This window comes from Copadichromis virginalis, linkage group LG9 (genome assembly GCF_057382275.1).
Source record: "Copadichromis virginalis isolate Kocher_CV1m ecotype Utaka linkage group LG9, C_Virginalis_male_GT1.1, whole genome shotgun sequence".
Taxonomy (NCBI): domain Eukaryota; kingdom Metazoa; phylum Chordata; class Actinopteri; order Cichliformes; family Cichlidae; genus Copadichromis; species Copadichromis virginalis.
This window is the reverse complement of record NC_140626.1, coordinates 33,040,693-33,099,262: the sequence shown is the minus strand read 5'-3', so window position 1 is coordinate 33,099,262 and position 58,570 is coordinate 33,040,693. Positions and strand designations below refer to the sequence as shown.

General features: G+C 41.2%; 2 protein-coding genes across 2 annotated transcripts; both read right to left on the bottom strand.

The window, feature by feature from the left end:
* Window positions 1–9,774: 9,774 nt before the first annotated feature.
* On the bottom strand, window positions 9,775–40,716 carry LOC146702324 (uncharacterized). The gene is made up of 6 exons (XM_085468781.1): window positions 40,457–40,716; window positions 32,772–32,825; window positions 32,647–32,673; window positions 29,142–29,738; window positions 11,267–12,115; window positions 9,775–10,812 (listed from the first exon to the last, which is right to left on the bottom strand). The coding sequence occupies exons 2-6, from the start codon at window positions 32,787–32,789 to the stop codon at window positions 10,192–10,194; spliced, it is 2,112 nt and encodes a 703-aa protein (XP_085324907.1). The 5' UTR covers window positions 32,790–32,825; window positions 40,457–40,716; the 3' UTR covers window positions 9,775–10,191.
* Window positions 40,717–52,235: 11,519 nt separating this feature from the next.
* Window positions 52,236–57,698, bottom strand: LOC146702323 (uncharacterized). The gene is made up of 6 exons (XM_085468920.1): window positions 57,681–57,698; window positions 56,327–56,617; window positions 55,862–56,242; window positions 55,457–55,727; window positions 52,348–52,473; window positions 52,236–52,279 (listed from the first exon to the last, which is right to left on the bottom strand). The coding sequence occupies exons 1-6, from the start codon at window positions 57,696–57,698 to the stop codon at window positions 52,236–52,238; spliced, it is 1,131 nt and encodes a 376-aa protein (XP_085325046.1).
* Between the last annotated feature and the right edge of the window lie 872 nt (window positions 57,699–58,570).

Here is a 58,570-nt window from a genome sequence, read left to right as displayed (position 1 = left end):
GTGACAGTCTTGCAGACTGGCCAGTGAGGAGCTCGAGTCTGAAAATGTCACAGATCTTAGTGGTTTTGTTTCTTCAACCCACTGGACAGCTAACAATAATGAAACCATTTCACCCGTGTACACTGATAAATCGTCACTGATCCTTTTCCCCACCTTGATATTAAATTCAGGAACAATAAAGGCTATCCCGCTTTGGTTGGCTGTATTCTTTGATGCATCTGTGTAGATTTTGACATAACTCTAATACTGATTAATATATTCCTGTGCTGTATGTAGATTTAAGATAAACCCCTCTCCTTGTTCTTTTTGTTTAACAATGTGAAATCTGCTACTGCATCAGGGAGCATCCATGGTGGTATTGTAGGCAACGGTGCTGTTTGACTTATGTTTATCTTGTCCAGATTAAGTTCAGCTGCTTTCTGTCCCACTGTCCACCCAAAACTCTTCTATTCATGTTTCTCTTTTTCCCAGCATGGTTGGAAAACTGTTTTTGTCGGATGATCCTGACCACGTCCTTGTAAACCTGCCCAGTAATTCAATGCCAGTTGCTCTCTTCTTATTTGTAATGGCATTTCTCCCATTTCTACCTGTACAGCTACTGCAGATGTTGTTTTGAATGCGCCTGAGCAAAGTCTTAACGCTTGATATTGGATACCATCCAACTTACAAAGACTTGTTCTGACAGCAGAATTATATACGACACACCCATAATCCAATACTGACCTAATCAACCCAGTATATAAAGCTTTTAAAGATTTCCTATCAACCCCCCAGTCAGTTCCCACTAAGCACCTCATTATATTCAACACTTTCTTGTAGTGATGGCCCGCTTGAAGCTGAAGCTCTGGTGCGTGTGTCAAAAAAAATCAGCACACTGCTTCAGAAGCACTGTGTCGAAGCTTGCTTCGTTTGGCCAGAGCCATGTGATCAGTGACCTCCGAAGCTTCATTTAGAACCTAACTGCTTCGGTAGAAAAACTTCCACTTGACTCTTTACATGTAATGTTGTAAAAGATATATTTTATTGTTTAATTAATCTGAAAATGTTAGTCTGCCAAATGTGCAGCAATTTAATCTATTTATTCTCTTTAGCTGATAGTTTGTGGGGCCCAGGTAGACTGTATAACTGCATCTCCACCAGTTTCTCTGCGCTCCAGCATCCTCTGGGCCATGTGAAGGGATTTTCCTTAATGCAGGGGAAATTATCTCCACGAAAAGGAACAGTTTCGGCCATCGCACAGTGGAACAAATTTTCTTCTTAAATAAAAATGAAAAAGGGTTACCTTAAATGCATCATGCTTTTAGTTTGCAAGTTCATAAGCATTTTCCCTTTCACAATCAATTCTACCCCCAGGTCAAAAACATGTATAGGAAAATTTCCCTAATATAATATTATTTATATATACACCCGTCTAGCGGTTAATTGCATAAGTGCATGGAGGCAGGACCTCACAGCAGAAGCATACTCCATAATGTGTTGTACATTATCATATGTAACGTGGTATTTTTCAATTATTGTATTTACCAACATCAAGAAGTCTCAAGCAAAGAAAGACCACACAATGGTGCATGTTTAAACAAGGAGAGTTTACTGGTCAAAATTATTTATTAAACAAATAAACCATTTTTTTTAACCACCAAAAAAAAAAAAAAAAAAAAAAAAAAAATACACGTTCAAAGCAACACAACGGCGGCCCAATATCAGATAGAATTCCACTCTGTAGAGTGAGTGGGCAATCTTAATGAAGCAGTTGGTTTTATTTTGTGGATTCAAGCTGCTCTTCATATTTTTGGCCACCAGATGTCACCTGAGAGGACTGTGTTGAAAAGCTTCGAGTAATGAACCGTTTTTCAATACAAGCTTCAGAAAGCTTCATTTGGCCATCACTACTTTCTTGCATTGGTCTATTATTTTCTGAATATGTAAAGTCCATGTCACCTGTGACAAAGTGGGTGAAAGTACGATTTGTCCATATTCTTAGTTAACATTCTTGTTTTGATTTAACCATATTTCGCATGTAATCTGCAATAGGCAAACATCTAATATCCCGGGTTTGTTTATGTTTTGCACTTTTACAGATTATATAATATAACATCTTGGTTTAAATCAATTCATACAAGTTTGTTAAGTTAACATGTTATTTACTTCAACTGTTAATTTGTATTGTTTAGAACCTACCTTACCTACCTGTCTTCCAGAAACAAAAGGAGGAAATGTAGTTTTACTTCCTGCTTTATAGCTTCTGGGTTCATCTGAGGTCACAGGAAGAGACCAAGTGCAGAAGGGGAAGAACTCTTATAATTTAATAAAGTTGATTTTAGAGGGTTTATGGATAAATACATTTATTGATGTAATATGTATTGATTACACCATAGAGTTTATGTTGCTAGTAAAGAGTGGCAGTAGAGGTTTGAATATAATCATGTTCATCTTACCTACCTACTGAATGGAATAGTCGAGAGGAGAAATTGTTTGGTTAAGTGGACTATTTAAGCAGAACTCAGGTGTTTGAGGAGAAAGGTTCAATCGGTGTAGCTAGTGATGGCCAAATGAAGCTTTCCGAAGCACTGAAGCTTGTATTGAAAAACGGTTCATTACTCGAAGCTTTTCAACACAGTCCTCTCCGGTGACATCTGGTGGTGAAAATTTTGAAGAGCAGCTTGAATCTGCAAAATAAAACGGACTGCTCAATTATCACTGCTCACTCAAGAGTGGAGTTCTCTCTGATATTGGGCCACCGTTCCGTTGCTTTGAACATGTAATTGGTTTTGTTTACTCGATTGGGGGGCTGAAAAAAATGTAATGCGTATTTGCGTAATACATTTTGATCAATAAACTTTCCCTATTTAAACATGCACTATGGTGTGGCCTTTCTTTGCTCATAACTCCTTGATGTTGGTAAATACAATAAGTGAGCAATATATATAATATACATATGATAATGCACAGCACATTATGGAGTATGCCCCTGCTGTGAAGTCCTGCCTCCATCTACTTGTCGTTTAATCACTGGACAGCTTGACAGGTTCATACAAAATATTAGATAAGGCCAATTGTCCTATACATATTTTTGACCTAGGGGTGGGATTGATTGTGAACTGGAAAGGGAAAATGCTTAGGGAGCTGAGTACGGCTGCATCGTCACTGATTTGTAGAATCATTTTTGATTCGATACAGGATCCGATTCAATTTGATTGGAATCTGGAAAGTTTTGCCTCAGTCAGAAATATTACAATTCTGATCATTTAACAGTATATATCCATAATTTCGTATCTATTAAAAGAAAGCTGACACATGTGAGACTTAATTAGAGATGTAAACAGAGAGTTATGAAACCTGCAGCTGCAGAAGCCAGCGAAGAAAAAAAGAGGCAAACACAGCGCGGACCTGACGACACATCAAAATCTGACTCTGACGCGTCGGGTCCGCGCTCTGTGTTCACGTTTGTATGCAGAATCCGTAAACCTGCTCCCAGTTACTGTTTTAGCTGTATGGTGTTTGACGACATGTTGTGAGGTTTAACCTGAGATGCTGGCGTTTCAGGCATAATAACGTTAATTCACAAATCGACACGGGATTTTAATGAATCAATATCACTTTATTCAATTTAGCATGGATTGTAATCAGAAAAGCGATAATCAAAACCCATCCCTAATCAAGAACTTGCAAAGTAAAAACATGATCAATGTAAGGTAGCCCTTTTGTTATTTACATTTAAAAAGAGGATTAGTGTTACTGTGCGCTGGCTGAGTCTGTTTCTTTTCTTAGAAATAGTTTCTCCTGCCCTGGAGAAAATCCACTTGCATGGAACAGAAGAGGCTGTGGAGTGCAGGAACCACACTGCAAGCTGGTAGATATGCAGGTATTCCTGGGTCGTGCAGACTATCACCTAAAAACAATAAACAAAATGATTTTCTAAACTGTGTAGCAATGTAATGTACGTATAGTGTCAAATACATTTTTGTAGTCTTCATTAGCTTTAATTCACATGGAAGTGTTCCTAAAGTCATATGCTGTAATGATATTTACATTATGAAAACATGATTTTGGACATTTCAAGTTTTTCACTTCGGCAGATAAAATGAATTGAGCAAAATCAACTCAAAATATTCCCACACGCCAGAACGTCCTCTCTTCCTCGCTGGCTCCATATCTGTCAGTGGAATGATCACCTCGTCGCTATCTGTCACCATCAACACACTCCACGAATCCCGTGGATGATTCACTTCCTTATATCTGTTTGAATCAGGTACCGAAGCAGTTACGTGCGTAATGAAGCTTCGGACGTCACTGGTCACGTGACTTTTACCAAACGAAGCAAGCCTCGACACAGTGCTTCTGAACCAGTGTGTTGTTTTTTTCGACACACGCTCCGGAGCGTCAGCTTCAAGCGGGCCATCACTAGGTGTAGCTGTGTGCAGTTTGACCTTAATTTCCGTTGATTTAAGTTCACTTATGTTTATTTGAACTGAGTTAATTTGAGTTTCTTATTTGTTTCTTTGTAAATATTATTTGGGTCACAAAATGGTGAATAAATCACTTGCTACACTGGACAGCATCAGCCTCCTGCACTTCTTTGGCCGCTTAAGTCAAGTCCTACCACATCACCCTTTCATCAATCCACAACCACCAAAATTTAAACTGTTTTACCCTTTCTAATTCTTATCAATATAATCTGACCCTGATGTCAACACCAACTCTTTTTCTTGTAAAAACCATTATTTTAGTCTTATCAGCTGAGAATTTAAACCCCCATTTATATGACCACTGTTCTATTTCTGTGATTGCCCCCTGCACTTTCTTTACCAAAAAGTCTAACCTTCGTCCTCTTGCCCACATTGCCCCATCCCACCCTCTATGTTCTTAAACACATCATTTATCAGCAGTGAAAACAATAACGGGCTAACTATGCTTCCTTGTGGCGTTCCATTTTCTATCGGCAAACTCTCCGAATAACTCCTCCCAATCCTCACTATTATTCGTCGGCCTTCCAAAAAATCCTTAATCCATCTGAACATTCGACCATTTATACCCATTTACCTCATTTTTATTAATAGACCTTCCCTCCACATCATATCATACACTTTCTCTATATCAAAAAAGACTCCGCCCCCTTCTTCCTGCTCTGCGGTGATTTGTTGCAGTGCGGTGGCGTGACACAACTTCGCTGAACACACACAAAGTACCTGCTCTTTCGTTTCCCTAATCCGGTCTTTAAGTGATGACGTGACAAATCCTACTTCCGGGCCTAAAGTAGTCTGCGTTTAATATGGCTTTTGTGTTGTTAACATGTTTAATGTTTTGTATTTTCTTCTATTTAATCTCAAAAAGCTCCTAAAAACAGTCAGTGGTCACTGTTGACCTCCCTCGGCTTTTATTACCGCTAATCATTTATTTAAGCTCAGTTTTTAAAACCTTAGGATGTAACTACAGCCCAGCCCATGCAGCAGTATATGAATGACTAACCCAACTACCGCCTAGCTCGTGCAGCAGTACATTAAGAACGAACCACTTATTATGAATGAATTATCTCAGTTGTTCTCCTGGCTGAAGTTTGGTCCGTTTACAGCATCCTGCCACGCGATTACATTTGGTCCTCCTGACCACCGAGAATCCTCACGTTAACTTTTATTGAGTGGAAAAAAGTTAGCTTGTTTATATTATGCTAACATAGCTGTGTCGCTAGCGGTCACGTAGCACATTATTATATACCAGCTAGCCAAACTCCAGTAATCCTACAAACGTCACTGCTGTTTTGTTTTCTGTCTTCATTTATGTTGGAAGTGATAGCAGAGCTGTACGTCTTAATTTGTTTCGAAAATCCCGCAGTCAGGACATGCTATATTATATTTAGATGGAAGCTAGCGAGCTAACTTCCTGCTAATTTCTAACTCCGTTAAATGTCATAAATTCCATTTTCATGGATGACTGGATGTTAAACTCAATTGTTACACCTGGAAGAGCAGAACGCTGATCATTTTATTACAGATGAAAGAATTTAGACAGTTTTTCAACTCTCCGTGATGCCACACTGATCGTTAGGGACCTGCAGCGGAGTTTGAGCCCAAACACGGCTAGTGACGTCAGACTTAAAGAACGGATAGAGATCAATGACTGTAGAAAACATGGATGACACGACAGCGCGTCCTCCTATAGGGCTTTGTAGCGTGATGTCACGGGGGTGGGCGTGGAAAGGATTTTGGCCTGATGCGCCATTTTCGGGGTCAAAGCAAAGCGCAAGCAAAAAAGGAGCGAAGGCACACACAACAGCCATGGTTCGTTCTTGCTGTGTGGTCGGCTGCAATGTTCGATCACTCGACCGGCAAGACAATAAGCTTGAAAAGGGTTTATCTTTTCATTCTTTCCCAACCTGGAAGCAACATGAGGCAGCTCATGTATCGATGTTACCAAACGAAGGCGTCTAGCCTGGATAGCAGCTGTGAGACAAGCTGACGTGCAGTTCTCTTCCATCTCCAAATATCTGTTGGTGCTCCTGACATTTTCATTCCGGTAAGTTCTAAACATGTTCATATCACTCTTTATAGTCTATTAGTTTTATTTTCTATGCACTCTGAGCTCATAGCAAATTAGAACAAACATCCTACTGAGTGATTTTGCAGAACTACCTTCTATTTATAGAGTTGCTAATTATTTGGCATTATTGCAGTAAACCAGCCGATGAAATGGGTGAAGCACATCATGACTGGGTTCCAGCTCTACACAAGGGACCTGCTTCAAACATACTACCATGCCAATCAGATTACTTCTTCCATGTGAGGGTGAAGAGGTGACCCTTCTGGATAAGATGGTGAAGGTTTCCTGCGTTTGGTGAACAGTGTGATAATAAAACCAGGGAAAAATGAAACCTGCTCCTGTTAAATATTCTTGTGCTGTCTAAATAGCGGTAATTTTTCAAAAGATACAGTAATTAAAGTAATGTTAGTAGTGGGTGATATCATGTAAACTGTCATGATTTTGTGTAAACATTTTGTCATTTGTAAACTATAAATGACATGGATTCTACATTATAGAACATCACATCAGTTACAAAGTGGTTTTAATTTTTTTTTTTTTTTTAAAAGGCAAAAATTATTGTTTCTTTATTCAACGGAATTACAAGCAGTACAACATTTTGCGGCAACGACAGACTTATGGTCGAGTCAAACTATGGAGCCTTACATGAGCCTGACAGTCCATTATGTTACCAGGGACTTCACCATGAAAAGTCGGTGCTTACAAACTGCCTTTTTCCCCGAGGATCACACAGGCGAGACTCTAGCACATGGATTAAAGGAGGGCCTTATCTCTTGGAGTAGGAAAAAATGGTGTGCATAACAACAGACAGTGGAGCCAACATTGTGAAAGCAGCATCCCTTAACTGGACAAAGCTTCAGTGTTTTGGCCACAGACTACATCTTGCTGCTCTTGTAAGTTGATAATTTTTTTTTTTTTTAAAAACAAAAACAAAAAAAACAATAGCTGTATGCTAGTATGATGTATATTATAAACAACAATAGCAGCATTAATAATACTACAAAAATAGTTCATATTAATACAGCTGTATGTTTTAAACAACAATAATAATTAGGCAATAATGATATTGATAATGATACTGTAAGATTTTAAATATAATAATAAATTAGTTCATGACAAGAACTGATTCAAATTTTATTTTTTCTTGTTAGAGAATGCAATGAAAGATCCAAGAATTGATCGTGCTGTAGGTCTCTGCAAAAAGCTTGCTGGCTAAGGCTTCAGAAATAAGAAAGTAGTCGATTCTAGTATAAACATTATGAGGTGGAGAGTAAAAGGAATACTCCCTGTCTTCTGGATGCATTGTCTGCCAAATATCATTCAGACCTAAATCTGAGGTCATCTGCCTTATGGCAACTACAGATTTACTCTCTGTGCCTCTCCTAGGAAGTGATCTATCTAGGTCTTGATCCAGTATTTGATTAAAATCTCCTTCTACCACTATTTGTGCACCTTCTAATTCCAAAATATACTGTGACAGATTATGAAAAAAGGCGGGTATGTCTGCATTAGGTGCATAGATATTACATAAAATTGTGGGCTGCTTCAGTTACAGTTGGAGACGGAAGAGGGAACTTGCTGAGGCCCAAAATGAGCTTAAGCTACCAGAGCACAAGCTTAAAATGGAGTGTCCAACAAGATGTGGCTCCAGACAAGCTATGGTCCAGAGGGTACTTGAACAGCTACCTGCTATTTCACATGTTCTCTCCTCTGATCGGAAGACTAGACACCTGGTTCCAACATGGCAGGATGTTGAAGTTCTCGAGGCACTCAACAAAACACTCAGCCCACTGACAGACTTCACTGATGCCCTGTCAGGAGAGCAATATGTGAACATCTCAGTGAAACCGGTTCTCCACCTCTTTGAAACATCAGTTGTGGCTGTGCAGGAAGATGACTTGGATCTCACACGATCAATTAAGTCCAAAGTCCTGGGGTACCTTCAGGAAAAGTACAGTGATCCAAACACACAGGAGCTGTTAGACATTGCCACATCTCTGGATCCAAGATGGACTACATCCATGAGGACAAAAAAAAAAAAAAAAAAAGCCAGACTGACACATGAGATGACTAGCATAAATTCAGTTGTGGTAATTATGTTTACATCAGATCACATCAGACTCATAATGATATTCACACATTTTAAATTCTTAGAAAAATTTTTATATTGTACTTTATTATTTTAAAGGTATTACTGTGGTGTGGAACAGAATGTTAAGATTAGTTGAGTTCCACCTCAACTGCATCCCCGGCTGCCCCCATGAAGAAGAGCCGAAAGACCTTAGGCAGCTTCCTTAAAGCAGCAAAAGGCAATGAGACACCATCCCAGCCTGAGCAAGATGTCGTCTCAGAACTACTGTCATATTTGCTCTTAAGCAACATTGATAGTGAAGCGGACCCCTTAGTCTGGTGGAGGGAACACAAGGGAGAATTTCCAAGACTGTCCATACTGGCAAAAAAATACCTCTGTATTCCTGCCACAAGTTCCCTTTCTGAAAGGGTGTTCAGCACAGGGGGGACATTGTAACGTGTCTCCGTTCCTCACTGAAGCCTCAAAATGTTGACCGACTTGTGTTCTTGGCAAAACACCTTTAAGCAGCTGGCTGCATAAAAAAAGGACTACGTTCTCTGTTGTGGTCCTGCCATGGTCAACTATCATATCGTCATGTCAAGCGTTATATTTTGTTAATATTTGTGGTTTACATTTTAAGAAACATACCTATTACCTACCTCTCTCATCACCTTACACACGCAAAGAATACTGTTCAAAATGTTATTGTTAAAGTATTGTAAATATTAAATATTTTGTACGCAAGCGTAGACAAGTGAGACATTTATTGTTTTTATGTTCAGTCTCAACTGTTACGAAGTTGATGTGCAGTTAATAAGTGCGATAAATATTTATATTGGAAAAAAAAAAATCGAGAGAGAATCGTGATCTCAATTCTAAGCAAAAAAAATCGTAACTCTCATTTTATGCAAAATGGTGCAGCCCTACGTACAAGTACTGAAAAATTATTTACTAGTACTCACCTATCATGTGACTGGAGAGCGCAAACTCCGCTCTTGTCGTTTTCCATCAAACACTCATTAAAACAGCAACCTGCAGGTATGTTAGCGCACTCATTCCCGGCTATTGACGCCAGAATTAAAGACTGAATAATGGTTGTAGTGAGTCATTTCTCCAACTGCTGGCACAAACTGGTTTTACATGAAAGTACAGCCCAACACAAATTTAGCTTGAATTTTTTATTTTTATTTTTTTATTTTCGGTATCAAGTCACATCAGTCGTTGTTTCAAAGCCTGTTGACCAATTTAGTTCATATTAGAAGCTTCACGAGCAACTGGTGTAAAATTATTTGGACTTTTGGGAGAAAAGCAATTTAAGAGCACAGATTACAAAACAGGAGGATTAAACATGAACATGGAATTCAACTGAGGTAACTTATGAAATGAATAAATAAATAAAAAACATTCATGTTGAAACAGAGCATCAAAGGTAATCAAAGAAAAATAAAAACTTGACGTACATATTTATAATTTCAGCTTCCTGAGTGTAACATTCAGGATTACTCACTGCAGGTCCGGAAATAAGAGCTACCTCATCAGATCCAAGTGTGAAATCAGCTGAACTCTGTGGAGCCTGATCAAGGTTTTTAAGTCTGACCCTCCAAACAGGACTTTGCTGTCTCTTCAGATTCATTGTGATCCAGAGACTCCAGGTCTGCATGATGACGCTGATGATTGCACAGAGCAGATAATGAAGTGAATGTTTTTGCACATTGGTAACAGTGAAACTGTTTATTTGCAGCGTGGTATCGTTTGTGTTTGGAGTATGAACTGAGATTCTTGAAGCTCTTGTCACACTGGTCACAGCTGAAGTTCTCTTCCATGTGTGTACTCTCATGATCGTTACGACTAGTTGAACGCGAGAAGCTTCTGTCACAGTGTCTGCATTTGTATGGTTTCTCTCCTGTGTGGACTTGTTTATGACTTTTAAGGTGACCTGCAGTGGTGAAGGATGACCCACACTGGTCACAGACATGCTTTTTAACCCCACTGTGAATAAGTTCATGTATTTTTAATATACTTGGTATGGGGAAGCCTCTCCCACATTCTTTGCAGTAGCTCATTTTGTCTCCAGTGTGTCTACGTTGATGTAGTTCTAGACTTCGATGATGGCTGAACGTTTTTCCACAAAGGTCACAGCGAAAGTCTTTCCCACCACCACAGTGACGACAGGGTTGAGAAGTGGATCCATCTGTGTCGCTCTGCTTCTAAACAAAGACACAAAGACAGTGTGAGTCAGTCCTTCAACATTTTTATCCTGAACATCACCTGAAATAAAGAGCAGCTCTGCCAATATTCGGTTACCTTTTACTGTTTACATTATAACACTCAACTTACTGGGTGAAAATGTCTCATCATTTGTAGGTAATCTACTTAATGGAAAGACTGATTTTTAAACCTAAGGATGCGCTACTCTGCATGCCACAAGAAAGTAACCCAAAGCTGCTCTCCAATGTATCCACTGGAGTGTGATTGTTAGATAGAAAAGGAAGAATCTTTAAAAACATTTTTTTCCAACATCAGGAAAGTTTCAGAAGGTTTGTGTGAGGTTTGACTGAATATTCTGTACATTAAGTTTTTATGTCTCGTTTAGCTTTGAAATTAAACTATATTCACATAATACTTCAAAATAAGTGCAAGTCTAAAAAGAAAAATACATACCTCACAGTAACTGCACTTGTAGAGTTTTTTTCTGGTGTGGATCTGTTGGTGTTTTTTCAGGGAACTTGGCTCTTTAAAAGCCTTATCACACAGGTCACATTTATAAGGTCTCTCCTCAGTGTGGCTAAACATGTGGCTTTGTAACTGTGCATCTGTTGTAAACAGTTTGCCACACTGATCACAGCAGTAAACATCATTGCCCGTGTGAATCCGTAGGTGAATATTTCTGTACCCTACATGGCTGAAAGTTTTTCCACAAATGTCACAGCTGTACGCCTTAATTCCAGAGTGGGTAACTTGATGTTTTTTTAAGTTTTGGGACTGGGTAAATGATTTTCCACACAACTTACAGCTGAATGCCTTAATTCCACTGTGAATGAGTTGGTGTGTTTTTAAGCTTGCAGCCTGGCTAAAAGACTTTCCACACAAGTCACAGTTGTATGCTTTAACTCCACTGTGGGTGACTTTGTGTATTTTTAAGCTTTCAAGGTGGGTAAAAGACTTTCCACACAAGTCACATCTGTATGCTTTAACTCCACTGTGGATGAGTTGATGTCTTTTTAGGCTTCCAGGATGGGTAAAAGACTTTTCACACAAGTCACATTTGAACGCTTTAACTCCAACGTGGATGAGTTGATGTGATTTTAAGTCTGCAGCCTGGGTAAAAGGCTTTTCACAGAACTCACAACAGTACGGTTTAACTCCACTGTGGATGAGTTGGTGTCTTTTTAAGTTTGCAGGACAAATAAAATCCTTCCCACACTCCTCACAGCTGTATTTCTTCTCCCCCTTTCTTCTGTGAGGTTTGTCGGCCTCCTGAGAGCGCTGACTTCTCGCTCCGTGTTGGTCCTGCAGTGACAGAGATACAAACAGAGGCAGTGAGTGAAATGCAGTTGTGGAACAAACTGAAACTCCATTAGTGGAATTAAAGTTGTCAACAAACACATTGTAGTTGTTTTACCGCCACCTTCTGGTGATAGTATCACATTGCAATGATGTGCTACAATGAAGAAATATTGATCACTGGAAAAAAGCTGTTACATGTTTAAATCATGCTTTTTATTTGTTTTTGTTTCTAATGTCTCTGTAAAGCACTTTGAATCACCTTGTTGTTGAATTGTGCTATACAAATAAATTTGCCTTACTTCATAAAAAAAAAACAACAACAACAAAAAAAAAAAAAAACTGAGTTCAACTGATAATAAAGAAAATGGAAAGAAAACATTATTGAAGAAATTGTTTGTTGGGAAAAAAATATTTCCTCTTTGGAAAAGTTTGAGTTGAACTGATGACATTGTTCCCCCCCCCCCCCCCCCCAATTGTGTGCTGATAAAATATGATCTCCGTATTTTCTTGTAACTTCTGTGGTTTCTGTTTGTGACGTACATTCTGCATGTGTGGAGGAGCCCAGGATGGAAAATATAAAGCTGCTGTTAACAACCAGCTGTGCACAGTTTCAATAACAGTAACTGAGATATTTTCTCACCTCCTGTGTTGAAGTCATTGTTTCCTCTGTAGTGGCTGAGCTGAATCCAAATGGCTGAAACTGTTCCTCTGCTGCTCCACCAGACTCTTCTCCTCCTGTTACTCAGCTGGGACACAAAAGTATAGATATGTATTTTATCCCTGACAAGAAGAAGCAGAGCAAATAAACATTACTACACTCAGTGACAACAATACCTATGAAGCTTCAAGGTGAAACCCCAGAAGCAACTACAAAAAGAAAGTCATCAGCTGCAACAAGAACTTGAAAAAGTCACTGAGCTCCCTGCATACCACCACCTTTACCCGGTGGATGCTGCACCCTGTATATATGGACTTCCATATATACACACAAAGAAGGAGTCCCACTCAAACAAACTTACACTTGATCCAGATGAAACTAAAGTTCCCTTTGATGTAATCTCGCTTTTCACTTATATAGGGCTTTGGAGCGTGATGTCACGGGGGTGGGCGTGGAAAGGATTTTGGCCTGATGCGCCATTTTTGGGGTCAAAGCAAAGTGCAAGCGAAAAAGGAGCGAAGGCACACACAACAGCCATGGTTCGTATTTGCTGTGTGGTCGGCTGCAATGTTCGATCGCACGACCAGCAAGACAATAAGCTTGAAAAGGGTTTATCTTTTCATTCTTTCCCAACCTGGAAGCAACATGAGGCAGCTCGTGTATCGATGTTACCAAACGAAGGCGTCCAGCCTGGATAGCAGCTGTGAGACGAGCTGATATCCAGTTCTCTTCCATCTCCAAATATCTGTTGGTGTGCTCCAGACATTTTCAGTCAGGGTGAAGAGGTGACCCTTCTGGATAAGATGGTGAAGGTTTGCTGCCGTTTTGGTGAACAGTATGGTGGTAAAACCAGATAAAATGAAACTTGCTCCTGTTGAATATTCTTGTGCTGTCTAAATAGCGGTAATTTTTCAAAAGATACAGTAATTAAAGTAATGTTAGTAGTGGGTGATATCGTGTAAACTGTCATGATTTTGTGTAAACATTTTGTCATTTGTAAACTATAAATGATATGGATTCTACATTATAGAACATCACATCAGTTACAAAGTGGTTTTAATTTTTTTTTAAAAAGGCAAAAATTATTGTTTCTTTATTCAACGGAATTACAAGCAGTACAACATTTTGCGGCAACGACAGACTTATGGTCGAGTCAAACTATGGAGCCTTACATGAGCCTGACAGTCCATTATGTTACCAGGGACTTCACCATGAAAAGTTGGTGCTTACAAACTGCCTTTTTCCCCGAGGATCACACAGGCGAGACTCTAGCACATGGATTAAAGGAGGGTCTTATCTCTTGGAGTTTGGAGGAGGAAAAAATGGTGTGCATAACAACAGACAGTGGAGACAAACTGACTGAACGCCAACTTTTTTCCCACTCATTAAAAGTTAACATGAGGGATTCTGGTGGTCAGGGACAAATGCAATCGCATAGCAGGATGCTGTACACGGGCCAAACTTCAGTCAGGAGAACAACTGAGATTATTCATCCACAATACGAGGTTAGTCATTAATATACTGCAACAACATGGGAATAGAGCAGCTGCGAGAGAATTCAACATTAATGAATCAGTGTTACGGAAGTAGAGGAAGCGCAGTTTTTGGCTTTCCCCATATTTCTAAAGTGCTTCATCTCTTTGCTATGACTGTCGCCATAATTTGCAGATGATAATGGTTGTAGCCGCTGCGATGCTTTCGACCAAAACAGGCACAGCTTGATGACATCATCAACATGCGCTATCTCGATAGAGCGATATAGTCAAAATCTCTATCGTTGGTCAAATTTATATCGTTTATATCATATATCGTTTATATCGCCCACCCCTATATTGTACCTTAATTTGTTTTTATATAAGTGCGTGGAATGAGTCTTCAGTTGAATGTTTTTTAAGAGGCAAAAATACTTAAGTAAATGGCGAGTCGAATTTTTGTCTTTTTTTTCCTGTTTTTGCTGATCCAATTCGTGACTTAAAACCGTGATCCGATCCGAACCGTGAGATTTTTGACCCGTTGCACCACTAACAGTGACCATCAAATCGATGAGAAAATATTGCTGAAAACGATGTGCTGGGAGTCCGCTGTTCTCACCGGCTCTAGTGATCCTCGATCTCCCGGTCAGCTATGGAGCTGGTGGGTAAAAGACATCCCCAAAAATGTCGGATCACTTTGGAAATGTATATCTTGCTGAATCGAGCAGATATCTGAAGCTTACACAGCTACATTCACATTAAAATAACTTTTATTTTGTGATTTTAGATATAGAGTAATATTTAAGTTTTAGCCGCGCTCATCTACCATTGCCGTGTTTGGCGTTTGGATGAAATGCATTCTAGGATATTTAGCTGTACTAAGTACACACAAGTCACCACCAATGCATGCTTGATAAAACAGGAGGAACGAGAACACATCTAGGAATTTTTCACGTTCTCAGCTCGATGCGTACTTTAAATCAAGTCTTCAATGGCTAATTCCAGGCCCAAACTACTTCGCCTTTAATAAGGCTTTTGTGTTTTTAACATGGTTTATTGCTTTATATCTTGTTCTACTTTATCTCAAAAAGCCCCTAAAAACACTCAGTGATCACTGTCGGCCTCTCTTGGTCTTTATTACCACTAATCATTTTAAAGCTCAGTTTTTAAAACCTTATGATGCAACTACCGCCTAGCTCGTGCAGCAGTACATTAAAAACGAACCACTTATTATGGATGGATTATCTCAGTTGTTCTCCTGACTGAAGTTTGGCCTGTGTATAGCATCCTGCTATGTGATTGCTTTTGTCCCTAACCACCAGAATCCCTCACGTTAACTTTTATCAAGTGGAAAAAAGTTAGTGTTCGTCCTTCAGCTTCACTGTGCTAATGTTATGCTAACGTACCTGTGTCGCTAGCGATCGCGTAGCACAATATATAGCAAATAGTCCAACTTCAGTAACCCTGCAAACATCACTGCTGTTTAGTTTTCCGTCTTCATTTATGTTGAAAGTGATAGCATGGCTGTACATTTTAATTTGTTTCACTAATATCTCAGTCAGAACATGCTATATCATGCTTAGGTGGAAACTAGCGAGCTAACTTCCTGCTAACTTCTAACTCTGTTGAATTTCATAAATTCGGTTTTCATGATGCCTGGTGTGGAGATACAGAAATTATTTTATTGCTGCCATATAATCTGCATCATTATAATTACATTAATAACATTCTTTACAGCATTATTTCATGTAATAATATTTCTCACAGTATTGATATTGCATTACAGTTGTTTATTGAAGATGTCCATTTGAGGATCCTTCCATTATGTTAACTTTTATTACAAGTGCGGTTAGAAGTATTTTATACACATTGCATATCTGTGCTTATTTTGAGTTGATGTTCGGTTCATTAAGGGTCTTAAGCTTCACTGGCGTGACTGTCCAGGTGATACATGCTGAGGGAAACTAGAACATAGAAGGATGATTGCATGCATGCTTAAAATACATATAACACATATAATCTAGGAATGTGTCCGGCCTGAGGCCTTAACTCATTTGGTGTCTCACTATATTTTACTCTACTTGCCAACAGATGACCAGAGTCAATAATTAGCCCCAGAGACCCTGAGGGCTTGAAGCTTATTACCTTGTATGGAAGGTGTTATAGAAAAGAGAAGTTCTATGTCTGTTTATAGCCATTAAAGATGTACAAGATGCACCATTAACTGTGACTAATGTCTGGAACCTATTTTAATCTGTCATTCCCACTGCTTTAGTCAGAAGACATATGTTGATCTTTTCTCCGGGCTGTTAATAAACTCATCGTTTGATTGCACTTTCCTGGGGCCTCCGTGGTTTGTGACACTGCTCTAGATTGATTGATTTTGCGACACTGGATGTTAGACTTAATTGTTACACCTGGCGGAGCAGCAACACTGATCATTTTATTACAGATGAAAGAATTTAGACAGTTTTTAACTCTCAGTATGCCGCAGTGTTCGTTTGACTTTGGGACCTGAAGAGATGGAATTTAGGACCCAGATAACTCGCGTGGCTCCTGACTCCATCAAGCAATGTGCCTTCATAACTTACCAAAGTCGTACTAAAACATTCTTTGAAAGATTTCTGCACGCCATGTGCTATGTATAATCGGTCAGTAAGCACAACCATAATTCATACAAAGCACACTGTCGATTTTTAAGAAAATTAAAGGATTTTAAGTGTGACTTTAAAGTGTGTAAAGTACATTATATAGAAGAAAGAATATACTATATCGTCATATATATCATTACCGCACATGCTTCAAATTATACCGTGATATAGATTTTAGACCTTATCGCCCAGCCTTAAGTGAATCCTGCTTGTGTCATGTTATTCAGGATTGCAAACCGAGCAGTATTCACTGGCTTTCAATTTGTTGTGTTTGTGGATATATTACTGAATTTAATTCTCCATAAAATCATCCCATTCTCCATAAGATTAAGGTCAACCCATTGAACGGCATACATTTTAAAGTAAAGGCTTTAAAACAGAGTTAGTACAAACATCATTAATGTCACATAACTTTGTCGACATGTGGCCACCAACAATACTTTAATGTTCTTCATTATTAAGCATTTGCACATACAGTGGGGCAAAAAAGTATTTAGTCAGCCACCGATTGTGCAAGTTCCCCCACCTAAAATGATGACAGAGGTCAGTAATTTGCACCAGAGCTACACTTCAACTGTGAGAGACAGAATGTGAAAAAAAAAAATCCATGAATTCACATGGTAGGATTTGTAAAGAATTTATTTGTAAATCAGGGTGGAAAATAAGTATTTGGTCAATAACAAAAATACAACTCAATACTTTGTAACATAACCTTTGTTGGCAATAACAGAGGTCAAACGTTTACTATAGGTCTTTACCAGGTTTGCACACACAGTAGCTGGTATTTTGGCCCATTCCTCCATGCAGATCTTCTCGAGAGCAGTGATGTTTTGGGGCTGTCGCCGAGCAACACAGACTTTCAACTCCCGCCACAGATTTTCTATGGGGTTGAGGTCTGGAGACTGGCTAGGCCACTCCAGGACTTTCAAATGCTTCTTACGGAGCCACTCCTTTGTTGCCCGGGCGGTGTGTTTTGGATCATTGTCATGTTGGAAGACCCAGCCTCGTTTCATCTTCAAAGTTCTCACTGATGGAAGGAGGTTTTGGCTCAAAATCTCACGATACATGGCCCCATTCATTCTGTCCTTAACACGGATCAGTCGTCCTGTCCCCTTGGCAGAAAAACAGCCCCATAGCATGATGTTTCCACCCCCATGCTTCACAGTAGGTATGGTATTCTTGGGATGCAACTCAGTATTCTTCTTCCTCCAAACACGACGAGTTGAGTTTATACCAAAAAGTTCTACTTTGGTTTCATCTGACCACATGACATTCTCCCAATCCTCTGCTGTATCATCCATGTGCTCTCTGGCAAACTTCAGACGGGCCTGGACATGCACTGGCTTCAGCAGCGGAACACGTCTGGCACTGCGGGATTTGATTCCCTGCCGTTGTAGTGTGTTACTGATGGTGACCTTTGTTACTTTGGTCCCAGCTCTCTGCAGGTCATTCACCAGGTCCCCCCGTGTGGTTCTGGGATCTTTGCTCACCGTTCTCATGATCATTTTGACCCCACGGGATGAGATCTTGCGTGGAGCCCCAGATCGAGGGAGATTATCAGTGGTCTTGTATGTCTTCCATTTTCTGATGATTGCTCCCACAGTTGATTTTTTCACACCAAGCTGCTTGCCTATTGTAGATTCACTCTTCCCAGTCTGGTGCAGGTCTACAATACTTTTCCTGGTGTCCTTCGAAAGCTCTTTGGTCTTGGCCATGGCGGAGTTTGGAGTCTGACTGTTTGAGGCTGTGGACAGGTGTCTTTTATACAGATGATGAGTTCAAACAGGTGCCATTCATACAGGTAACGAGTGGGGGACAGAAAAGCTTCTTACAGAAGACGTTACAGGTCTGTGAGAGCCAGAGATTTTCCTTGTTTGAGGTGACCAAATACTTATTTTCCACCCTAATTTACGAATAAATTCTTTACAAATCCTACCATGTGGATTCATGGTTTTTTTTTTCCACATTCTGTCTCTCACAGTTGAAGTGTACCTCTGGTGCAAATTACTGACCTCTGTCATCATTTTAAGTGGGGGAACTTGCACAATCGGTGGCTGACTAAATACTTTTTTGCCCCACTGTAAATAAGTGACATAATACTCAGTACTTCCTTTTGAAAGTTTACTCCTCGGCCACCCACTTCAGCCGTCACACGTATTTTCGTGGCAAAATTATCCACATCCTCCACAGCGCTATGAATTGTGGGATATATGGGACCATGAAGTCTACACCAGACCACACTTCAAATTTGGGGCCATCGTTGGCGCATTGGTCGACCGCATTTGGAGTACCACTTCGAGTTGGGACAGCTGTCGCTGTGACGTAATTGGTCTCCAAATGCGCACTACGAAGAGTGTGGTTGCTGGATTGGAACACAGCCCTAGGGACTTGCAGCGGAGCTTGGGCCCAGGCACGGCTAATGATGTCAAAATTAAAGACCGGATTGGAAAACTACTTGGTCTCCGACTGATGGCGTACCACGAGTACGGAAGTATGCACAAGTACGCATAAAATGTCATTTCCGGGATAAAACCGCAAAGGATTGTAGGTGCGAGTGGCAAGCGGTACTAGCGCAGAGAGGCTTTCACAAGTAAAGTCACACAACGATAAAAAGAAACATGAAGAATGGCAAGAAGCTGTTGCATTATTGTTGCATTAACTGGCAAGGGCCAGTTGCATGACAGCCACTGGAAGCCGATGGGTAAAGAGAACGGTTTTTATTGGATTCCGATGTGGAAGAGAAATTGTTCAAGCCATGTTTCCGAAGTAACAAAGAGTCGACGAATGTCGACGTAATCATGGCAGCCCTAGCTGCTACCACAACAAGATTTGATCAGTTAAGAAAAAGAGAGCAATATCAAAACAGCCACGAAAAGTCAAGCACATATGTGCCCAAGTGTTGTATTGAAGCAATCAAGTGATGAATAACGGTTTTCCAGTAAGTTGTTTTGATATGTTTTTTTTATTGCATTGTTGATTATTTTTTCACCAAAGCAGCTAATAAAGTATGACGGAATACAATTTAGCCTCTTTTTTGGAAGATTCTATAATAGAATGAAACAATAATGCCAGTTATAAACAAAGATAATAACTGAATGAATTACGATTAAATTTTATCTCTATTAGATCTGAAAATGTTGTGTAACACTACAACCTGAAACAACAATTAGATTGCGTTGGCCTGTACAGGAGATAAAGGACAAAAATGTAACAACAGCTGTGAAATGGAATAGTCCAAATCACCAAAGTAAACTGGACCTGGGCTTGTTGCAGGGATCTGAAGTCACTAAACATTTTGTGAGTGTATGCACTCACACTTAGGACCATATAATAATAAATATGTGCGTGATGAAAGCTGGGCAGCAGGCTAACGTCCTTACTCCACTCTGTATGCTTGTATGGGTCTGACCCTTTCACTCCTCTGATTTTGTTCCTCTTTTTTTTTTTTTTTTTTTTTTTTTGCCTTTTCGTGAAGTCTGGCTTTGTACGGACCTGCCGTGTTCACATATATGTTTTTGGGGCAAATAAAATGCAAGTAGGGATTAGGACCGCAGAATGAATGATCACCGGTGCTGGAAATGCTAGCGCCTGATGGAGTTTTTTGATTTTGTTGCCACCCACAATGCAATGCGCCAAAGTCACGTGGTCTGTCAATCTCTATTGAGACAGGCCCAGAGTGATATGAAACGATAGATGTTTTCCTATTGTCAACCGATATGTTTCGTTATAACGAGCAGCCCCACACCATGGTTTGGACTCGGTGTGGCCGTGGGCCGCTGTAAGCTATCGCGTCGCCATTCCAAAAATACACTGCAATACACTCTCTCTTCTCTCAACGTGTTCACATTAAACCGTGAACAGACACCGAGGAGAGCAGCAGAAGACCTCATTCAGGAGCTAAACTCAACATGAACTGAACTCACAGTAAAGTTAGCTCGGTGCTTACCTTTAGATGAGCCCACAAACCGAGAGAAACTCCGCGATGAAGCTGCAACTCTTTCCAAACACAGGAAACAGATCAGCGTGAACCGACGTGGTTCACGCTGATCTCAGCTACTAGCCAGGAGACAAGGGTGGGCAGATGGCTGTAGATATCGATACAAACGTTGGTAGTGGTATATGATCGGTACTTCGGTTTTTTCTCTCCTCTAAGTTCAGTACTTTACTCCCGTTTCATGAAAAAGGAGCTCTTTCTGCTCGTCTCCTCTGCGGTACACTTTACTCCGCCCCCTTAGTTCCTGCTCTGCTGTTATTCGTTTCTGTGCGGTCACATGATGGAGCTACGCTGAGAAATCACATTTTTGAGATGAGAGCGTGAGAAAGAGTATGGAACGCCAGGACTGCCATAATGAATTAATTAAATACACCATTAAATAATTAATTAAATTTGGAATTAATTAAAAGAGGAGCCCCATGTGGAAATACTTTATGGCTGGAAGTGAAAACACTGAGATAAAAACAAATCTAATAACTTCATACTGTCACTGGGTTCAAACTAAAGAAGTGCTCACGACAAATCATGAGTGAATGAAACCATGACATAATAAAATGTTTGTTAAAGCAACCAAGAATGTCATCTTTGTGATAAGTTTGGTGTGAATCTTTGGTAATTCATGGGGTTTGCTTTGTCTTTGTCGGCTTTCTCACCCGATGGCACGTAGACCAACAAAGCTCAGAATGGACTGCAAAAAAAAAAAAGTGCACATGTAAAACTGCAGTGTTAAGTGATGCGGTTGTAAAGTTTGAGTGCACGTCTCTGGAATGGTTGGCAGTATTAAGGATGATTTTTGTTAAAATCATATTGATATGACCCCGTGAATTATTCGTAGATGACCATTAGATTAGTTTGATGGGTTAACACAGAGAGCTGAAGATATCGTGGATATGCTGACCTCGCTCCGTGGTATACAGGGCCGTTTACCCTCATGATTAATATTCACAATAAAAATATTAGCCGAACATCATGAAGTCTGTATGTGTTTCATACTGTCGAACAACCTTTGTACAGTTAAAGCCAGCAGTTACTACATGATGGAAACACCAACGTTATTTCTTTTAATACAGTTTGTGTTTCGGTGTGTCGGACAGGGTCGTCTGCAGTACGGGGGCCCCACAGGGAACGGTTCTGGCTCCGTTCCTCTTCACCATCTACACTGCAGACTTCTCCCACAATTCCACCCAGTGCTTCCTGCAGAAGTTCTCTGATGACTCTGCAATAGCCGGCCTCATCACTGATGGGGACGACAAGGAGTACAGAGGACTGACTCAAGACTTTGTGGACTGGTGCCAGCTGAACTACCTCCAGATCAACGCCAGTAAAACCAAGGAGCTGGTGGTAGACTTCTGCAGGCACAAGCATTCTCCACTGCAACCACTGAACATCCAGGGTATGGACATTGAGGCTGTGGACATCTACAGGTACCTTGGTGTTCATCTGAACAACAGACTGGACTGGACTCATAACTCAGACGCCCTCTACAGGAAAGGGCAGAGCAGGTTGTACCTGCTGCGGAGACTCAGGTCGTTTGGGGTGGAGGGCCCACTCCTGAAGACCTTCTATGACTCTGTGGTGGCTTCTGCTATCTTTTATGGTGTGGTCTGCTGGGGCGGCAGCATCTCTGCTGGGGACAGGAAGAGACTGAACAGGGTGATCCGAAGGGCCAGCTCTGTTCTAGGATGCCCTCTGGACCCAGTGGAGGTGGTGAGTGACAGGAGAATGGCGGCTAAGCTGTCATCCCTGTTGGACAACGTCTCCCACCCCATGCAGCAGACTGTGACAGCACTGAGCAGCTCCTTCAGTGGGAGACTGCGGCACCCACGGTGTGGGACGGAGAGATTTCGCAGGTCTTTCCTCCCCACTGCTGTCAGACTCCACAACAAAGACTTTTGCAGCTGATCAAACACACACATCCACACATGTGCAATAACACTAAGTGCAATAATCCTTTCTGGCATCGTTGTATTTTTACTCAGTTGTATATAGCATTCGTATTCTATTTTTATCTTATTGTATATTTTTATTCTATTTTATTCTACTGTATATAGTATATTATTTTATTCTATTCTGTACAGTTGTGTACTGTATTTATTCTTATTGTATTCTAATTTTTGCGTCATAACTTTTGCACTGTCCACTTCCTGCTGTGACAAAACAAATTTCCCACGTGTGGGACTAATAAAGGTTATCTTATCTTATCTTATACACAGGTCAGGCTGAGTATTCAACAAAAACCCAAAGATCAGATGTTAAAGGGCCTGTATATGTATAGCGCTTTACTAGTCCCAAAGGACCCCAAAGTGCTTTACACGTCCAGTCATCCACCCATTCACACACTGGTGATGGCAGCTACATTGTAGCCACAGCCACCCTGGGGCGCACTGACAGAGGCGAGGCTGCCGGACACTGGCGCCACCGGGCCCTCTGACCACCACCAGTAGGCAACAGGTGAAGTGTCTCGCCCAAGGACACAACGACCGAGACTGTCGGAGTCGGGCGAAGGCCAAGGCGAACTCCCAACTCTTGAGCCACGATCGCCCCGAAATAATCTGATTTTTTTGCTCTCTCTCCTCCTAAACATGTTTTTAATGTTAGTTATGATTCAGAACTGGCGACTTAAACATTTATGACACATATGAACATTATGAAATAAAAACCTGATAAATATAACCTCAGTAAATGAAGTCAGTGTACTGCGGGGGTTATGGCAGCTGAGTACCGGGGCCTGCGCTTTGAGGCGAGCGGGTCTCTCGCACGCTTTGCCGTAAGACTGGGCTGGGCAGACATCTCCGAAATCATCAAAGCACTTTTGCAAAGAGGCTGTATCTTGACAAACCGACCAGACACATGAAGATTAAACCGCTACATTCTCAGCTAAAAAAATATTACAATGGTATTTGGTGACACACAAACTGGGTTTTTCAAAGTTCAGTTCTCTTAGTTTCCACATGCCGGTTGTTGATATCCAGTAACGCCTTCTAAAAACAACGGCCACCAGGCTAAAGCAATGGTTTTGACTTGATTAGCGTTAACCCCGCCCCCTGGGTTTGATGGGTGAGGTTGACAGATAAAATAAATTCATGGTAAGACATGAAGAGTCAAGTGTGCCAAAATGAATTAATTAAATACACTATTAAATAAGTATTGAAATGTCTCAATAATTAATTAAAATGTGAAATAAATAATTAAATGTGTCAATAGTATTTGTTTAATTAATTATTTACAATTTTCATTAATTATTTACAATTTTCATTAATTATTGTCAGATTTTGAGTGAAAAACCTCCTTCCATCAGCAAGGATATTGATCATAAAAGGTGGCTGGGTTTTATAGCATGACAATGATCCCAAATACACCACCCATTTTGATAAACATGTTATTGCAAACCATTGTACGTGATGGCTTAAGTTATTTAATTTCACTGAATATGTGACACAAGCTAAAGTAGCATTATATTTTTATGTTTAAGACACGATGATGTTTCTAAATGTAACGGCCTTCATTATAATTAGTTCTCATGATGTCGACGCTGAGCGATCCTGATGGTGAACTTGGAATCTGGTCTTAGAAGTCTGATGTCATTAGCCGTTTCCGGGTACAAACTCCACTTCAGGTCCCAAAGTCAAATGAACACTACAGCATCATTATTTATTTTCTTTTTCTTAATATATATAACTTGGCCTACCCTTTTTAGTTTTGTTAATATTGGCAATAGTGAGAAGTGTTATTGTTGGGCTTGTGAAAACAAAGTGTATATAACAAAGTATTGAGATTAACTTTTGTTATTGACCAAATGCTTATTTTCCATCATTATTATATGTTATCCAAAGCAGTTAGAATCACATTCAGTACATGTACACCAAGCTACTGTTTTTCTAACAATTACCAATGATTTGAATATCAGAGCAAGAAACTTGTGACAGACAAAATATGAAGCACATTTTAGTTGACTAATGGAAGTTTGTGGGTGCAAACAGAGGCAAAGAGAGGCTCAAAAATCTGGAGGACAGCCACAGCTAGAGTGAAAGAGAACCAACACTGACAAGCAACCATTCACCACACTTCTGCTCAAGCAGACATGGTACATATCAAATATTTAAAATATTCCCTCTCGCCCCTTGAATGTCCTGCGTAGTATCTTAGTTGTTCCTAGGACTGCGCTCTACTAGACAAGGGTCTCTGATGGTCCCTAAATTGGGATACAGCCAGGGAGTTCATGCTCGGACACATACACGCCCACCACTCGCTTTTGCTCAATGAGGGACTGGAGCATGTAATACGTGCTGTTCCAGCGCGTGGGAACTCGGCACCTGTGATTAACCCCTTACCTGCCGCTCAAACATAGACATTTCTCAGACCGGTGTATCGGTCCCCGTTATCGGGGGACTTGTAACGAGTACTTTAGAAAATGTGGTGTTGAGGCCGATACCAGATACCAGTATTGGTGCATCCCTGCTTACCATAGTGATTATAGTCAGGTAAAAGGAGAGTCATTTTCATGACACTAAAAACTCTTAAGCTCAATTTACCCTTCTGTACATAATAATGTCCTTATGGATTATGAAAGTAGTCTGATTAATCTCACTTTGGTTGTTAGAAAGCACAGCTTGTTTGCAGTTTGGAAGGAAAACTCATCCGTTTAGCATCTTAAACACACCCTTTGCAAACTTCATACCTACAGCAAGGTTTTGAGATAAAATTTTATGACCTTATTTTCCTTGAAGAGAATTTCAGTTTATAATAAGCTGCAGGAACCCTGTTCAGTGTGATCGGAGAACAGCCAAGTCTCCTCTGATAAACCTCCACCTCTGCCACTGAAAACAGTTGATCTGAACCTGAAATCATGGCTCAAACTACACATTTTTCACATCAAACTGTTTAAGAAAACACTAGACAAAGCATTAGTTATATTTGATGAACTCTAAGTGTATCAGGATTTCATAACACAAACTTCAAATCAACAAGAAAACAGCTGCAGAACATGTGAATCAAAATACATTCAATAACATGTGGACTTCAAGGATAGCGTAAAGACACTAAAGAGAAACTAGGCAACGACAGGTTTCAAAATCTTTAAAATGGTCATTATTCCCTCTATAAACAAGTACTTTTCAATAATCCAAATTGTAACTTTTGAACCACCAATTCTATATTTGGATATTTTTTAATATATTTGGTTTTCTGCAAACACTGTCCAATGGGTATATAGTACTGCAGCAACTGTAAGCCCCTGCTTACATGTTTGTACCGAGTAGGAGATGCTCTGTATGTTATTGTACATCTGTATAACAACAATAAAGGGATTCTATTCTATTCCAGCTTCCTGGATGAAACATTCAGGATTATATACACTGCAGGCCCAGAAATCAGAGCTACCGCATCAGATCCAAGTGTGACATCAGCTGCACTCTTTACAGGAGACTCCATCTGAACTCTGTGGAGCCTGATCTCAAGGTGTTTAAGTCTGACCCTGAAACCAGGAGACGATCTTTCTGTCTCTTCAGATTCATTGTGATCCAGTGATTTCAGTCCTGCATGATCACGCTGATGTTTGCACAGAGCAGATAATGAAGTGAATGATTTTGCACATTGGTAACAGTGAAACAGTTTATTTACAGCGTGGGATCGTTTGTATTTGGAATTTGAACAGAGATTCTTGAAGCTCTTGTCATACTGGTCACAGCTGAAATTCTCTTCCAGTGTGTTTGTTCATGTTTGCTACGACCAGATGATTGCGAGAAGCTTCTGTCACAGTGTCTGCACTTGTATGGTTTCTCTCCGGTGTGGACTCGTTTATGCACTTTAAGGTCACCTGGAGTGGTGAAGGATGACCCGCACTGGTCACAGACGTGCTTTCTGACCCCACTGTGAATGACTTCATGGTTTTTTAATTGACTCGGTGTGGGGAAGCCTCTCCCACATTCTTTGCAGTAGTTCATTTTGTCTCCAGTGTGTCTACGTTGATGTATTGTTAGGCTCCATTGATTACTGAACATTTTTCCACAAAGGTCACAGTGAAAGTTTTTCCCACCACCACAGTGATGACAGGGTCGAGAACTGGATCCATCTGTGTCGCTCTGTTTCTAAACAAAGACACAGAGACGGTGTAAGTCAGCGAATTCCTTCAACATTTTTTATCCTGAACATCACCTGAAATAAAGAGCATCTCTGCCCACATCCAATACATTTTACTGTTTACATTATAACGCTCAGCTTACTGGACAAAATAGACTCTTCATTTGTAAGTAATCTACCTAATGGGAATGGTTAAACACCTAGATGCTCTACTCTGGATGCTGCAAGATACTAACCCCAAGCTGCTCTCCGATTTATCCATTGGAGTGTGAATGTTAGATAGAAAGGGGAGGAGCTTTTAAAACGTTACTTTTTCCATCATCAGGAGTTTCAATAGATTTGTGTCAGATTTGACTGAATATTCTGTACATGAAGTTTTCATGTCTTATTTAGCTTTGAATCATTGTATACTTCCCTTTGTTTGCCTTATATGACCTATTGTGCAGAAATTTGGACACACACACACGCACACACGCACACGCACGCACACGCGCACGCGCGCACACACACACACACACACTTTTTAAAATTGCAAAAACGAGCTATTGGAATAATAAATAAAGTTTGATTTAAGGAGTCCACCAACCAGTTTTTGTAGGATCATCTATGTTAAAATTCATGGACATTATACATTCTAAAACTTTAGAAATAATGTATCTAGTGATGAAAAAGAATGTTCCAATTTGTATTTTAAGTATGTTTAAACTAAGAGATGGAAAATATGATTTGAGGGGGTCTTATAAGTTTGAAATACCTAAAGTGAGAACCAATGTTACGTATAGATGTGTGTCAGTTTTGGGAGTGAAATTGAATACTTGAATGGACATTTCAGTTACTGTATGATTGACTACTTTTATGTAAAACGATAATCTGTGTTCTCCAATAGTTGATTCTGTTCATCTGGACATAATGTTTCTCCCAAGAAACGTTTCATCACTCATCCAAATGACTTCTTCAGTCTCAGCTGACTGCAGGTTTCCCCAATCTTATAAACATACATTTGCATAATGACTGAAAACAGCCCACTGAGGAACAAATGGGCTGGGAGGTCAGTTCCTTAATCTTAATTATGCAAAGTCTCATGACCATTGATCAACAACCACTGATCAAAGACCACTGATCAATGGCCATGAGTACCATTCACAGAGAGTTGGGGAATGGCTGCAATCACAGCATTGTAAGATGGTGACAGATGTACCCTTAGGCCCCCTCTTTGATTCAGAGATGGTCTTTCCCTTTTCACGTAAATGGCCTCCTTGACTCCACCCTCAAACCAGCGTTCCTCCCTGTCCAAGATGTGTACATCCTCATCCTTGAAAGAGTGTCCACTGGCCTGTAGGTGTAAATAGACCAGAGGTTGTTTGGTTTCCCCGATGTATAAATCCTGGCAGTCCTCCTGGCACTTAACAGCGTACACTATGTTACTCTGTTTGTGTCGGGGGACCCGATCCTTGGAGCGGACCAATTTTTTGTGCAGCGTGTTTTGGGGTTTAAAAGCCACAGAGACCCGGTGTTTAGAAAAATTGTGTCTCAACTGCTCCGATACTCCTGACACATATGGGATCACTACAGGTTTTCGCTTAGGCAGCGGTTGTCCTTCTCTCCTGGATCAGCTGGAGCTTTCTTTAGGTGCTTTTCCAGCTTTGACAAAAGTCCAGCTGGGATAAACACATTTACTCAATGCATTCTTTGGTACATCTTTCGCCATCTTGCAATGCTGTGATTGCAGCCATTCCCCAACTCTCTGTGAATGGTACTCATGGCCATTGATCAGTGGTCTTTGATCAGCGGGTTTTGGTCAGTGGTTGTTGATCAATGGTGATGAGAATTTGCATAATTAAGATTAAGGAACTGACCTCCCAGCCCATTGTTCCTTCAGTGGGCTGGTTTCAGTCATTATGCAAATGTGCTGTTTATAAGATTGGGGAAACCTGCAGTCAGCTGAGACTGAAGACGTCACTCGGAAGAGTGACGAAACGTTTGTCCCACAAAACGCTACGTCCAGATGGACAGAATCAACTTTTTGGAGATTTACCTTCCTGGATGATTGAGAATGCATCAAGACAATAACCTGTGTTGTTGTTGACCAAAATAAATTTCACTTCACTTTTGAAAATTAAACTACATTGATTTAATACTTCAAAATAACTGCAACTGTAAAAATATAAATACATACCTCACAGTAACTGCACTTGTAGAGTCTCTTTCTGGTGTGAATTTTTTGGTGTTTTTTCAGCGAACGTGGCTCTTTAAAAGCCTTCTCACACAGGTCACATTTGTAAGGTCTCTCCTCAGTGTGGGTAAACATGTGGCTCTCTAAATCTTTTGAGTTCACAAAGACTTTTCCACACTGATCACAGCAGTAAACATCATTTTTGGTGTGAATGCGCCGGTGAACATTTCGGTGCCCTGACTGGGTGAAGGTTTTTCCACAAATGTCACAACCGTATGGCTTGATTCCAGAGTGAACAACTTGATGAATTCGTAAGTACCTACTGTGAGCAAAGGCTTTACCACAGTGATCACAGCTGTACGCTTTAACTCCACTGTGGATGACTTGGTGTGATTTTAAGCTTCCATCCTGGGTAAAAGACTTTCCACACAATTCACAGCTGTAAGGTTTAACTCCACTGTGGATGACTTGGTGTGTTTTTAGGCGTTCAGCCCGGGTAAAAGATTTTCCACACAACTCACAGTTGTGTTTTTTCTCTCTCTTTCTTCTGTGAGGTTTGTCGGCCTCCTGAGAGCGCTGACTTCTGGCTCCATGTTGGTCCTGCAGTGACAGAGATACAAACAGAAGCAGTGTGTGAAATACAGTCGTGGAACAAACTGAAACTCCATTCAGGGTTTATATGACGTTTTCAGTGTCAAATTCAAGCACTTTAAGCACTTTCAAGGTCCCTTTTCAAGCTTTTCCAGCACCCCCTACCCCCCCCCCCCAAAAAAAAAAGAATGCGAATTTTAATTCTCATCACCTCAGTAAGACCATGTGGGAATATAAAAAAAAAAATCATCCTAGGTGAACTTAAACACCTTTGTAACCCCTTTGTTAAGACATAGAAAAACGCACCACACAAAAATACTGCAAAAGGAACGGTCGCCTTATATACATAGTGTATAAACTCAAAATGCACATTTCACTTACAACTAAAGATGTGAAAATGTGAATAAACCAACTTGTTAGAGATATTCTTCTGTTGAAAAAACAGAAAAAATAAAAGAAAGAAATAAGTCTTATCAGTGGATAATGATGCTTCTTTCCTGTGTGACAAAAAAAAAAAAAAAAAAAAAAAATAGGAGACAGATGTTTGTTTCTCGCCCTATGACAGCTGGGATAGGCTCCAGCGCCCCCCGCGACCCTGAAAAAGTATAAGCGGAAGCGAATGGATGGAGAGATGTGGTTTTTTTTTAAGTTTATTTCCAATAAAACAGTTTTATTGCTAGCTACATTGCTGTCTGTATTATTGCTAAAGTCCTAAATGATCACCTTTAAAGCGTTTGTGCTAATAACATCATGTACAGTCACACAGGCATGGAGAACAGCACTGACTGGGAGAGGCGTTAAATAGATCACATAGTTCAATTCAACATATTCAACAAGACTTGAAGAATGCACAAGCATTTACTTAAAATCTTTTTAATTTATCATCTGTGATGTTATTATGTACAAGTCCAATGTATTTTGTTCATGTCCCCAAATAAACAGGCAGCCTTAAAGTATGAAATATTCATATACAAGTTACTTTAAAAAAAGTCATTAATTACTAATTACTTAGTCAATATTGTATTTAAAATACTTATCTAATTACTGTGTCAGAAAAGTAACTTAATTGCTAAATAAATAATTTAACTAAATACTTCTTAAAATCCCTATAAACCTTGAGTGGGCAAACAATAGAAATTAAACTCTTTAAACAATAAATAAAGTTTTTTAAAGACGGAGACTGTACAGTACGCAGAGGTAGCATCTCTTCCACAATGTAGCCTGCAATCATCTTTTTAAGCTCACCTTCAGACGCTTTCTGTGCTGCTGAAGTAAAATCAGGTTTTGCCTGCTTAGCAGGAGTTGCCGCGGTGTTATCCGTGGATGATGAACAAGAATCACCCAGAAGTGTTCGTCTATGCTCTCGTGTCAGGCGCTTCAGTAGATTACTCGTGCTATTAACAGCAGCCGATAGTTTTTTCTCCCCAGGACATAGCTTACATTTCACTGTAATGTTCTGGTCTGCTTGTTTCAGAAAAGTGAAGAGACGGGAATATGTCCATTTCATAAAACAGCCACTCGCTTCAGCCGAGTCCGACATCTTCCGCTTTAGAATACGACTATGCAGCAAACTGGCGCGAAATGACGTGCAGCTGCACTACAGCGATTGAGTTTACTTCTACGTTTAGAAAACAAATTACTGAAATTAAATAATGATATTCAGCGAGTTTAATTATTTTACAATGTAACGAAAGTACATTTAACAGTAATTAGTTACTCTACTTTTTCAGTGGAAAAGTAATTTAATTACAGTAACGCATTACTTAGTAACGCATTACACCCAACACTGATAATTGACACACAAAAGAAAACAACGACTACACTACACACTAACTACACAAGATGACACACTAACTTGAGACTCCAAATACGGTAAAACGTCACAAATCTCTCACGTATCAAAACTCTCTCTCTCATTCACTGGTCATTCCTAAAACTTCCCCCTCTTCCCAAACAACCAGATGCCACATGTTGCCATATAATTTTTTGATTGGTTGAAATGGTATATTTTCCCACCAATAGGGAAGGAGTGCTTTTCCTTTTTTCAATCACAAGCAAAGCGTGTTTGCTAGTAGTGATGGGATTTCCGGCTCGGCTCACTAAAAAGAGACGGCTCTTTCGGCTCCCAACCTGCTCTTCAGGTTGTTTGATGGTTTAATTAATTTATTATTAACAAAAATATAAAATTGTGCAAAAAAAGAAAAAAAAAAAAGAATTACTACAGTGGTTTTATTTATATATGTGGTGGCCCCTAGAGACAAGGCACGTACAAACTCCAACACATTTCTAGCGTTAGTAGTAGTAGTACATCCAGAACATCCAGACTGGCCAACAGCCTGTATCCACAGGCTGTGAGGCTCCTGAACTCTCTGCCCCCCTCTCACGGACAATAACCATATCCAACTTCTTAATAGCAATGAACTGGTCTGCATTGGTGCATCATATCTTTATTCTCTTCCCCCTCCTGCCCCCCCCCCCCTCTTTCTTAAATAGATAACTATCATATCTGATATCATATCTCACAGTACAATAATATTGAATGGGTTGCATTGTTGTATTTTGTCATGTTTCTCAGGTCTTTGTCTGAATTTCTACGAACATTATTGCTAAGGATTGTCTTATTGCATTGGAGTCACACTGGGTTAAATATGTACACTTGGGTTTTAAGGGGTATTTATTATTTTCTTCTTTTTTTTTTTGGGTTGTATGGAAGCCCCAAACGCAATTTCATTGTTCTTGACAATGACAATAAATAAATAAATACTAAATATTAATAGCGTTAACTGACCTTCCAAAACAGAGCTACCTAGATCACTTAAATTACACAATTGAAAGCATATGTGTATCGTGTGTGTATTTATACACAAACGCTCATATATATTCAAATAAAAAAAAAAAAAAAAAAAAGTTCATTTACCTGTTTACCACACACCAAATCCCTTCCCTATGAATTCAAACAAGGATGGAAAAGATAAAGCTGCTGTTAACATCCAGCTGTGCACACAGTTTCAATAACAGTGTAACTGAGATATTTTTCCTCACCTTTTGAGTTGAAGTCATTGTTTCCTCTGAAGTGGCTGAGCTGAGTCCAAATGGCTGAAACACACAAACAATGTATATATTTTTTTATTTATATATATATTTTTGTCAGGGATAAAATACATGTATATTCTTTCTATACATCTCTCACGCACACATACAGTTTGTAAAATCCTTGTCTGGATTCTAAAAATAACGTCTCTGTTAGGTTTTGTATTGTTAATTGTCATTTATGCTTAGAAACATCTACTTATATATGCTTAGAGTTTTATAATTAGTTGTAGATTGGTAGAGGCTTGATCCTTGATAGTCTGCAAACTTTGTGTGCATTAGAGAGCACGAGAGAGGTCGTACCTTGTCTTATTGTTTTATGGTAGGATTAACGTAGCTACGTCTGTTCTAGTCTAAGTGCTTTTTGTTTAGATGAACTGCTGGACTTCCTCACCGTGTTATCTAGGGTGAACCATCTAGGGTGAGGGGGAGGCTACCCTCTTCCTGACACACACACACACACACACACACACACACACACACACACACACACACACACACACACACACACACACACACACACACACACACACACACCTCTTTGTATGTAGACGTCATATGTTAATGAGGTCTCCCTCATGCATGAGTAACAAGAAGAACTTTGCCTATTTGTGTCTTGCTTGCTGTGTAATTATATTGCCTTCAACGTTCCAGCGAATAGGTTCAAGCTACAAACCTATCAGTCTCTGTGAAGGTTCTCAGGCATCCAGATTGTGGTAATTTAAGGAGCTTACACTATGCCAGCCAAAAGACTCGATTTTGCCACATTTCCACAATTGCTGCCCATAGTGGAGCTCATCACAGCCAGGGAAACCACCATAAAGATTAATAAATTACCACAACCTAAATCAGAACAAATCAGGACCAAAGTCTCAGCCACTGCAGTGCAAAAGTTCCTACATCAAACCTTATAATACAAGAAGAGAAAGCAGTCACATCCCTGAGAAAAAGACAACTGTTGTTCGTAACACATTGGATTATCAAACAAAAATTACTACTCTCCTCAGTGGCAACAACAACAAAAAAAGTTTAGTTCCCTATGATTTCAAACATGGTGATAGAGATGGTTCTCACAAGCTAATCTGACTGTATAATGAAGAGACAAAAAATGATCCCTGTTGTCAAATTCAAATTCAAATTTTTATTTGTCACGTACACAGTCATACACAGTACGATATGTAGTGAAATGCTTGGACAACTGCTCGTGACCTAAAGAGAACAAAAAAGGAAAAGGCTATGAATAAGATAGGAAATAAATATGAAAAATTAAAAAGGGTAAATTTAACTAGGAAGGAATAAAATATAAATTAAGGTTAAAAATGAAATAACTGTACAACACAAATTAGAATGAAGGGTAAATTTAACTGGGAAGAATAAGATAAAGATAAATATATAAATTAAAGTTGAAAATAAAATAACTGTACAACAAAATACACAATATAGAACTATATAAGAATGTATGAAGAAATCTAAATATAAATAAATATATACACAATAACAGCAGCTGTACAAGTATTAACTGGAAATGAAGAATATAGTGACCAGTGTTGTGCAAAAACAAAGTCCAGAAAGTCCAGTGTGTGTGTAAGAACTGTATGTGTGGGTCAGTACTGTGTGGTGGTGTGATTGAGAGACCGTATCGCCTGCGGGAAGAAGCTCCTCCTCAGTCTCTCTGTGTTGGTCTTCAGGGAGCGGAATCGCTTTCCTGACCTCAGAGAGAACAGTCTGTTGTTGGGATGGCTGAGGTCCTTCACCATCTTCCTGGCCTTGGTCCAGCACCGCCTCCTGTAGATTGAGTGCAGGTCAGGGAGCTCGGAGCGGATGGTGCGCTCAGCTGACCGCACAACCCTCTGTAGAGCTCGTCTGTCCTGCATGGTGCTGTTCCCGAACCAGGTTAAGATGTTTCCCGCCAGGATGCTCTCTATGGTGCACGAGTAAAAGTTCCTGAGCACCTTGGAGGGCAGTTGGAAGTCTCTCAAGCGTCTGAGGTGGTAGAGACGCTGACGGGCCTTTTTCACCACGGTGTTGATGTGACAGGACCATGACAGGTCCTGCGTGATGTGAACTCCGAGGTATTTGAAGCTGTCCACTCTCTCCACTGGGCACTCGTTGATGACAGGGGTCTGGTAGTTCCTCTCCTGCTTAGTGCTGAAGTCCACTATCAGCTCCTTTGTCTTACTGACGTTTAGAAGGAGGTTGTTCCTCTGGCACCAGTTCTCCAGATTCCTAATCTCCTTCACGTAGGCCGTCTCGTTGTTATCAGAGATCAGGCCCACCACGACGGTGTCGTCAGCAAACTTGATGATGGTGGTGGAGCTGGTAGTGGCCACACAGTCATATGTGTACAAAGAGTACAGCAGGGGGCTCAGAACACACCCCTGGGGGGCTCCAGTGCTGAGAGTGGTGGAGGCTGAGACATGTCCGCCCATCCTTACTGCCTGTGGTCTGCCAGTTAGGAAGTTGGTCTTCCTTTCACCCTCTACGCTGCAGACCTCTCCATCAACTCCCCATGCTGCCACCTACAGGTGAGGACTGTGATGAGCCCTCACTTGTATAAGTACCTGGGTGTTCACTTGAATAAACTGGACTGGAGCCACAACACTGCGGCTGAGGTCATTTGGAGTCCAGGGAGCGCTTCTAAAGACCTTGTATGACTCTGTGGTGGCATCTGTCATTTTTACAGTGAGGTATGTTGGAGCAGCAGTTTATCGACAGATGAGAGGAAGAGGTTGGATAAACTCATCAGGAAGGCCAGCTCTGTTCTGGGATGCACTCTGGACCCAGTGCAGGTGGTGGGAGACAGAAGGACTCTGGCCAAAATAACATCTCTGATGGACAGAGTCTCCCAGCCCATGCATGTAGATGTTGCTGCAGAGCTGCTTCAGTGCCAGACTGCTGCATCCTCGATGCATGAAGGAGTGTTTCTGCAGGTCCTTCCTCCCTGCAGTGTCAGACTGTACAATCAACACTGCTCCCAACAAACAGATGTTTACATCAGCGCTGTAACCGCACTATTTTATCAATCGATTCAAACTACAACCCGGGTTTGCCTCTTATCTGTATTTAATTTTAGTAACTGTACAGTACTCTGTTTTTGGTAACTATTGTCCTTGAAGTAAATTTGTTAAAAAATTGTGTATGTTTCTGTTCTGTGTCCTGTTTGTTTGTATATGCGTTTTTCTTCCTACTGTTACAACCAAATTTCCCCTTGTAGGACAATTAAAGGATTATTCCATTCTATTCTAACAATGACTGGTTTTGGTCTTTACATTCCACATCGCTGGCATTGCATCTTTCAACATGTTTCCGGGTGGCAGTAATGAACTGAACAACATTTGAATCTGCTCCAGTTGCTATATGATAGTCAGTAGATCTGCTACAAACTGGAGATCATATGCAAGTTTTGCAAATTAAATCATGAATATTCCTAACTTAGCATTAAAAAGAAAGTTTTCTAACTCTCCTCCACACTCAAAAACAGATGACAAACCAACTGACACACCTGTGTCACTCACTTTCTTAAATCCACCCACTCTCACAGGGTCGACTCAATCACACTGGGTCTATTTATTACTAATCACAGTGTAACTAATCACTGTAAATTCACAGTAAATGCCATCTCCTTACAAATATTTATTAAACTGTATATAACTACCAACTCTCTTTGTGAATATAATTTGGCATTTCTTACTGATGTAAATAAATACATAATGATTTCATTCAGTTTAAAGGTTTATTTGCAAGACGCAAAAAGAGAAAAAATTGAAAGTTACAAATGTATTGTGTATGAAACAAATTCAAACGTCGGGGAAGATGTGTGTAACAGGTTACTCTGGCTGTAGACTATGGCACTTGGCCACAGGTGGCGCTAGTTGACTCGACACCATTTGAGTGCACTAGTGATGGGAATTCCGACTCTTTTTAGAGAACCGGGTCTTTCAGCTCGACTCACTACAAAGATCCAGCTCTTTTGGCTCCCAACCAGCTCTTCATGTTGTTTTGTTGCTTTAATTAAATTATTATTAACAACAATATAAAATAATGCACAAAATGAATTACTAATTTAAAAAAAAAAAAAAAGTAGTTTTACATATATGTTTATTAGGGCTGCCACAAACGATTATTCTGATAGTCGACTAGTCACCGATTATTTTTGCGATTAGTTGACTAATCAGATCATCATCCATTGGACGTAAAACGTACAGCTTATTGCACCAGCAGCATCTGCTCTTATATAACTATCATTAGCTTACAGCTTTAAGTGTTTCAGGTCTGTGCTAACTAAAAATAAAGACAAGATGATAGTTTACTGAATTTAAATGAAATTTCCAGATTGTTTCAGTGGAGTTTAATAAACTCGGCTGTCTGGTCCTTGCCATCTAAAATATAATAGGACACTGGAGTATATTGAGTTGTCTGGTTGATGTTTATTCAGCTGTGTAAAAACTATAACTTTAATCTCAGCCAAACCGATTTACTCAGGAACAAATAAAATACTGAAAAAAGCCAAACAATAACATGTTTAAGTTATCTAAGTGACTTATATATCATGTTTAACCTGAGTAACGAAAGACGGCGGTGGGTTTGAAAACGATTTGCCGGGAGTCCGGTGTTCTCACGGCTCTAGTGAGCCTTGAACCCGGGCTAGGTATTGACCTGTTGTGTAACAGACGTCTCCAAAAACGTCGGGACGCTTTTGAAAATATGTGGTGTCTTGATAAACTGAGCAGATATTTGAGGTTTACACAGCTACATTCTCGCATGAAAATATGTTAAACGTTTATTTTGTGACCCAGAAAGTATAATAAGAGTAATATTAAAACTAAGTAGTTGCCGCTATTGTGGGAAACTGAGCAAGACCGTGCTATGAATTCTGGGACACAGCTTCTTCTTCTTCGGGGTTTAACGACAGCTGGCATCCTTGTACATGCAGTGCTGCCATCTTCTGTTTCAGTCCGTTATTACACTTAAATCCTACTACTTATTCCTGCGTCTTTTGGGCTCTTACAAAGTTTCAAACGTCACGTCGACTATTAAGTCAGTCGTCAACGATTTTGATAGTCGACGTAATCGTGACTAGTCGACTAATCATGGCAGCCCTACTGATAGATATATATATATGTATGTATGTATGTATGTATGTATGTATGTATGTATGTATGTATGTGTGTGTGTGTGTGTGTGTGTGTTAGAGACAACGCATGTACAAACTCCAAAACACATTTGCAGCGTTAACTGAACTTCCAAAACAGAGCTACCTAGATCACTTTACACAATTGAAAGCATATGTGTATTATTTGTGTATTTATACACAAGCACTCACATATATTCAAATAATTAAAAATAAAATGTTCATTTGTGGGTTTTGATAATCGATTAAAATCGATTCTAGCTTGGATAACGTGATATCGATTCATTAAAATCCTGAATCGATTTTTTAATATAAATTTATTTTGCCCTCAGGTGAAACCTCACAAAATTTCAACAACCACCAAACAGCTAAAACAGGAAATGACAGCAGGTACACGGATTCTGCACAAAGACGTAAACACAAAGCGCGGACCGGTGGATCAGAATCAGTGAGATGTCGCCTTTCTCACCTGACGGCACGGACACGGTCGGGGCTGAAAGCCGACAGCTCGCTGATTCTAATGTTTTGGCGGGTCCGCGCTTTGTGTTCACGCCCTTTTTGCGCTGATTCTAAAGCTGCAGGTTTTATCTCTCACCAAACAATACTGACCGAACCAGCAGCAAAGGAGGTCCAAACTACGCTTCCCATAAACTTCGCCATGGATTCCCTCTTAGTTTTGCCGTTTTGCTTCCACCATGATAAAAATCACACTTCATGCACAGCTCTCTCTCTCTCTCTGTACTTCATTCCTTTCTAAAAATCTGTTTTCTGCATTATTGGCTTGCTTGTTACGCACAAGTCTACCGTTGTTTACAGCGCTGTCGGCCGCTGTTTTTTTTTTTCCTTTTACTTACTTTCGAGCTTAGCGGTGTCTCTAATAAAACCGCTGTAAGGTCAGAGGTAATGTTCATGTGTTGATTAATGGTTTTCTTTTGTTTTTGACGTACTGCAGAATATTTTTATAAAATCCCAGGCCAGGAAAATCACCTTCATGTTTTTCTGTGTTTTATCTTCAGCTACTTTGACATAAAGGCCTCTGTTGTGACGCTCACACCTTTGATAAAGTTTTGCGAGTGTCAGCTTCCTTTTTATAGATACAAAAATATGTAAATGTACTGATCTGAATTAGAATATTTCTGACTGAAGCAAAATTTCCCAGATTCAAATAGAATCGAATCGTGGATCAAATCGATTCGGGACCTTGTGAATCGGAATCGAATCTAGAAATCAGTGATGATACCCAGCCCTAATTAAACCTAATTTAAAATATGAAAACAAAAAGAAGATGCACATTCTCTGTCATATGGACCTGCATGAATAAACTTTCTGAATCCTTTATCATCCGCAACTGAAAATAGTTGTGTATGATTACTATACCTTTCTAATGTGACGTTGTTGTCCCTGGCTCTCTTTCTCTCTTTCCCTCCAGCTCTGTTCCTGTGCTACTGCCTAACTACCGCCCTCCCCCCTCCTCCCAGTGCAAAGCACAGGCTCGTGTGCAGAGTGAAGCGGAAAAAAAGTGTGTGAGAGAGGGTGAGAGAAAAAAAAAGAAGAAAAAAAATCAACAACAACACGGCTCCCAATAAGGAGTCGGCTCGCATCGTTCACTTTAAAGGTCCGACTCTAAGAGCCGTTTCGTTCGCGACCGACACATCACTAGAGTGCACATATAGTAAACTGCACGCTTTAGTTGTGAAGCGAAAACACTGAAATCTGAGTAATAAATGGTACAAGAGTAGCGATAACGAAGACAAGATTCTCCATATCGTTTACTGTTGGTGTACCGTGAAGAGCATCATTGTGGTGACGTTTATTGTTTGCCGTTTTCGCGATCGCCTCGTGAGAATATCACAAGGTAAACGCGACATTTTAAAACACTTTGTGGTTCAACAGCAAGTAGACTAACGGATTGTGTTTGAGAGAACCTCAAAAATGTCACAGATAAAATATTTGGTGTTTTTGCTGGTTTTTCATCAGCGGCTCCTCAAAAGCATGTTTACCATACAGCTGTTCGACTTACGCCAGTTAATCTGGAACACCGGTTAGCTACGGTTAGCTTTTAGCCCAACATCGATCTCGGCTCGCTTGTCGCGCATCCACCTCGCGCACACAGTTTTCGACGGGCCGACGCTGAGACGCGGCGTCCTATCCCGTCTATTTGGAGCTCACAAAATGCCGCAGCAGCGCAGCATGTCTCCATCTAGCTGCGCTTGCTGGCGTTTTACTAAATCCAAACGTTTTGGTCGGCTATAGACGGTTTTTCTGTAGTTTCGACGGACTTTACAATTTTACATTAAACCAGAACTTAAATAGAAAAAGACGAAATAGCACCATGGTTTGGACCCTGCGACCCACCGCGCCGCTATCCAAAAAAACCAAAAAACACTGCAATACACTCTCTCACTCTCAACGTGTTCACAGACACCGAGGAGAGCAGCAGAAGACCTCATTCAGGAGCTAAACTCAACATGAACTGAACTCACAGTAAAGTTAGCTCGGTGCTTACCTTTAGATGAGCCCACAAACCGAGAGAAACTCCGCGATGAAGCTGCAACTCTTTCCAAACACAGGAAACAGATCAGGGAGCAGAGACCCACGTGGTTCACGCTGATCTCAGCTACGATCCAGGAGACAAGGGTGGGCAGATCGATGCAGTTATCGATCAGGACGTTGGTAGTGGTTTATGATCGATACTTTAGTTTTTTTCTTTCCTCTAAGGTCACTACTTCACTCCCGCTTCATGAAAAAGCAGCTCTCTCTGCTCGACTACTCTGCTACTTTGCTCCGCCCCCTTCTTCCTGCTCTGCTTTAAATCGTTGCTGTGCGGTAACGTGACTTGGAAACTACATTTGGGCTACAGAGATGGAGGAGAATCGTGTGGAGATACTTTACTGCTGTAAATGCAAACGACAATCCAGTCAGAGGTCACTGACACTGACAGAGTCCTCTCAGAGAGTGAAAGAATATTCAGGTCGCTCATTTAGTGCTAAAAGTAAAGTTTCAGTTATGTCTCATGTTGGACCTTCATGGGCTGATTACCTATAAACTAAAAGCTAACATTAAAAGTAATGTCAGCTTTCGTGTCAATGTATAATTATTGTATTGGAATTTAATTAAAAATTTTCGGAATTCAAACTTTAATTGTTTTTATGTCCGAATAATGTAAACACTTTTTGTGTTTCTTGTAAAAATCATTCTTATTGATGTAGCACATTTAAAACAACAGAAGTTGATCCAAAGTGTTTTTCAGACAAACACATTTACATTCCACATCTCCAAAGATCACAGTTTCAAAATGTGAAAAACTGTGAAAGCTGCATTGGTTGTTTTAATCAACACAACTGTACAAAAGGCCCCATAGTTATGGTTTTATTCTGTTCAGTTGTTAGTTCACCTGTAGTTTTTAGAGTGGCCAGTAGAGGTCACCCCACCGCTTTGTATGAGAGACTATGTCCAGGGAGAAACGTGGGCAAAGCACCTGAGCTTTTCTACTCCAGATTACCGGCAGAGAATTGGTTATTCCGTGAGAAGTGTGCGTTAATGAGCAACGTAAGTTGGTGATGTGTGAGGATGTGATAATAAGATGTGTTTGGGACTGTAACCAAGGTTAGGGGGGAAATGACTATGTTTCTGTCTGTGCCGCTAGCGGGTGCTAAGCTAAGCTAAGCTAACTTTCCTGCCGTGTGGTTGGGTATAGCTGTGTACCTGGTTAGCTCTCTCAGGGGGTCTATGTGTGAGTCGTGGGTAATATATGGCCTATGGTATTAAAGGGGATGTTAGTTTATTTCCCGCCTGTGTTTATGTTGATGTACTCTGGAGATATTGTTGTGAACACTTTAGTAATGTAGTATTTTCTTTCTGTTCCGTTCAGAGACCACACACACACACACACACCCATGCCCACGCACCTAAACCTGTATGCAATACCTGCTCCTCTGACAATCCCTGTTACCTTCAACTGTGTGAACTCAATACAAGTCTGCACTATCCTCGGTGTCTTCATTGTCTCCCTTCTGAACATTCATCCGGGCCTTGAGCAGTGTTCTGGCCGACACTCCGGGGAGTGGTAGCTGCAAACCTGAACTAGCACCTTACAGTCCTTCCAGTACAAGCTATCTACCCAACATTAATGGTCCTTCGAGCCGGATGTAAGCTGCTTCTACCCTAACAAGATGGATGATATTCAGAACTTCTCAGCTCTTGGTGCGCGCCCACGGCGTAATGTACGTCCCCTCCGCTATGAAGCTTATGAGACTGACTTCCCCGGGCTTGGTGCAGGTTACCAGGAGGAAAGTGGGACAGAAGGCGACAACCGTTCTTCCCACCATCCTCCGTCTGATCCCTCTGATGACGGCTCACACGGCCATGTCACACCATTGAGAGCAGAGTTAGAAGATATACAGCGTGAAAGGTTCCTGTTCCAGCAGTCGCATGACGAGATGAGAGCCGGGCTGGCTAATTTCCAGGCCCTTCATGCTAGTTTGCTGCAGTTGCTGGACCGTGCAGAGAGTCTGCAGCTCAGTCCACCGCCCAGAGCCCCTGCTGTTCATCTCCAGCCACCCCCTGCTGAAGAGGAAGAGGACTGGCCTCCACCACCTCCTCCTGTTGTGTTCAAGGAGGAGTCTGTCTCCAGCCAGGGTCCAGTTGCGGACCGCATCGATACGATGCTGAAAGAGCTCCAGGATCTGAAGAGGGAGTCTATGGCTGCACAGGAGAGTCAGATCATCCCCCCACATGAATCTAGGCCAGGGTTCACTTCTCCTCAGCCAAGGATCACCTACCCTCCAGCGCCGCCTCCGAGAGCACACCCCCCTCCATTGCAACCACTGCCAACTCCACCCCCGTCCTCATCTACTCCTTTCTTGACCTACAGGGGGCCTCGTCCAAGCATTCCCAAGCTCTCACGCCGTGATCCTGGGGAATTTGCTCGTCTAAAGATGGCGCTAGAGAACTTATTGCCCCCGGAGAGTTCAGAGCTCTTCAGGTACCAAGTCTTGTTAGATCACCTACACCTGGAGGAAGCAAAGTTGATAGCGGACGCTTACCTCCATTCTGCCACGCCCTTCAGTGACACTATGAACGCTCTTAACGACAGGCTTGGGCAGCCCCACCAGCTTGACCTGAGAAGGATTGCTGCTGTCATGGACTCACCTGACATCCGCCGAGGGGATGCAGCCGCATTTGCGCGATTCTCTCTCCACATCCAGTCGCTCGTGGGCATGCTGAAGACTTTAGGCCCTGATGGGGAGGTCGAACTCCAGTGTGGCTCCCATGTGGCTCGACTCCTTAGTAAGCTTCCTTCAGAGCAAAGAGCTGATTTCCGTCGGTGCATGTACAACCATTCTGGTCAGGCTTACACCCTGGACGACCTAGCTACCTGGTTAAAGTACGAATCCTGGTGTCAGGACTATGACGGCCTGCCCACTCCAGCGATCACCAGAGAGAAGCCTGATGTCAGACCAAGCAGACGCTCTGTTGCGGTTCTTCACAGTGGAGAGAGCTCACCCAGGTCACTAGGTACCACTCCAAACAAAGCTAGGCAGCAACCCTACTGCGCCTTTTGCGATAACCATGCCCATCACCTGAGTCAGTGTCAGGAGGTCATCAAGCTGAGTCGCGAACAACTCACAGACTGGATAAAGACTAACAAGAGGTGCTGGCGTTGCGCACGCTCCCATCAGGCAGCACAGTGTACCCTCAAGAAACCCTGCAGCCTGTGTCAGGGTCGTCATCTGCAGGTCCTTCACGACGTGAATTCGAAGTCCTTGAAGCCACATGGCCCAGTGTCTGCTCCCCCACGAGAAGGTGAGAATCCTACGGGCGTCCTGTACGTCGATCGTCCTACAGAGAGCGGCCAAGTCCTGTTAAAGGTTGTCCCAGTCATCCTTCACCATAATGGCAAGACTTTGAGCACTCACGCAGTTTTGGATGATGGGTCAGAGAGGACTATGCTGCTACCCACCGCTGCCCAGAAGCTTGACCTTCAAGGCATCCCAGAGACACTTCCATTGCGCACTATCAGGCAAGATGTGCAAACTCTCCAAGGATCATGTGTCTCATTCGAGATCTCCCCTGGTGGCAAACCTAAGCTGAAGTACAAAGTCCGCAACGCCTTCACCACCACCCGTATCGACCTAGCCGAGCACAGCTACCCAGTGGAGTCCTTGCAGCGGAAGTACAGACACCTCCGAGGCCTGCCTCTCCAGTCCTTCAAGAGGGTCAAACCTCTCCTTCTTATTGGCAGTGACCACCCACAGCTCATCACTCCAACTGAAGCTGTCCGTCTTGGTCCACCGGGTGGTCCTGCTGCTATGCGCACCAGGTTAGGGTGGACACTACAGGGTCCCTCCAGCCTTATAGGTTCCTCTTCGCTGCCACAACAGTGCCTCTTCACGACTGCCCTTCCTCCCCAGGTGAGTGAGCTACTCAAACATGTAGAGAAGTTATGGCAGGTAGATGTTGTCCCGGTGCCAGAAGGCAAGGTGGTTACCCGTTCAAGAGAAGATAACTATGCAGTTAGCCTGCTAGAGCAGAAGACAGTTCGTGTAGATGTCGAGGGCATCCAACGCTATGCCACCCCCCTCCTTCGCCGCGAGAACATGCCACACCTTAAAGCTAGCCCTAACGCTGTTGTTCCCAGTTTGAGAAGTGTGGAGAGAAGGCTCCAGAAAGATCCAGAACGAGCTAAGATCTACCGGGCGGAGATAGAGAAGTTGGTCCAGGCCGGTTCGGTGGTTAAGGTGTCCCCCTCTGAGGTTGCTCAAGCAGATGAGTCATGGTATATCCCTCACCACCTTGTTAGCCACAATGGCAAAGATCGCCTTGTGTTTAACTGTTCGTTCCAGTTCCAAGGCCAAGCCCTCAACGAACATCTTCTACCTGGGCCCACCCTGAGCGCATCGCTCCTTGGTGTCCTCCTTCGCTTTCGAGAGCATGCCGTAGCCATCAGTGGTGACATTAAAGGTATGTTCCACCAGATTCGCCTTCTTCCCGAAGATCGTTCCCTCCTGCGGTTTGTGTGGCGGGATCTGCACCCCGAGGAACCGGTGGCCGTTTATGAATGGCAGGTCCTCCCCTTCGGTACAACCTGCAGCCCATGCTGTGCAACCTTCGCTCTGCAGCGCCACGCCAGGGACCACACGGAAGGAGATGATCCGCTACGTCACTCTGTGGGACAGTGCTTCTATGTTGATAACCTTCTCCAGAGCGTGCCGACCCCTGAAGAAGCCCGGGACCTAGTGGACAGGCTAAGAGCCCTCCTGTCTTCTGCTGGATTTGTCCTTTGCCAGTGGGCCAGTAATGAACCCAGCACCATTGGCCACCTACCTGAAGACCTCAGATCCACAAGTGCAGAACTTTGGCTCACTCAAGACAAATCAGACACCTCTGAGCCAACTCTGGGCCTTAGCTGGCACTTCCCCACGGACACCTTGGGTTACAGACACCGCAAAATCAGTTATGGCGCCCCCACCATGCGGAATATTTATAAAGTTCTCGCAAGCCAATACGACCCACTGGGCTTTATCCTACCGTACACCACCCGAGCCAAGATGCTAGTGAGGCGCCTTTGGGATCAACAGAGGGGATGGGATGACCCGCAGCTTCCGCCAGAACTACTCCAGCAGTGGAAAACCTGGGAAGAGGAATTGCCGTTCCTTGCACAAGTCCTGCTTCCTCGCCCGTATCTCCCAAAGCACATCACGGAGTCAGTTAGTGAGAGAGAGATTCACATATTCTGTGATGCGTCAGAGCAGGCTTATGGCGCAGTGGCCTACATGAGAACAGTGACAGGTGATGGCAGCTCACATCTAGCCTTCCTGATGGCTCGCTCCCGTGTTGCCCCTAAACCCATTCTCTCCATGCCTAGACTTGAGCTGTGTGGTGCCCTCTCCGGAGCTCATCTTTCCCGTCTCCTGAGAAATGAGCTCACTCTGGACATAAAGAGAATAGTGCTGTGGTCTGACTCCACAACTGTACTCACCTGGTTGAGGTCCCAGTCATGCCACTTCAAGGTCTTCGTCGGCACCCGCGTGGCTGAGATCCAGGAATTAACTCACTCGCACACCTGGCGCTATGTGGACTCAGCCCAGAACCCCGCAGATGATATAACCCGTGGGAAGTCCCTTCCCGAGCTGACCAGACCCAATAGATGGAGTCAAGGGCCTCCTTTCCTGCTCCTAGGTCCAGAACAGTGGCCTCCAGAGCCAAGTGGCACCCTGGCTGAGCCTCCAGGCCCATCTGAGCTCCGTAAAGAGACCTTTTGTGGATTTTCTACCACCTTCGACCCCGCCACCTCGAACTTCAGCAAATATGACACCTGGACACAGCTGCTGGAAGCTGCTATTACGCAGTTGCATGGGGCGGCCAAAGGCGGTGGAACTTCATCGACTTATGACTATGTTCGAGCAGAGATGAACGTCCTGAGAGAAGCTCAACAGGAGAGCTTCCCTGAGGAGTATCGACTTCTTAAGCAGGGGAAATCCATCAGTCGCAACAGTCGTCTCCTTGCACTATCCCCTGAGTTCGACCACGAGAATGAGGTCATCCGTGTAGGTGGGCGTCTTCGCCGCTCCGAAGATCTCGCCTTTACCAGCTCCCATCCTTTAGTTTTGGATCCGACACATCCAGTCACCCGCCTGTTCATCCAGGACGTCGACAGTCGCCTGCGCCATCCAGGGCCAGAGAGGGTCTTCGCGGAGATTCGGCGCACTCATTGGATCCTGAGAGGCCGGGAAGCAGTTAGGCGTTTTCAAAGGACCTGTCTTGAGTGCCGCAGATGGAGAGCCCGACCGACGGTTCCCAAGATGGCGGACCTGCCAGTTGCGCGCCTCCGCCTTTACAAACCTGCCTTTTATTCGACAGGCGTGGACTGTTTTGGACCCTTTGAGGTCAAAATCGGGCACCGTGTGGAGAAGAGGTGGGGCATCATCTTTAAGTGCCTAACTATCAGAGTGGTCCACCTTGATGTCCTAACCTCCATCGATACAGATGCCTTCCTAATGGCACTTCGACGTTTCATTGCCAGGAGAGGAACTCCAGCTGAGCTGTACTCAGACCAAGGGACCAACTTCCGTGGGGGAGAAAGGGAACTCCAAGCAGCTTTTGCAGCCATGACCTCTGACCTGCAGAAGCTCCTGGCTCCCCATAAGATCGTCTTCCACTTCAATCCACCAGCGGCTCCTCATTTCGGGGGAGTGTGGGAGCGGGAGATTAGGTCTGTCAAGACGGCACTCTACACTACAGTAGGATCCCAACCCCTTCAAGAAGAGGTCCTCCACACGGTCCTTGTGGAGGTGGAGGGCATCTTGAACTCCAAACCACTAGGTTATGTCCCGTCTGACATCAGTGATCCTGATCCAGTGACCCCCAACTGCTTTCTGATGGGGCGGCCTGACGGAGCACTTCCTCAAGTGGCTTATCCCAGAGAAGAGCTCCTGAGTCGCCGGAGGTGGAAGCACTCCCAGGTGCTGGCTGACCACTTCTGGTCTCGATTCATCCGGCTGTACCTTCCAAGCCTGCAGCTTCGGCAGAAATGGCGGTCATCCCCCGCAGATGTCACAGAAGGTTCAGTGGTGATGATCGTAGATCCTCAGCTGCCTCGTGCTTCCTGGCTCGTGGGCTGCATCTCCAAAGTCCACCCCAGTCCCGACGGGCACATCAGGTCTGCTGACATCAAGGTGAAGGACCGGACCTTCACCCGACCTGTGGCGAGGCTGGTGGTGCTGCCTGCCCTCCCGGACGAAGACAAAGGACAATCACCGTGACTTTGTTTGTAAAATTGCCTTTTGTTGTGAGCAAATGTACTTCATACATTTGGGGGCGGCTGTACAAAAGGCCCCATAGTTATGGTTTTATTCTGTTCAGTTGTTAGTTCACCTGTAGTTTTTAGAGTGGCCAGTAGAGGTCACCCCACCGCTTTGTATGAGAGACTATGTCCAGGGAGAAACGTGGGCAAAGCACCTGAGCTTTTCTGCTCCAGATTACCGGCAGAGAATTGGTTATTCCGTGAGAAGTGTGCGTTAATGAGCAACGTAAGTTGGTGATGTGTGAGGATGTGATAATAAGATGTGTTTGGGACTGTAACCAAGGTTAGGGGGGAAATGACTATGTTTCTGTCTGTGCCGTTAGCGGATGCTAAGCTAAGCTAAGCTAACTTTCCTGCCGTGTGGTTGGGTATAGCTGTGTACCTGGTTAGCTCTCTCAGGGGGTCTATGTGTGAGTCGTGGGTAATATATGGCCTATGGTATTAAAGGGGATGTTAGTTTATTTCCCGCCTGTGTTTATGTTGATGTACTCTGGAGATATTGTTGTGAACACTTTAGTAATGTAGTATTTTCTTTCTGTTCCGTTCAGAGACCACACACACACACACACACCCATGCCCACGCACCTAAACCTGTATGCAATACCTGCTCCTCTGACAATCCCTGTTACCTTCAACTGTGTGAAGTCAATACAAGAGTCTGCACTATCCTCGGTGTCTTCATTGTCTCCCTTCTGAACATTCATCCGGGCCTTGAGCAGTGTTCTGGCCGACACTCCGGGGAGTGGTAGCTGCAAACCTGAACTAGCACCTTACAGTCCTTCCAGTACAAGCTATCTACCCAACAACAACAAAACACACAAACAGTGGAAAGCAAAATTCACACACATTTCATTTATTTATTTCACACTTGGTTCAACAGTTTCAACAGTTTTCTTTCAGACAAACAAACCATACTTTCTTTCGGTATAGCACTGCAACCATGCGTGGAGTGGGAGCAAGAAGAAGAAAATATTCTTATTAAACCCTGCCCCCTGTCTGTGATCCAACTTATATTACAAGTGGACACCAAAAACCGAGGAACAAACGAACATATATCTCTAGGTCCTAACGCAGACAAAACAAATTTACAATCAGCAATATACCACATCACATAATAACAAGGAGAAAAGATAAGTGAATAGAATAAAATGAGGCAAAAAATGTAAAAAAAAAAGAAAAAAAGAAATCTTCAATTTTCAAATTTCAATCTTCAATTAACTCCAATTTCATTCATATTCTTCATATTGAATTATCATCTAACAATTTTTAAAACAATGTAAATTTGTACAATTCTTTAGATTATAAAGAAGAGAGTTCCACAGTCATATACCCCTAACCGTTGGACTCATTAATCTTTGTGTAGTCCTAGCTAGCTGATGCTTAAAATGAAATTTCCTTCTGTCTTCTCCCTCCAAACACATTGAAAATAAACTTTGTAACTTGAAAGGCAAAATATTATTTTTAGTGTTGTCTGTAGTTTCAGTAAATATCCTAATTTTAATAGTTTTTTTCTATAAATAATTTATTTGGATGTTCTCTATATTTAACGTTATGAATCATTCGTATCATTTTCTTCTGTATTAATTTTAGAGGGTTTTTAGTATTCACCAATGTATTTCCCCAGACTTCCACACAATAACTAAAGTATGAGAAAACCAACGAAAAACGTTGCTCATTGATTTGTAGTCTAATAAATCTTTTACATTTCTCAAAATATAAATGTTTTTGACCATTTTCTTTCTAATGTACTCAATTTGTGATTTCCACGTCAAATTTTCATCTACTATTACACCCAAAAAGCGAAACTCTTTCAATCAGTTCTCCATTAATGGGCATAATAACTTCTTCCTTTACACAATTGTCAAATATCATCAATTTCGTTTTTGTCAGATTCAAAGATAATTTATTTACATCAAACCATTTCTTAAAAATTTACATCTCAGAAACCATGATTTCATATCTTTCAAATTCTCTCCTGAGCAATTTGTGTCACCTGCAAATAAAATAAAATTTAACCTTTTTACCTTGAGGAACGCCCAATACAATCTTCAATCTTTCAGAGGTGTTCTCGAAACAATGTACATATTGCAGCCCATTTTCTAAATAACTCCTTAACCAATTCAATGCCACTCCTCTCACACCATAATTATACAATTTAGAAATCAAAATATAATGTTGTAACGTGTCAAAAGCTTTTTTGTTTAAATCAACAAATACCCCAACTGTTTATTTATTATTATGGGTTGCAGATTAAATATCTTCAATGAAAGTCAATAATGCCAATGCCGTTGATCTATTTTTACAAAATCCAAATTGATTTTCATTTATATGTTGTTTTTTCTTTTGTCAATAAAACTATCAAGTCTTTGCGCAAAGAGTTTCAAGCACTGTTACTACCTGGCTCAAAAGCCGCAACACAAAAAAGGAGATGAATACCAGAGTGTTAGTGAGAAGAGGTTTTAATCCTAAAATGCATAGCAGGTTGGCTAACATGGCTGCTACCACCCAGGCATGGCTAGTAAGGCTTCCTGAAAGCCTGCCTCAGATATGCTTTTACCAACACCTGCCTAGGTGGGGCCAATTAGCACCAGCTGAACATACTGAGGAGATTAGGGGATGCAGAGGGACGTAACACCTCCTCCCTCAAAAGGGTTCCTCTAGGACCCCTAATTTTTTTTGAAAAGCCCCTCTGGACCTTGATCCCTCCAAAATAAGCTTGAGCCAAAGCACAAACTTGAGTACTTTATTACCAGCTCTCCTAACACAACTAAATATTCATATGGTCTTAGTTGGCATTTTTAAACATGTCATCTTATCTGCACGATATGGCTTCTGTCAGTCTGCCCCAGGGCAGCTGTGGCTACAACTGTAGCTTCCCTCCATCATTGTGTGAATGTGAGAGTGAATGAATAGTGGAATTGTAAAGTGCTTTGGGTGCCTAGAAAAGCACTATATAAATGCAATCCATTATTATTATTATTAACACTATCACTCACCCACTTAAAAGTAAAACAAACTGATAGTGATGGTCTGCTTGAAGCTGACGCTCCGGTGCGTGTGTCAAAAAAATCAACACACTGCTTCAGAAGCTCTGTGTCGAAGCTTGATTCGTTTGGCCAGAGTCACGTGATCAGTGACGTCCGAAGCTTCGTTTAGAACGTGACTGCTTCGGTGTCTCGTTCAATGGTTTATAAGGAAGTGAATCTTTCACAGGATTTGTGGAGCGTTTTGATGGTGACAGATAGCAAACCACTGATATTTCTACTGAGAGACATGGAGCCAGCGAGGAATAGAGGAGTTTCTATTGTGTGGGAGAATTTTGAGTTCATTTTGGTCAATCGGGTGGGTTTTCCAGCTTTGTGTTCTTGTTTTTGTATTTGCTTTGTGCATTTTTATTTTATCTGAAAACGGGAAAAACTTAAGATGTCAACAAATCTGCTTTTCATAATATAAATATAATTAAATAACTTTAGAAAGACTTCTATTTGACTCGTTACATTTAATGTTATAGAAAGATATATTTAATTTATTAAATAATCTTAAACTGTTAGTCTGCAAAATGTGCAGCAATTTAATGTATTTAATCTCTTTAGCTGATAGTTTGTGGGGCCCAGGTAGACTGTATAACTGCATCTCTACCAGTTTCTCTGCACTCCAGCCTCCTCTGTTCCATGTGAAGGGATTTTCCTTAATGCAGGAGAAATTAGGAGCTGCTCTTTCTTTTTGGCTTACGTTTTACTTTATTGACCAACGCCTGAGTTTTGTTTGTTTTCTTAAATGGTCATAGTGGCTTGTCTGTCTCTTTTAGTTAGTATAAATTGAAACTTTAATAAAACTCTTTAATTTAACCCTTTTGCCTCCTTTTTCTGACCCGGTCACTTTTTGTTACTTCCCCCTCCCCGCCTAGACCCCTCAGGGGAACGTAACACAGCTTCACAAAAACCACCTTGAGAGCAAACTGCTGCTGAAGCGTAACCATCACCTCACTGAGTGAAGAAATGGCACATTTTTGTTAAATATGCAGAAATAGACACACACCCAAACAATTTATGGTAAACTGGGCTGCCTTGTATGTACATATGTTCAAGATGAATGGTTCTAATGTTTTCTGAGGCTGCTGTGCCATTTGGAGCAAAAATGAATATGAAGTTAACAGCATATCTTGTCACTGGAAATTGTTTGAACTGTTTATATATTTGTATTATTTACTGTCGGTATTAGTGAAAAAAAAAGCTTCATGTTGTGAAAAACTGAAATCTGGAAATTAGTGCCACGCGTTGCTTAAAGGATCCACTTGCAGGACTCCTGGGTAGCGTTCAAACAGAGATGTTTATTACAGATCTTCACCAAGTGAATGTACAGACAGTGCAAGGTTAGTGCTATATACAAGACGTGGGGGGCAGGGGTCCAGGGCTCCAGGGAAAACGGGGAAATCACACACGTGCTCAGAACAGCCTCTCTCCACTCCGCTAGCGACCTGTCACACCTTCCACACGGGGAAACACGGGGACGGGTCCGGGGAATCTAGGAACAAAGGAACACGTTAAGTCTGAGGCAGAGGCACGGCAAACTTGAGCTAGGTGTGTACTGACAAGAGCCTTCACAACAATCCAGCGTTGAACAGCTGATCTCCTTCTCATATACCGGCTGGTCTGATGAGGCCCAGGTGTGCACGATCCGGGAAGGCGTGGACCGAGGGCGTGAACCCGCCATGAGTTCTGCCCCGGCAAAACAGGGAAGAGGGAGAGGAAAAAGAGAAGAGAAGGGGGGCTAGGAGTGGAGAGATTCTGACCAGCGCCTTGCCGATCCCGCAGGTTGTGACAATAGTTTAAAAATAAATAAATAAATCTGACGTTTCAAACAGTTACTCGCTACTTGAGTAGTCTTTTTTTACTCTTGAGTAACTTTTTTGACAACTACTTTTCAGTTTTACTTGAGTAATAATATTTAAAAGTAATGCTACTCTTGAGTACAATTTCTGGATACTCGACCCACCTCTGGTGAATGCCTTGTAGTGGAATTTGCTGAAAACAGCAGAAGTAGTAAAACTGTGTGCTGAAGGGAGGGGGAAAGAAATCCACTGAAAACTGGTGTAGAAGCTGAAATTTGTATTGAAAACAGTTAAAAAGTTTAAATGTTAAACTGAAAAAATTGTTACCATAAGCGGGATTTGAACCCGGGCCTCCCGCTCTGAGAACAGCTGCTCATCTCACCAAGCTAAGAACACAGCTCAACCCCACAAACAAAATCAGTGACCACACTGATTATGTGGTCCATTTATTTCAATGGGACCGGGGAGAGAAAAAAAAAAAAAAAAAAAAAAAAAAAAAGCACAAAAACGAATTATCTCGAAAAGTATAGAAGTTATGAGCACCAAAAGTCATAGTCGGCATTAACAGAAATAGCATAATAGTTTAAAATTTGAATGGTGAAAATCGCACAAAAACTGCAAAAGTAGTTCCATGGCAAAGAAGAAAGAAGCAACTAGAAAAGTTTGCATTTCCTGCGAAAATGCCTTGTAGTGGAATCGGAAAACAGCAGAAGAAGGAGAACAATCTGCTGAAAAACTGATCTATCTAAAAAAAATATATATATATATAAATTAAAAAAAAAAAAAAAAAAAAAAGTATAACAGTTATGAGCACCAAAAGATATAGCAGGCTTCAACTGAAGGAGCTGAAAAATTAGCCGACAAAGTTGAACTTTCTGCAGAAATGAGGTGAATAAACTTAAATTTGTGCTTGAAACAGGTGAAGCAGAACTTTGTGCTGAAAAGAAGTTAAGACACTTAACCTTCTCGGTCATACTATGATTAAGCAAAAATACTACCATTTGGCACCAATACTATGCTTTGGCAGAATTACTATGTTTGAGCACAAATACTATGATTTAGCAGAAATAATATAATTTGGCAGTTTCTAGATCAGTCAACTGTGTGTCTGCTAAGTCATAGTATTTGTGTGAAATCATAGTATTGCTGCTATTGACAGAAATACTATGTTTTAGCCTATATACACTATGACTTGGCTCAAATACTACAATTTAGCAGTAATACTATGATTTGGCTTAAATATTGTGATTTGGGTGAAATACGTTGATTGACCCAGCCCAATTTTTACTCTTTAAGAGTGTGTGTGTGTGTGTGTGTGTGTGTGTGTGTGTGTGTGTGTGTGTGTGTGTGTGTGTGTGTGTGTGTATTCACATCATTTATGTTAATGAGAGTGTGGGGAGTGAGTTGGAGGGTGGGGTGGGCTGCTTTTAACTATGTTAAGCACTTTGTGCTACATTTTTTGTATGAAAAGTGCTTTATAAATAAAGATTGATTGAGCTAAAAAAATAAAAATAAAAATACTTTGCAGTGTCAAATACTATGAATTTGCAGAAATACAATGATTTAGCAGAAACACTGACTCTGTAAAAATACTATGATTTACATGAAATACTTTGTCTTAGCAGAAAAGCTATAATCTAATCAAGCAAGTTTTAGCAGAATTTATAAAGTTTCTCATTCATTTCAACTGGGACCCAAAAAAAAAAAAAAAAAAAAAAAAAAAAAAAAAAAAACACAACAATCTCCAATAATCGTCCATCTGTGTCAGGGGGAGAAAAATAAATAAAATAAATAAAAATTGGATTCAGACTGTTAAATGTTACCATTTGTCATGTCAGTCTTTACTCAGACGGTGGAAGTGAAATCATGGCTCAAATATTTGTTATGAAACCAATTATTTATTTTTACACCAAATTAGTGTTACCTTAGTCATATTTGATGAACATCCCCAGAACATTTAAAAAGAAAAAAAAAAAAAAAGTCTTCAAATCTTAAATTGGCCTAGAAATGTTAATAAATAAATTACACCCAGCATCCTGGACAAGTCTCAATGGAAGCGTTTGTGAGAAGACAATCATGTAATGGCAAAGCTGCAAAAGTAACAGGCTAACAGTAAACCACTAACATTAAACATCTACAATACTACATAAATTTTGTGATGAAAAAACGCCAAATTTTTATTTTTTTCCCCCGTCAAAGAACTTGAGAACTCGCCACCCTTTCTAAATGTGTTTAAGTGTAATATGTCCCATTATTTGTAGTTTTCCCCTTCTGAAGCTCGTTGGCAAAATTGTCTCCCCAGAAACGCATTGTCTTTTGTGATTTTGTATTCTACCATTGTATCAGCAGTTCTCCCCATTCGCTAACATTTTCTTACGTTGCATTTGACCTTTCTGGATCAGTTCTGTGAAAAGTAGTGGGGATTACCACAGCAGGTTAAATAAGCATTTAAAAAGTTCTATACAAGATAAAAAATAAAATTAGTAGGAAATTTCTATTCATTTAAAGTAAAAAAAACAAAAACAAAACAAAAAAAAAAAAAAACAATTCTTAAAGAAACTTGGGAACCTTCTCTTTGTGGAGAAAAATAGTATAAGCACCACACAGCCACACTTACCAATATTCAACTTTAATGGTAAGCAGGACAGTGTGTGGAGGTTATACCACATTTAATTCCTCAAAGATAAAACAAATTATTTACACTTTAAAATACTTTTAAGATCAAACTCCTGTTACACTAGTCACAGGTGTAGTTTTATGTGTTCTTTCATGAAAGTTACGAGTACTTTAATGTGAGAAGCTTTCCTCACAGTGACTGCACTTTTATGGTTTCTCTCCCATGTGGATTTGTCTATGCATGTTAAGGTTACCTGCAGTGGCGAATGATGACCCACACTGGCCACAGAGGTACTTTTTAATGCCACTGTGTATAAGTTCATGTCGTCGTAATTTACTTGGAGTGGGGAAGCCTCTCCCACATTCTTTGCAGTAGTTCATTTTGTGTCCAGTGTGTCTACGTTGATGTAATTTTAAGGTCCTTTCCTGGCTGAAAGGTTTTTTACAAATGTCACAACGAAATGGTTTCCCACCACCACAACGATAGCAGTGTTCAAAACTGGATCCTTCTGGGTTGTTCTGCTTCTAAACAAAGACAAATACATTTAACATAAGTTACACGTTTAAATAAACTTTAAAATAAATTCTGTTTCTATGACGTAGAGGAACAGAAACGAGCATTGACACCCCAGAAAGAAAAAAAAAATAAAAATACATACCTCACAGTAACTGCACTTGTGGAGTTTCTTTCTGGTGTGGATCTGATGGTGCATTTTAAGGGACGATGAAAGTTTAAAAGTCTTCTCACACAGTTCACATTTATACGGTCTCTCCTCAGTGTGGGTAAACATGTGTTGTTGTAAGTATCTTTTTTCTGTAAACTGCTTGTCACACTGATCACAGCTGTAAACATCATGTCCCGTGTGAATGCGTTTGTGTCTATTTCTGTTCCCTAAATGGTTGAAAGTTTTCCCACAAATGTCACAGCTGTATGCCTTAATTCCAGAGTGGGTAACTCTATGCCTCCGTAAGCTACCACTTTGAGTAAAATCTTTACCACACTGATCACATCTGTATGGTTTAACTCCACTGTGGATGAACTTGTGGTTTTCCAGGCCTTCTTTCTGAGTAAAACGCTTCCCACAATGATCACAACGGTATGCTGTAATATCACTGTGAGAGACTTTATGCTTTTTTAGGGCACTTTGCTGAGTAAAGGACTTCCCACACAAGTCACATCTAAACTGTTTATATCCCCTGTGGATTAGTTGGTGTCTTTGCAATTTACCAAAGCAAGTAAAACATTTTCCACACAAGTCACAGATGAACAGAATCTCTGCAGTGTGGAAGTCTGTGTGTTTTCTTAGGGACTCCTTTCGAGTAAAAGCTCTCCCACACTCATTGCAGCTGTATTTTCTTCCCCCGTGGGGTTTGTCAGCCTCCTGAGAGGGCTGACATCTTTGCCCATTTCGATCCTGCAGCAACAGAAATACCAACAGAGGCATTGAGTTAAATACAGTCATGGAACAAACTGAACAGTCAAACTCCCTCCAGTTTTCTGTATAATTTTAAACCAGAGGCCCATTTCAACCATCTACTAGTGGTAGTACATTATATACAAATGGTCAGAAGAACCAAACAATAATTTGGTAGTATAGTCTATGGAACTATCAGATTTAAGTATTTAAATATTCTCACGTCATCGCCATTCCTAGTGCTTGTACACACAAATATTCAGTCTTGTTCTTGTCTTTGATTTGACTGCTTAGATTAGACAAATTTAGCTGAAAGCCAACAAGGATACCCAACGGATCATCACGGCCTTGCCGTTTTGGTCCATTTGATCAACCTTTGTTGTTATTTTTCATTTTATTTTCAGTTGTTACAGACTGGGCAGACATGGCTGGGGGATAGGAAAGGGAGAGGTCTATATTTCTACAGGTTTTTAAATTGTATTCTAGAACACCTTAGACTGCTGACACCGTCATTACACCAGCATTTGTTTATCCCTAGAGTTACATTTAATGAGACTACTAGGCCAAACCCTAAAATAATTTCACATTATTTTGACAAGAATTTTATAAAGAATTACAATAGTAAAATGTGGAACTTTTGCAGGTTCTGGTTAGAGTGACCCTAAAGCATGTAGCAGAGCAGAGCAAGTACTACTGCCACCAGCTGCACTCCAACACAGTGGCGTTCAAGTCTGCTGAACTACAGGATGAGAGACTAGGGATTACCACAACAACTACTGTATAACATTTCCAAACTGTAATACAATAATATCTAATGAAGGAAAAGTGTAAATGTAATGTGTGCTACAACAGTAATTAAAATTATATTATAGAAAGAGTAATATATACAAATAACATTACATGATGTACTATTGGGGGCTTAATATAAACCTAGCCTGTGTTTTGGTGCCCGTTAAAATGAACTTTGTGTCATCTTTTGAGCAAATTGTGACCATCATCAAGCAAACCAACCGAAGACGATGAAGGGCACAGTTTCAATAGTAGTGAAACATATTTTCCATACCTTTTCTGTTGAAGTCATCGTTTCCTCTGTGGTGGCTAAACTGAGCCTAAATGACTCAAAAATGTTGCTCTGCTGCTTCGTCAGACTCTTCTCCACTTGCTAACCAGCAGGGACACAAACAGATCTGGTGGCGTTTCAGTATCGAGGCATGTAAAAAATAAAAATACGAAAATATTTCAAACACATGCTTATTCTACAGAACAGACTTTAGACCCACCTACTATCCAATCACAGGTCTCAGTGATCTTCTACAGATTTTGACCATCATCAGAGAATTTATTGGTCTGTAGGCAGTGTTTCATGCTTATTTGCCCCCAAACTTGAACATAAATTGCTTTGAGCCAGTTAGTGACAGTATGCCAGTGTAACCCAGTAACGGGTGAACCACTCTTATGACACAGAAAACTTGGGTTTTTTAAAAACCTAACAACAATAAAAATCTTGCCTTTTAGTGCAGACTTCTGGAGAAGGCATGTATTCCTGTTGGATGCTGCGTTTTTAAGGACCAGTCATGATGATGACCACATGCTTCGCCATAACAGAGTGAACTCTCTGTAACTAAGACCCAAATAGATTCTGGCACATTCAGAAGTTCTTACATTGTCAGGGCTCAGCAAGGCATAAGTCAAAGCACAGGACTCACAGGGATACAGAATAAACACAAACTAACCTTTATTTGGGTTATCCACTCAAGTCCACAATGCAAGGAAAACGAAGAGCAACAGAATCTCAGGAAGCATAAACTAACATGTTAACTAAAAAGATATGAGACAGGGCTACAAATACTCTCTCACACACTCAGGGCTAATTGGGAACTGGACACAGCTGAACATAATTAAGGAAAATGACAGACAGAACTTTGAATCCTGACTCAAGTAAGGCTTGAGGCA

Coding starts and splice junctions, on each gene's coding strand:
- LOC146702324 (XM_085468781.1), bottom strand. Junction 29,739..32,646: donor ATTTGGTGTGTGGTAAACAG/GTAAATGAACTT, acceptor CTGTCACTGCAG/GACCAACATGGAGCCAGAAG. Junction 10,813..11,266: donor ACAAGTGCAGTTACTGTGAG/GTATGTATTTTT, acceptor GTCTTTGTTTAG/AAGCAGAGCGACACAGATGG.
- LOC146702323 (XM_085468920.1), bottom strand. Junction 55,728..55,861: donor ACAAGTGCAGTTACTGTGAG/GTATGTATTTTT, acceptor GTCTTTGTTTAG/AAGCAGAACAACCCAGAAGG. Junction 52,474..55,456: donor GTCATCATTCGCCACTGCAG/GTAACCTTAACA, acceptor TTGCCGGGGCAG/AACTCATGGCGGGTTCACGC.